The sequence below is a fragment of the Medicago sativa genome, chromosome 2 (genome assembly GCF_051527215.1).
Source record: "Medicago sativa cultivar Bolivia chromosome 2, Bolivia_mono, whole genome shotgun sequence".
In the NCBI taxonomy this organism is placed as follows: domain Eukaryota; kingdom Viridiplantae; phylum Streptophyta; class Magnoliopsida; order Fabales; family Fabaceae; genus Medicago; species Medicago sativa.
The window spans coordinates 298,369-366,402 of record NC_140750.1 but is presented as its reverse complement, the minus strand read 5'-3'; the positions used below and the strand labels follow the sequence as shown (position 1 = coordinate 366,402).

The 68,034-nt window shown below is 32.4% G+C and overlaps 8 protein-coding genes across 31 annotated transcripts; 4 read left to right on the top strand and 4 right to left on the bottom strand.

The window, feature by feature from the left end:
- Window positions 1-15,319: 15,319 nt before the first annotated feature.
- LOC146943325 (uncharacterized) lies at window positions 15,320-16,517 on the top strand. 5 transcript variants are annotated; one of them, XM_085747805.1, is made up of 4 exons: window positions 15,320-15,456; window positions 15,591-15,655; window positions 15,763-16,115; window positions 16,198-16,517. In XM_085747805.1, the coding sequence occupies exons 3-4, from the start codon at window positions 15,801-15,803 to the stop codon at window positions 16,345-16,347; spliced, it is 465 nt and encodes a 154-aa protein (XP_085603931.1). In that variant the 5' UTR covers window positions 15,320-15,456; window positions 15,591-15,655; window positions 15,763-15,800; the 3' UTR covers window positions 16,348-16,517. The 5 variants fall into 5 exon arrangements, with proteins under 5 accessions (XP_085603931.1, XP_085603932.1, XP_085603934.1 ...); XM_085747806.1 differs by having other exon boundaries at window positions 15,328-15,456; window positions 15,554-15,655; XM_085747808.1 differs by lacking the exon at window positions 15,591-15,655 and having other exon boundaries at window positions 15,342-15,456.
- A 245-nt stretch (window positions 16,518-16,762) lies between these two features.
- LOC146943324 (MAC/Perforin domain-containing protein) lies at window positions 16,763-23,140 on the bottom strand. 18 transcript variants are annotated; one of them, XM_085747788.1, is made up of 8 exons: window positions 23,034-23,140; window positions 22,495-22,800; window positions 22,147-22,385; window positions 20,964-21,165; window positions 19,624-19,692; window positions 19,332-19,518; window positions 18,330-18,496; window positions 16,763-17,965 (listed from the first exon to the last, which is right to left on the bottom strand). In XM_085747788.1, the coding sequence occupies exons 2-8, from the start codon at window positions 22,774-22,776 to the stop codon at window positions 17,261-17,263; spliced, it is 1,851 nt and encodes a 616-aa protein (XP_085603914.1). In that variant the 5' UTR covers window positions 22,777-22,800; window positions 23,034-23,140; the 3' UTR covers window positions 16,763-17,260. The 18 variants fall into 18 exon arrangements, with proteins under 18 accessions (XP_085603914.1, XP_085603925.1, XP_085603924.1 ...); XM_085747799.1 differs by having other exon boundaries at window positions 22,147-22,494; window positions 22,668-22,800; XM_085747798.1 differs by having other exon boundaries at window positions 22,668-22,800.
- Window positions 23,141-27,573: 4,433 nt separating this feature from the next.
- On the bottom strand, window positions 27,574-29,711 carry LOC146943323 (uncharacterized). Its single transcript, XM_085747785.1, has 3 exons — window positions 29,258-29,711; window positions 28,300-28,396; window positions 27,574-28,183 (listed from the first exon to the last, which is right to left on the bottom strand). The coding sequence occupies exons 1-3, from the start codon at window positions 29,332-29,334 to the stop codon at window positions 27,923-27,925; spliced, it is 435 nt and encodes a 144-aa protein (XP_085603911.1). The 5' UTR covers window positions 29,335-29,711; the 3' UTR covers window positions 27,574-27,922.
- Window positions 29,712-43,261: 13,550 nt separating this feature from the next.
- On the top strand, window positions 43,262-43,940 carry LOC146943322 (uncharacterized). Its single transcript, XM_085747784.1, has one exon. The coding sequence runs from the start codon at window positions 43,413-43,415 to the stop codon at window positions 43,890-43,892; it is 480 nt and encodes a 159-aa protein (XP_085603910.1). The 5' UTR covers window positions 43,262-43,412; the 3' UTR covers window positions 43,893-43,940.
- A 245-nt stretch (window positions 43,941-44,185) lies between these two features.
- Window positions 44,186-46,857, top strand: LOC146943321 (Octicosapeptide/Phox/Bem1p family protein). Its single transcript, XM_085747783.1, has 2 exons — window positions 44,186-45,657; window positions 45,760-46,857. The coding sequence occupies exons 1-2, from the start codon at window positions 45,504-45,506 to the stop codon at window positions 46,581-46,583; spliced, it is 978 nt and encodes a 325-aa protein (XP_085603909.1). The 5' UTR covers window positions 44,186-45,503; the 3' UTR covers window positions 46,584-46,857.
- Window positions 46,858-47,493: 636 nt separating this feature from the next.
- On the bottom strand, window positions 47,494-50,758 carry CPHSC70-1 (chloroplast heat shock protein 70-1). Its single transcript, XM_085747780.1, has 7 exons — window positions 50,051-50,758; window positions 49,614-49,946; window positions 49,364-49,506; window positions 49,157-49,255; window positions 48,799-48,988; window positions 48,231-48,629; window positions 47,494-48,086 (listed from the first exon to the last, which is right to left on the bottom strand). The coding sequence occupies exons 1-7, from the start codon at window positions 50,600-50,602 to the stop codon at window positions 47,682-47,684; spliced, it is 2,121 nt and encodes a 706-aa protein (XP_085603906.1). The 5' UTR covers window positions 50,603-50,758; the 3' UTR covers window positions 47,494-47,681.
- Window positions 50,759-52,693: 1,935 nt separating this feature from the next.
- Window positions 52,694-58,964, bottom strand: LOC146943319 (shaggy-related protein kinase kappa). 2 transcript variants are annotated; one of them, XM_085747781.1, is made up of 12 exons: window positions 58,843-58,964; window positions 58,374-58,735; window positions 58,221-58,280; window positions 57,845-58,117; window positions 57,278-57,352; window positions 55,969-56,025; window positions 55,738-55,878; window positions 55,609-55,659; window positions 55,102-55,197; window positions 54,021-54,104; window positions 53,815-53,917; window positions 52,694-53,040 (listed from the first exon to the last, which is right to left on the bottom strand). In XM_085747781.1, the coding sequence occupies exons 2-12, from the start codon at window positions 58,641-58,643 to the stop codon at window positions 52,952-52,954; spliced, it is 1,299 nt and encodes a 432-aa protein (XP_085603907.1). In that variant the 5' UTR covers window positions 58,644-58,735; window positions 58,843-58,964; the 3' UTR covers window positions 52,694-52,951. The 2 variants fall into 2 exon arrangements, with proteins under 2 accessions (XP_085603907.1, XP_085603908.1); XM_085747782.1 differs by having other exon boundaries at window positions 58,374-58,731.
- A 3,485-nt stretch (window positions 58,965-62,449) lies between these two features.
- On the top strand, window positions 62,450-66,650 carry LOC146943318 (eukaryotic translation initiation factor 3 subunit C). Of its 2 annotated transcripts, none has more exons than XM_085747779.1 (4): window positions 62,450-62,507; window positions 62,640-62,672; window positions 62,768-64,585; window positions 65,534-66,650. In XM_085747779.1, exons 2-4 carry the CDS (start codon window positions 62,649-62,651, stop codon window positions 66,500-66,502), a joined length of 2,811 nt encoding a protein of 936 aa, XP_085603905.1. In that variant the 5' UTR covers window positions 62,450-62,507; window positions 62,640-62,648; the 3' UTR covers window positions 66,503-66,650. The 2 variants fall into 2 exon arrangements, with proteins under 2 accessions (XP_085603905.1, XP_085603904.1); XM_085747778.1 differs by having other exon boundaries at window positions 62,450-62,513; window positions 62,641-62,672.
- Window positions 66,651-68,034: the final 1,384 nt, after the last annotated feature.

Here is a 68,034-nt window from a genome sequence, read left to right as displayed (position 1 = left end):
AAAAGAAATACAAAATATGAAAAGTGAATAATGCAATCAGTGGTTGCCAGTGTGCTAGCTAGACTACCTCAAAGCAACACACAGTATAGTGGCCAGTGGGACTCAAAAAAATGTATAGTTTTACTACATACTTCATGCAAATTGTATAGTTTCCTATAGTGTACCGATTCAATTTATTGCATAAGAAATATTATCTAGCTTTTTATAGATACTAATAAATGTCTATTTAATTTGGTAAAAGAAATGAGGAGTAGATTTGGCATTGGCATTAATAATTAAACAACCTATTGAGGAAAAGATTTCAATGTGCAATATGACCTAGTACTAGTTGATAATGAAATGGAGGAGGAGGACCCATTTAAAAGTGTTTATGATATTTAGTATTTTGTTTATAATTATGTTTTATGTATTGTCATGCCATGGTGTCAGCATCATATGTGTATATTTTCAATTGGTTGAGCAATAAATGATTAATTTAAGGCAACTTTTACTTTGCATGTCATTTCGTGTGTAATGTAATGTGTATCCAAATTGGATGTCATTGTATGAGTTTCCCTTCCCAAGCAAAGTGCAATGTACTATCAACACAACAGTGTCACGATTTTAACCTCTCTTTTGCAATCCATAATCTTGGAATTGGTAACATGTGCCTGCAAGAAGCAGAGATTGTAAGAAGTAAAAGATGATGATTATTAATAAATCATGACCATATGTAGTTTGAATGATCAAATCAAATATATAACAGATAGATTGCATGGAAGAAGGAACCAGAGGAAGCTTTTTTTGTTTCAACTTTATTCTTTCTTCTTTCTTGTCCTACAGAGCAGGGACCAACTATCAATGAAATTGTGTTTTTAATTTTGGATGGAATAGTCTTAAAGAGAGGGCTGAAAAGTAAAAGTGATCAAGGTAATCTTCCTTTGATATTCCACTAGTTCAAAAGAAAAGAAAAGAAAAGAAAAGCAAAAGAGAAAGAAAAATACAATAACATGGAAAAGAGTGCTATTGTATTACTACTATTAACCAACCTTGAATTGAATTGAATGAACTCATTCATTCATTCACAAGGTCGAAAGGAAAGGAAAATAAAATGTAAATGTATGACTGACCCCTCATGTCATAGGAAAGAGTGGTCTTGTTTCAATTCTCTCTCTCATATTATATGTGGACTTTACAACAATGTAAACCTTTGATGCACAAATCTAATGGCAAGAAGGTGGTGTCTCTATCAGTTTTAGTGTCCCTTTGAGGCGTCACTGTCTCTCTTCTCTCTCAATTGGTATCGGCCCTTATTATTGTCATAATTGTGCTCACCTCACTTACTTGGACCGTAGCTTAGAGATCAGTGGCAACTATAGTGTGTATGCATGCCTAAATTCCAACAAGTACAAACAATTTAATTTCACTTTTCCAAAAACATTCTATGTCCCGTCTTATTTATCCACTTGATACTTGACATCAACACTTCACAATTGTCAAATAAGATGTCACTAATCACTATATGGAAAACAATAGTTTAGTTTGTTTTTGGAAGAGAAAATTTTGTTTAGTGAAATGTTATTGATTTTATAGATTAAATATTATAAAAATCGTATTTTTAATCTCTGGTACCCAAAAAAATCATGTTATCTTTGGATTTACAATGAATTTAACAAAATTACTTTGAGCCGTGATGATTTTGCAAAAGCTACACTTTGAGGCTTTGTCAAAATCATATTTTGTCAAAAACACGGTGATTCCAAACATGCGTTAAAACAAAAAAAAAAACTATTAATTTTGAGGAGAGTATAACATATTTAACCCTTTATAATTCATTTGATTATAAACAAGGACATATAATGGAAGTAATCAAATTGCTAAGCCATGTATCCTAAGAATTGCCAATAAAAATATCACACACAATGGTTCCAAAATTGTTTTGTCATTAGTTTTGGCCGAATGTTTTTGGATTAACCTTGCCCTTGGCAGTGTGTACCAGTGATTGTTCAACTGCACAGCATCTAGAGTATTATAAGGTGACTCATAATTTGATTACAAAATTTATTTTGCTTTGTTCCTTAGAAGCTTTATTCCTCTTGATCAGATTGATCTGTAAAAGCTATGTTAGAAATTACATGAAAAAAAACAAAGACAGGATGAACATGGTTTGCATCAAACAACATGAGGTGTATTTCCCAAAAGGAAAGAATCAGGTTCTGTAACTTTCTCTCAGAGTCAGAGCATGCAGAAGCAGAAGCTGCTTGGAATGTCAATGGTTCTGCGGCATGCAATTTATGATTCCGTAGAATGCATCCATGGCTTTTACAACCAAAAATATTTACTTATTCATAACCCCCAACTCATGCTAAAAGTACCATACAGTCATAATAAAACATGCATGCACCTTACTTGTACTCAAGAAAATGTGACATTGAAACAGAAATTAAGAGGCATGCATACATGCCATGAGTATTTGTCCTTGTGAAAGGGCAAACATTTGCCTTGCATAAGATTAAAGTACGGTGCAATGTTGGTCTGCCCATGTCTTGATGAATTCATGTATCGATCGTTTACTTTATGTATTTATGAAATCACACATCACAATTGCATTCCGTCTAGAGAACACGCTCCAATCATTTGGAAACATAGTGCATCGTGTCATGTCAATCAAACCCATGCCCTTCATTACGAGTAGCACTTGGGTGCCAATGTCAATGTCACAAGTGGCCGGGGGGGCGAATGGCTGTATGTAAATGTGGTAGCATTGGCTACCCCAAAAGAAGAAAGAAAAAAAAAAGAACTTGAAAAAATAGTATAGTTTTGTATGTAGCTATCCCATTAATATATTATTTGACTACTCCAGACAATTTTGTCGGTTCAAAGATGGATGATGTTAATAAAATATTGATAATCTATTTAATTTAATGTCAATTATAGATAAATTTGACTTTTTAAAACTTCATAGAGCTCATCTTTTAGAAATGATTATTGTTAGATTTTAGTTTCTTCGTTGTCGTTTCATTAGATATAGGTAAAAATTATTGTAAATTTATTTTACTTATTGATTAAATTTCATATATTAGTTTTAAAAATATATTTTATTTCTTCTATATATTTGGCCCCCTCGTAAAAATTGTGCTAGCTTCGCCGCTGCAAGTGGCTTTCTTCTTTCTTTCTTTCACAAGGATTTTTTGTTTTTTTTACACTTGTGACATATATATTAGAAAACATTTCACTTTCCTCCCCTAATAGAAGCTTGAATTACATAGCTCTCATCTCTTATGTTAAAATCTACACTTTACTCCCTTAATAATTTTTTATTTATTTCTAATAATCTAAAAAAAAAACTAATAGACTTTGAAGAAAAATAGTATTACATGTTCATTTTAATATATTAAAAACTTGAATACATATTTTTTGCTATTTTTTACTCAAAATTTCATTAACACAGGTTTAATCCCTATTATAAAAATAAGAAACAACACTAAATAAAATTATAATGTGTATAAAGATTACTAAAGTCGATAAAGTATGGTTATCTAAAAGTAAATTTTATATTCTAAATTATAAAATTCATGACAAAATATTTAAATTTAATTATCATTGACATTTAAATTGTAAAGAAGTGATTTTTTTTTTTAAATTGTGGTTCAAAATTAGTATATATCATAAAAATATTTATTTATGCTAATATGTATTAAAGTGTAGTTCATATTTAATTATTAAGGGAGGAGTTTGTAACTCAACATAGGGGCAGAGAGTATAAATTTTACTTCTCAAAGGACGGGAGTGTACATCTTAACATAAGAGGGGTAGGGAGTGTAATTCAAGCTTCTTTTACACCATTTACAATGGTTTCAACATTCAACACACACTTTTTCTTTTTCCAACACTCTACGTCATTTTCTCTCTCTTCCATCTAATAATTCAACACTCATTCAACTTTTATACTCTCCAATGGTTTTTTCAAAAACATTCAACACTCTAACCCACCATTTTATATTTCATATTCGTATTTAATTTTATAATTATTGATTATAATTAAATTAAAATAATAAACACTTAACAATTTATCTTTTAGATTTTTTTTAAAAACAAAATTTATTTAATAATTTATTTCTATTTTCTTATCTTATATTATTAATAAAAAGGTTCATCTTTCAATTAAATAAACTCTAGAAATAGCAATAGTCATTATCAAAACAATAAAAATGTTCGTTTTTCTGTGTCCAAATCAAATGAAACAAGATTCTATTTATAGACAACAAAAAAATCATGAATTTTGGTAAAAAAAAATTTAAAAAAATCATTTGCAATGAAATAATTGAGTACAAATAATTAAGCTGAGATAAAACCAACCAGCAAGCGCCGCGTGGCCTGCTCTTGGCCCACCATTGCAAGTTTCAACATGTTGAGTTCTTTCAACATCTCTCTCTTCCACCTCATTTTTCCTCAACTTTCAAAACACCATTGCATGCTTTTTAAGTGTTGAAAATGACATTCAACACACCATTGCACTTGGTCTTAGAGAGGGGAGTGTGATTTACTCTTTTGGATATCCAAAAACCAATCTAAATTTAACCGCATATATTTAGATCGGATCGGTTTGGATTTTTTTAGAATAATCATTCAAACCGAACCAAACTGCATGTAATTTTTATTTTGGATCGAATGATATTTATCTCAAAACTGATCCAAATCGCACTGCGAACACCCTAACAACCAACACATCTTGTAGTATGTGCCATTGTGATTTGTGTTCTTACTAAAGAGCATAACTCTAAACTTAAAAGAAGTGCGAGTTGTCACTTCATTATTTATCTTTTTGGTGAATTGACTTCGTTTATCTAACCAAATAAACGAATAGGGAAAAATAAATCACTAACAAATGAATAGTATGTTTTCTTACCTACCCACATAATAGGCTGTGCTTGTAATTGTGATCTTGACATGATTAGATTAGATTTTCTTTAACTAAATATTGATTAGATGGTCCCAAACTTATGTAGTAGCATATTCATATTGGAAGAGAAATCTAGGAGACAAAACGAAAGGAAAAAAAGGAGTTGCATCATGATTAGATGAAGACACTGAGCAAAATGAAAGAGACAACATAATTGATGTCATATATATCAACGTTGGGATGGTAAGCTCATGATTGTTCTTTGACTTGAAGAAACACAATTGATGAAAGCTTAGCCAAGCACAAGAAAACACAAAGGCTCTATCTCTAAGGGGTTTTCACGCCTGCTTCCTTTCAAGTACACACTCCTTTAACAGTTTCCTCAAATTGTCTTTTCATAGTCCGATCCGAGCTTGTTTTGTGTTAACTTAAGGGACAAACGAAGCATCTTTAGAAGGTGCCTCTCGTACCTAATTCTTATAAGCATAATGTAAGAATAATTGTTGAACCACTTGGATCATGTTTCAGATATCCAATCATGAGCGAGAAAGAGCGCATGTTAGGTCACCTGCTGTTAGATCATCACGTTTACTTCAAATGTTTTTAAGAGTGTAAGAGTCCTACATAGATAAGACGGTTAAAAAATGTGTTCGTTTATAAGTGGAGTCAGTTTTTATCTTATGAATTGATTTCTTATACGTTTGAGTTAAACAACCAAAATTTTAATATTAAAATGAAATTAAAAGTAAGGAAAATGTTATTTCTCTAGAAAAATAGCATCAAGAATTTTTCAAGACACAGCTGGCAAGTTTTAATTGCATGATTTATTTGTTCACTTCCTAACCACACCTCCGTGAATTGTGGCAAATAGTGCATTGTGATTGGATGCTCTTTATTCTTGAAGAATTCTTGATGTTATTTTTCTAGAGATATAACATTGCTCTAAAAGTAAAGATGAAAAGGGATTGAGAAAAAATAAGAGTGGTAATACGTTACGTTGGCCACCATATGATGGCACATCTCTTCTACCACCACACACAAATGTGACACGGTGGTCATGTAACCCTCACCATCCCATCTAACAGTCTCTTTTACGTGGGGTGAAATTATTAAAATGTCATTTCATATGAGGTGTATAATATAGTAGGAAAAAAAGGGTGTTAACGCGACATTATTGAAAAAATAAAGGTAGAAAGAAAATATTTCCGCCACTTGTAAATAAAGTAAACTAACTTTGAAGTTAAAGCAAGGCCATTACATACATCCCCTTTTATCTACTACTACTCACTTATATTCAGAAAAATAATCAGTGTATTTAATGGTTCATTTTGTGAATGAAATTTTTGATTTGGGACACTTTTGAATTCTTACACCATAATAATAAGTATATGCGTGTTTAAAAAACATTTATACATATATATATATATATATATATATATATATATATATATATATATATATATATATATATAGTAGTAGTAAAAAAATGAAGGCAACCTGCAAGTGATAGTGGTGAAAATGAAGCAGGAAGGCACAGATTTCAAGAATGATAGCAGTGAGTAGTAATTCTCAATGCAATCAGTCTTTAATCATAAACACCAGCCCTGCTGGGCTGGCTGCATTACTCTTTCTTTACCCGTTTACCGTTCCTTTCTTTCAAAATTACAGTTAACTTGCTGGGAGTGGGTGGGTCTCATGAGCCTGTCTTCCTGCCTGTACCAAATTGTCTTTGTCTGTCTGATTCTTGTAAGGGAAGAAGACCGACCATGCTCACTCAAGTTTTCCTCTGTGACGTGCTTCTGCATTTGTTTTCTTGTTTCACAGTAGTTAAAAGGATTAATCACATTAATTAGCTCCTGTTAAACTAAGTTAGTTAATTTGCACACTCTTTCTCACATTTTTCATTTCATAATATAATAATAATAATAATAATAATAATAACAATAATAATAATAATAATAATAATAATAATAATAATAATAATAAAAAATAATTCAGTTGCACTTTCTCAAAAGCTTGCTTAACCCCAAAAACTTTGAAAGCTAAATAAGACAAACGTACGTTGGCATTAATGGAACCGAAAGCTACGCTCCTCATAAATTTGTCACTAACCTGATCAAAAAAACACATGCTATGCTACCAACACCTCATAATCACCAAAAAGCTTTTTATATTTTGTTATACGGTATTAAAAATTGAATTATTATTGTAGTATATGATTCCAAGTTTGGTATATAATATATATATCCTTGAAAACGAAGAAGATTGTGTATCTTTATCCTATATGATATGAAGCAACCAAATAAAAACTATACTAATTAATTAATTAACACTATCTCCCATCCCATTTGTCTTGTTGACTAACTTATGTACTGCAAAAATTGTCCCAAATAGTACTCTCTAGTCTCTATATAACATCGTTTTCACCCTCTCCCTTTCAACAACAATTCTTACACATATTTAATATAACGGTAAAATCCACGACTCGAGAAAATTAATTAAGTACCATTTAAGACTGGTCTGTTGTTCGGTACCACAATGTTTGTCCATTAACCATGCAATTGAGCCCCACCAAAGGACGATCATCCGGGAGATTCTAGTTATGTCCTGATTGGACTTCATATTATTAGGAACCATATGATTAAGCCCAAGACAAGAGTGCTTGCTTGACCATTTAGTCATTTGGCTTGACTTTCAAAAGGTACAAACAAACTGTTTGTCCATTAAGTTTTTTTTTTTGAGAGAAATAAAGTTATAGCATTTCATTTATCAAAATGTGTTCAATACAATATGGTATTTCGTTTGTCCATTAAGTTATTCAAAGCGCCTTTGCCCTTCATCAAAATAGCATAGAGTGACTCTAGTGTAGTGGATGGAATAAGGGTTAACTTATCACGATATAGGACCCGTCTAATGATGACACCCACACCTAATTCGTCGGAGTTCTAGACAAGGAGTTTCAATTATTTCAGATAAATTACGATGAAACCATAATGAAAGGAATCAAATAATAATTTTATTTTATCAAGTTTGTTAAGCATTGGTATAAACCATTATCATCATAAATATAACGTGCAAAACAATGACTTCAAAATAATACACATTCATATAGTTATTAAAAAATTATAACCCTTCAAAAGAAATTAAAATATTATATTATTTAAAATACTATTTATTTTTAGGATAAAAATAATCCCATTATATAAAAGTATATACGGTATATATGATCCCTTGTCATAGTTGGGCTATATATGTGAATGAGACATGAGGGTAATAGAGAAATCCCCACAAAAAGAGTAGACATGAGAAGATGAGGGCAAAAGGGAGTAATTGGGGTACCTATATTATGAAGGAGCCAGAGATGCCCGTGAATATGAGCCTAACTAGGAGAGTAGAGTAGGATAGTAAATAATTGGATGTTATAATAGAATTGACCTTGATATCTTGTGGGGTTTGCATCATCTTCAAATTGGTGGAAATCCAAGTCACATTCAAATGTGTTTGTCCACAATCGTCTTTCTTGATATCATTGCCACTCATGCCCTCTCAATTTTTTTATAACCATATCTACTTCAACTATAAGTTAATTCATCATTCATTCTCATATGCTATGTTATGACTTTCCATGTCATTGTCATAAGGCACCCATACTGCTAGTTTATATCATTCATGAATGCTTATTACTATTGGGTTGCTGATAATCAAGTGTTCTCTTTGGTAGTTGTAAACGGTGGGGAAATCTCTTACTAAAGTATTAATTTGTATCTTTATATAAATAAATATATATTCTAAGACTAATTAGATTCCTATTTAATTTAGTCAATGGTGCTCCCAAATAGAATGCTCATGCTTTTAAATGCACATGCTTCTAGTTAACAACCAGATAAGCTAAGTGCATGCTGCTACTAAAATATAGTAAGAAAAATAAAAGAAATTTGTATGCATCAAATATATTTGGCCATTATTTTATGTTTCCCGCGCGTCTTATTTTTTTTTAGAAGAATTTATTTATAGAGTTCTTCGGATTAAAAAAATTTGAAACATGCTAAAACCAGAAATTCTATTGTAGTTGATGTGAAAGTCTTTGTTGACCGCCGTACGATCCCCACAAAAACTACAAAGCAATTTCAGAGATCAGCAATGATCATGATATCATGAATCACTCCAAGCTAATAACTAAGAAAGAAAATTTTAGAATGAATGAAAGGTAAAGAATGAATGAAAATGTTGAAGGATGTAAGACTATTAATGACCATAAAATGTTTCTAGACTGTAACTACATTAAAACTTGAGGTTTGGAGGGTTTGACAGGGTTCAGAACACAACAAATTTAATTTCTGCGACATACACTGAATATAACAATTTCAATAACAACATAATACAACGGTGTAAAACAACATTGTAAAATACACACAAATGGTCATGGATCAACTAAACTTAAACCTGCATCTAGTCCCTGAGAACCTTGATATCTTCGTCGTTTCTGAGCTTCATCTGAGTGGGCTGGATACTTCTAGCTTAGTCGGTCGATGAACGTCGATACTCAACATCGTCCACCCCTCCTTGTGTCTCTGTGGTTGAGTCAATGGTTGATTTGGTCCAGGTGATTTGTCAACCCAGACAATGTGACATCAACTCAGACTCTGAACATATTAGGTTTTCCTCCTTTAAAGTAAATTGCGGCTAGCTTAGTGTTTAGATATATATGATACGTGTTTATGGTTATTTGTTGTGTTTTACGGTAAATGAACTAAACACACCAATTTATAGAAGTTTTTGTGCGTCGTGGACCACAGAAACTGTCTGTGCAATGTGGATCAGAGATAAATCGTGTACTTCACAAACTTTCATTCCACCTCACGTTCTCTCCTACTCATTTATATTAGTGTTCATGATGTTGATGCTCCTGGGAACTTAATCAAAGAAATTGCTTAAAAAAAAAGATTGTAAATACAAGCAAATAAATTCTATAAAAAAATTGAGAATAAAAAGAAATTGCAAAAAAAAAAAAAGGATTCAGGGAGTGTTTGTTTCAAGTTTACTAAATTTATTTCTATGAATGTTATTCCTGAGAATATAAAGAATGGAGTTTTATTCCTGGCATTTTTTAAAAAACTATAAAAATAGGAAGGTTAATGGGTAGTTACACACTAATATTTTATTAATGGAAATATACAAATTTAACTTGAAACAAAGACACCCTGAAAGAAGAGATGTAACGTGAGAGAGAGAGAGAGAGAGAGAGAGAGAGAGAGAGAGAGAGAGAGAGAGAGAGAGAGAGAGAGAGAGAGAGAGAGAGGATTGAGTTGCAAGAAGTAGAGGAGAGAGATAGACTTTATACAGAAAGAGAGATGATGTGTGTTACGTTAAAAAAATCCTATCAGATTTCTAATCCACCAAAATTAAGTATTAAAATTATAAAGAGTTGATAGAATACGATAAGTAATGAGATTTGATTATCTTTTCTTATTGGTGCATGAAACATTATATTTAAATAAGATATGATAGAAAATTATAAAGAGTTGATAGAATACGATAAGTAATGAGATTTGATTATCTTTTCTTATTGGTGCATGAAACATTATATTTAAATAAGATATGATAGTTTTATCGTATCATGTCTTGTCTTGTTATCCTGTGTGCACCAAGCGGATGGGTACAAACCAATTTGATAAAGTCAACCAACAAGTATAACGACTTTGATAAAAACAATTAGATTTAGTTTTCTTGTCAAGAAAAAATTGGTGTTTTTTTTTTACATAAAAAATGGTTTTGTTCTCTCTCTATTTCCTCAAATATCGTTTAATTTGTCATCATGAGCTTAACTCAGTTGGTACGGACAATACATAATATATGCAAGGTCCGAGGTTCAAATCCCGGCCACAAAAAAAAAATCGTTTAATTTAATGCAATAAAAAGTAAATAAACCAATAAATACTATTGTTGTTCATTTACGTATACTTCATCCATCCCCATTTGTAAGACCTCCTTAATAAAATAACAAGAATTAAGAATCTGTTTGAATGAAGTAATTATAGATTTTTAAAAAATTATAATTCTAGTTGATTCAATTGCTTCAATTATATTCTCTTAATTTTTATTTTTGTTTTTGTTTTGATAGAACAATAAACAAAAAATTCTTTTTGAAAGAATAAATAAAAATTCTTAAATTTTATTTCGCTTTTTAATGAAATTTCAAAAGTTTGGGAGACCAATTTCAAAATATGAATAATAGGGATGAATGTGAAAGAAATAAAAGTTAGGGGTCAATTTGTTCAATTTTAAAAACTTAAAGGATCAATTTGTGTAATTTTTGAAAATTTATAGAGGCCGATTGGAAAACTTTAAAATAATATAGGGACCAACTTACAATATTTGAATGAATTATACGGAGAGATTTGACATTTAAATTGTATAAATTGAGGAAGGAATTCCACATACTAAGTTTTTAGATTATATTAATTTGACATTGTCTAAACTCAGCTATCACAAAATCATAATTTTTTTTATTTTAAATTGTATTCAAGTCCTAGCTTAAATGACAAAATAGTTTAAATTGTTAGGTCAAAAATCATGACCAGAGTTTAAATCACGGTTGATACTTGTGTGTGTGTTTCTAATAGTCATTACCCTTTGTTTCTATCTACTCGCATTAAACATGTCAACAATGCACATTCTCTTTCAAAAAATATCCTTCAATTATTAAGTGAGGGAGAGAAATAACCGTTCTTTAAATTCTTTTATTTAACTAGGAGTACTTTTGTGAAAACTTAATTAATGTACCTTGAATGTTGAAGAGGCTCTTACTAAAATACACAATAAAAAATTTGAAGAATGAGGGGCTATATAAAGTAATGATCCGTCAAAAAATGCATGGCACCAACCAACTTTGTTAACAAAGCAATTGGCCACAATCTGAAACATTTTGAATTATATAACTCAAAATAATTCCAAGATTGTTTCAAATTATATATCTGAAATATACATAAACTTTTATAAATTGGTGTGTTTAGTTCATTTGTGAACCACACCACATAATAATGAACATTTATACAATAGATGTGAATATTAAACTAGTTGTAGATTACTAAAACGGAGAAACCTGATAAGTTTAAGGTTCATATTGATGCCACAATGTCTGGCTTGAAAATCAGTTGGATCACATTAAGGGTGAACAATGTCGAGTATAGTTGCCCGCCAATAAATTCAAATGGGCACATTCAATTCACCTATATGAAACTCCAAAACGACGACGTACGAGCCATATTCTCTATATTTAGTTAGTATAGTTCAAATGGTCCGAATGAGTTAGGTAAAGGGTGTTGACCAAAACCAAATAACATGCTTTAGTGGTGGATGTTGAATTGGAATGAATCTCCTATATTTTGGTGTTTGGCAGATTATTATGCCGTGGTTCATAGGCATGAAGAAGAATAAAGTTAAAAGAGGTGTTCATGTATATGCCATTAACAAATGGGAGGAATTTTCCCCACCCCGACTTCAAGGGTACACATTTAGAAAAAGCACAATTTTTGGATCGTTTGAAAGTAAACATTTAGAGAAAAGCCCAACAAAATGTAAATACACACCAATCGGATATATAGTCCACAAATAGAAATGATCAATTTTTATGAGAAACTTGCTCTTTAGACACCCTTTGTTTGCTCCCAGGCACTCAAAATACCTCCAACAACATTAACTATTGTTTGCTGGTCAATGGTAGTTAACTACCGTTTCAAACATGTCATATATAGAAACCCATAACACATTCCTAGTTCTTATATATGACAGGTTTGAAACGAGGGAATATATATTTTTTATATTACATAAAAGAGAAATGCTAACAAGTGCTCTTTGTGCACTTGTTTAGAAGTTAAAAGAAAAAACTTTTTATTGGAATTGTTGGTTAAATATGTTTGTGATAGTTAGATTTTTATGTTGCGATTCTTTGTGTTGATTATGTATAGCTTTTTTTTTATAAAGAGAGAGTTATGTGAAGTTGATGATACTTTGTGTGTATTAACTGTTAAATTATTAATTTAAAAGATCAAAAATATAAAAATGTTGACTTTTTAATTATGTGACTCAAGCTAACAAGTTGAAATGAGTTTTTTTTTTTTTTGTGTTTTTGACTCGTGTCGAGTTTAGGCTAAAAATTATATTTGTATTAAACTCATGTCAAATTTTAAGCTGAATTAAATTGTATGGAGTCGAGCTGAGCAAAGTTCAACTCTGCTCAACTTATTTTCAACCTTATGATGATTATTTTGTATGGACAAAATCATATTTAGGCGAGTAACTTATTTGATTGGCTATTTTTAGTCATTTGTTTGTGTTTTAAGTAACTCCATGGATCCCAATTCATTGTCATTAATTGATGCAACTTTGGCTTGTTCTTATACTCTTGAGCTCCGGCTGCAATTCCAATTTACATTACATCACATACGCATAAAACATTAAATAGAGAATTAAGAAATCCATGTTAAATAGCAAGACTTTTTTGTGTTTCTTTTATTATATTTTGACAATTATATAGAAGGATGATTTGGTTGATATTTGAGGTGAGTGAAGTGATAACAAGGTCAGAAATAACAAACAATATTAATATTGGTTGTTTCAAAAATGTATATAAAAGGAAAGCAAGCAAGAGAGTGATATATATTTCATAATATTACAATAATAATAATGTAAATTGTGAAAGTTGCATGAAGGGAGCGTGAAATTGGGGTGTGATGATGAAACTTACAGAGCATGAACGTGATAGAGATGAGATGTAGTAAGTTAAGTATTATTTTTTTATCATAAAAAAATAAGCAGTGGATTGCATTGCACCCTACCCTTCATGTTGAATGTTCATCATCTCAGTAATTACTAGCAAACTATATCTTATTATCTTGTTTGGACTAAGCTAGAAGAAATCCATATATAATTTGTTGTTGTAAATAGTCAAAAGGTTGCTTAACATTAATTAAGATAGTATAGACTATGTAACAAATTATTTTCTTTAGTGCGCTATCTTGTCACTCATGGGGAACACAACAGTCTTCTTCTTTTTCTCCACCGACCCTCTTATTTAGCTGTTAATTCAACACTACATGTGTTATTGTGTTGTGTGGATTGTAATTTTGTTCTTTTTCAAATTTTGCATTTTCAACTTAGCAATAATTATTATTGGTGGGTAAGGTTGTTCATTTCACTTTCATACAATATGTAATGTATGTCGTCTAACACCAATTGATTGATTATTATTATTATTATTACGTACTGTACCCTGAATATGAGATGTCTGCATCTAATCTAATCTAATCTTTTTCCCTCCCTCCCATTCTTCTCAAATTCATATGAGTATAGTTTTAGTTAAGCTTTCTTATTCCTTAGACAGACAGTGTCATTGCCTCGTTGACACTAATGTTTAATCATTTTTCTCGTCATTATTGCTTCATTCTTTTCAGTGATTACTTTTAATTATATATCGTGTTAAATGTTAATGGTCATTGGCTTTTGACCTTATTCTTTTGATAAAAACTAACTAGGTTAATTATTTTGTGCTTGACATGAGGAATAAAAAGTGGCCTACGCATTGCACCTTTTTCCTTATAAAGTAGTATAAACACATTTCTTTCTTCACTAGAATCATGGCTCTTAGCTGTCCAACTTCCTTTTCCTAATTACTAGTATTATTTGTTTATTAGTAAGAATCATTTACTAGTAATGTACTGTATGAGTTGGTATTGCACGATACTGAAGCAGCAGCCTTTTTCTCTTCTTTTTATAATAATATAATATCTTCATGTATGATCACTGGAGATTTTATGAGATTATCAAAGATTCATACCGCAATCTTTCTCATCATTACTATGTCAATGGTTATGTAGCAGGCCAGGCCAGGCCAGAGAGGGATTCTAATTAACATTAATTTAATTTACTATCAATATCATATCAATGAGAGACTTTAGGCTTTAATCCTCAAAGATATAGTATGTCATCAAAACACTCATGTCTCCTGTTTTTCCCAAACTCACGGGTATCTCCTTTTTTTTTTTTTTTGTTTGTTCCATAGAGCCTACTGGCGGCAAATCTCACATACACAACACAGTAAGTGTCAAAAGTGTGGAGCCGCGTGTTCGAATTGACCTCAACATATCAAAAATGTCTCTACAGTTTTTTATCATCTGAATTGTATTTGCCAAACCGCACCTATTTCTTTTTTATTAGGTGTTCTGATATATGTTAATTTTAAAGAATAGTCATGTTTATCATAAAATTTGATGTTTCTTTATGGATATAATGAGATTCATCTTAAGGAATGTTGTCATATCTAATGTAATAGGAATAGGAGTGGTTGGAAATAATTGCTTGCACTTGTCCCACAAGGCACACTATTCATGTGACTTAAAGGTTTGGATTAACTACAACAACCTAGACTACATGAGATGAAACCCATCCTTAAATATGAGTGTCACTTTTATGTTTTAAAAGCAAAGCATTTATTTAAAATTCTTCTTGTTCTGCCTCTTGAGACAGCAAGGCCCATTATTCTTTTTTATTTCTTTAAGTTTGCTTCATCTGACAAGGTATGTATTGTATGTATAGTATTCATTAAGTTAAGCATCAGTTGAGGACATTAGCAATACAATTCTCATCATACTTTTTTTTTTATTGGTTATAAAGCTTAGCTAACTGTGGTTAGTATCATGTCTGTGTGAAGCATTTAAGAAATTGGAACACCAAACTTCATTCTGATCTCACATGATACTGAAAAACTTAAGATTTGTAAGTTTATTCTATATATTCTCAAAACATTTAAGGCTCGTCTAACTTGGCTTTCTATCCTAGTTATTCTGTCTGATTCTTTATTATCTGTTGCTTTTCTCTTTTAGAATTAGAACAAAGACAAAACAGGTTGAATAGAGATGAGATGAGCGATTTAAACAGTGAAAGATCAAAGATGTGGAACGTATACACGGCTTCAAACGCAGGTCCATCACATTCACAGACAGGAGGAGGAGGAGTTGATGAGGAAGGTCCATGGAAAAGCTTTGGGACTTCTATGAGTGCAATATCATTTGGTTTTGTTGCCACAGCCATTTTGATTTCAATGTTTCTAATAATGGCCATATTTGAACATTTGTTCAAACCCACACAACACTTTTCTTCCACGCCAGAATCTATGCTTCCAACTTATCAGGAACACCACTCACTACCAACCACAAAACAAGGAAATGCACAATCAGTAAGTCCCTTTTACTACCTGTTTCATGTGTTTTTTCCTTTTTTAACATATGTATAATGTGTATGTTTATTTATTATTACAGGTTCTATCATCGTCTTATGCATGTGATTTGTCGGTGTTGATGCCGGGGCAGCAATATCCTACTTACATTGCCCAACCTGCTCCTCTGCCTTGTCCAAGGGAAGAAGCTTATTGGCCTTCTCACCAACAACATTTTGTATTTAACAACTAGTGGTTCTAACCTACAAAATGTTATTAATCGATTTATCTGTATACATTATTAAAGAGACTAAGAGATTATTGGGATATATTTAGATATCTATAATGTAAGCCATGTTTCCATTTGGCTCTTCTCCAAAGTCAATGAGTAAATGATGACGGATGCTTTTCAAATTTATCAAACTGCAACACAGTTTTCTAATGAAGTTCAACAAAACATCCTTCATTTTAGTGTTAAGACTTCACCTGACATATTACGTTTTCTTGATACTCACTTTAACCACTTGTATGCCTCATTTCGCCTGTACTGGCTTTAAAAACCACCGAGAGTATATTCGACTAGAAGTTAAAATATTACACCAAGTTAAATATGAAAGTTGCTTCTACAACAATAACATTCCAACATAGATCTCTAATGTAGTTTACCATTTCTTGATCACCAAAGTTCGTCTACAATTTCCAAATCAATAATGAGAATAATAAAATAGACATAATTTTTTAACGTATTAAATTGATATACATCAGCTTTTACAACATAATTTCTCCAACTGATCTAATCAAAACAAGAGGAAGATCATTCGCCAGAGACCCATGGACTTAAATCAGCTAGTCATTTTTCTGGACTATAAAAGTCTACATTAATAGCGGAATTACAACAGTGGAAAGCCCCTACACTCCTTAAATAACTTACAACTTATCCCCCTTCACATCAATCTCTTCAAAAAATCTCTCCATTGTATGTATCTCTTCATGAACTTCACGTGTTTTAATCACAGTAAAAAGGCCACCCTACCTGATTAGGAAAACTAAAACCAATTATCTTGATGACGAATACCCTCCTTTCTTTCCCAACCTCTCCCTCCTAAAAAATGAACACTTAGTTCTGCTGATGAAGGCAAGAAAGGCCTAACGAAGAACAAAGTCAGCTACTGATCATCCAACGTGTCATCATAATCATCATCATCATCCGGTAATATCATAGTCAACAAAGAATACTTAACCCGTAAAGAAATTTTTCCCTTCTCAACCAAAAGTCTTGCTCCAGTGACAACCCAATAGCCAGGAGTCTCCTGCGGTCCTCTAGTCATCTCAGTTGTGTCAACAAATTTTAGAAGCTTGGGAGCTTGTACGGGAACAGGAGGGCCGCCCGGATAGACCGCTGAATTTATATTAACATCTGCTGGACGAGGAGGCGGCTTCTGAAAAGCCCCTGTGAAGTGTTGGCTAATAAGAGTGGATATAAGTCCAGACTTGGCCCCTAGCCCGGGAGACCCATCCCACTCGGGATGTTTTACCTCCTTAGCTCCCAACACAGTTGAGAATTTAAGTCTTAAGAAGAGTATATTTTTAAAGCCATAATTCTCAACTTGCAATTGTGCTCCGGTTACTATTGAAAGCTCCTCCTCAGATTCCACAGGAGCAGTGCACACATGAGAGAAATTCTTCCATTGAACCTTCTCATAGAATCTCTTATCATAGGACTTTCGTCTGAAGTTTTCATTTGGATCATCTTCAAGCTGGAAGATTTTTGGAAGGGATGAAAGGTGTTGCATATGGATGGCCAACCGATTGCTTTTCTTACCTTCTAGATAGAGACGGAGACCAGTCACTGGCCTCTTACCTACATCAACCTGTTATAACATGAAGTATTCCGGGCATTAGAATAAATGTTGCAGAACACAGAGAACCAAATCAATAAATGACAACAAACTTCGGAATGTCCAAGGTTAAAATACAGTGAATTGATGAATATGAACTATTAAATATGCTTAGTACTTCAGTTTTATATCGCATGAACTAAAAAGATGCATCTTTATTTGCAAGTCTAGGTTCCACTACATGTGAATATAAACAAATCCTAAAAGCTTCTTCCCACTGATTTAGTAATTTTCCTCCAACACAAACCAAAGGACACGAGCATGATTTATTATGATTAGACGAGGCACTTCCAGTCTGCCACTGAATACCTAGACGTCCAGATGAATAAAGATTTACCGGTATGGTGTTCACGTAGAGCCTTGGCCCCATGAAGCTAAACTGTAAAGATGCAGAGCTCCGTTGCTTCCATTGAGGACCAAGAGGAAGATCACTGAATACAGGTGCCCACTGCCTGGGAAGCTGGAATTCCAAGAATTGGTGGAGCTCTTCAATTGGTGGTTTATCTGTAAGTATCAATGCAGAATGATGAAACATTTCAAACTGGTTCATGTAATTTGCATATGATCAGTCAACAATGAAGGAAACAAATTTAAAAGAGGGTGATCCATGGGAATTTAATTTCATGAAATCAAAATTCAGGCTTAAATCTATATGAATTATAAATTACCATTCTGTAATAAGGGTGTCTGTATGTTTCAGTACTTAATAAGGTAATATTACAAAGCAATGCTTCAGCATTTTTCAAGTCCTTGTGGGAACCACCTATACACACTCCTAAAGCTAGCACACACATTTCTCCAACAAAATTTCATTTGGTTTTGGAGGTAGATGCTTAGTATTTTGTACAACAAAAAGCAAATTTAACTCCAAAATGAAATAAAACATCAACAAGCATTATGGGTTCCTGGGTCTGGTTGTAAAAACTATAGTGGTTCCTGATAAGTTCCTAATGATCTACTTACGCGGATCGATTCTCCCTTTGGGCGAGATATTAACTTGTAAACAACAATTGAGAGTCATAGTTAGCTAGAGGAAAGAGAATATAGATATGCTATATAGGGAATTTTACAGAAACTATAGCAACATGCTGTCCAGGAGTTGCGAAACTCCAAAAGAGAATGAACTTTTTCCAAAACTACCAAATACAAACCATAACTACCTCCTAACCCCCTACTTACATATAAGGAATACATAGTTTATTAATAATTTTTATTCCCGGGCAATTATATAATATAACAGCTTGGGCCAAAACAACACAGGCAACAGTTATAAATAAAAATAACGTAATAATGTCATTCACGTAGAATATATGCAAATAAAATTAGCAACTTTGCTCACATCGTAAATAAAGGTTTATAGCATGGCTCAAGAATCCACTCCCTGAAACTCCATTTAATAGAGAGGTAATTGGAATGAAGGACATTGAGATCACATCAGGCTCCAATTGAACGGTCTGCAACCACTGATTATGCGATAAATTTTTGTCATCACTTCCACCTCTCCTCTTGCAAAAGCTTACTATATCCTGCAAAAATAAAAATAATATAAGGACAACTACTATTGTAAATATAAATATAAGAACATACTGTTATAAATATATAAATATTCCGGGTAAATGTTCTAAGCATACCTCCTTATGTGAATAAGAACTTGATGGACTAATATTAGCAAATGTTAGTCTCTGCGTCCTGATTCCAAACTGTGAGGAAAATAAAATTGTTAGGGTATCTCCAACCTAACAAGAGTTGACGTGAACTAAAGTAACAGATTAGAGATTATCAGATTAGAGATTATCATTTGAAATCAATTAATTTGGCACAACTATTCACAAACCTTACAAATCAAAAATAGCACAAATTTTAGGGCCGTTTGTTTTAGATTATTTCAAAATCATTTTTGCTGTAAATAATTTGGAAATTATTCTAGAGACTTTTAAGAAAAGTATATAAACCATGGTTGAAAAAGCATTCAAGTTGAAAACTGTGCATCTTAAAATAGTTTACATTAATATGGTTGAAAAAGCAAAGACAACATAAACTATGTTTTTCTCTCTCTTCTATTAAAAATGAATTTCTTCAAAAGCTAATGAAAATAGCTATTTCATTTTCAACATAAAAATTATTTTGTTCAAAATCATTTTTTAACAAAATGATTTTTGAGAAAAGCTTACACACAAACATAACTAAAAGATCAAAAATGATTTTTAGAAAATCTTAAACTAACGGACCCTTATACTCGCACACTCCTCATTCTCCCATGCAAGTCATTGGATAACATTTTGACCTCACGGTAACAATTTTTTTAATAGCGCATCCCCAGACTGTACCCATACCTCACATAGTTTGTGCAGTTGTCTTTTCCTTTATTTTTCTATTGTTTAACAATAATATATACAGATCCAAAAAAAACTTTGTAAGAAAATCAAATCTCAGAACCATCCACTCGGAAAAAACTATATTCCGAAGCTTCCATGAAATAGCAACACATCTACATTGCAGGCTGAATAACAAATTGTTCCTGGCTCAAAACTAAAAGCTTTTCCTCTTAAACTTCCACTCAGTTACATGTTTTCTTGGATCTAGGTCTCAAATTCCTTGCTTAATTCCAGAAAATTCAGGGCCTCTAATATATAACTAATAACCTACATGTGGCTGAAAGTCTCAAACAAATACTTTGAACCCCTAGTTGAAGTCTCTTTGGGGCAGGAAAATCACGTGGGAAAACTGGCACGTACAAAGCTAGGTACTGTTTTTATTATTTGTATTTCATTCTTATTGTGGAAGTACTTTGTGATAAAGAGGGTCTAGTGGCCAATAAATGAAGAGATATTCTATCACGAATTGTATCTTTAGTCATAATCTGTATAAATAAACATCACACACAGAAATGTGAAAGAAAAATGAATAATAATGATTCTCAATATTGGGATTTTTAACATATCCTGAAAAGGAAAAGCATAATTTCACAAACCTTTTCATTTGGGAAAACTTGATCAGAAGCTGAGCTATATTGGCCATTGGCATCCAGAAACCTTTTATCTGCCATTTCTTTCAATTTTTTCTGAACATCGGCAGGTTGGAGAGTTGATGAGTGCTGCTGCTTTAAATATATTACATCTTTTCCTCCCATCTTCATACCAACAATAACATGGGTGCCAAAGGTATCGATAAACCTGGGTTAATTATGAAAAGCAATCGATAAATCTGGGTTAATTATGAAAAGCAATAGTTGGCAAGAGTCTCGAGTCCAAATAGGATTAAAAATAAATGGGAGCTGGGTAGAGAGTTAATCCTAATTGAATTAGATAACCCCTAGGACAATCAATTAAAGTTGCACTCTTTAGTTAGCCTCAAGAGAATTGTTGCATTAAGTCAATACAAAGATTGAACCTGTAAAGTATAAACTAAATTAAGACTGAAGAGAAGATTACAGTCCAAAACCAATCCTAATTTAACTAGAACCATTTATCAAGTATCATATTCTAACTTTAAATGCAAAAAACAACTGAAACCCGAGGAGATATGTCAAATGCCCAGCTTAATCAGAATATGATAAAGCAATAATAAGGTAAAGCATAAGTAAAATTATGTTGACATAACAAAACTAAATCTAACTGAAGAAAACACAGATAGATGCAAAAATACTGGAGAAAGAAGTTTACATGATACACTGCAGTTATATAAATCCTGGAGCATAACAACAGTAGATATAATGGAGATACAACTCTACGTGATACAATGAATCAGTTTAAAGCGAGCCAAATGCACATAGAATTTCAAAATGTCAACAAAAAAAATTATTCACAAAAAGAAATTTCATCACCACCATTAATTTATAAATAAAAAAACAAAGAAAATATTCCATTCTGATTCTTCAAAACTATTGAGAAATATAAATGAACAGCCGTTATAAATAAAAACAGGTTCATGATTCCAAAATGAACTGTGTGTGTGTATTGCCTAAATATGACCTATCAAGGAAGGATTACCAACAGATATCAAACACAATTTCGTTCAGTTTCATCCTACCAGTTAAGCCGACCCTTGTTGGCTACATACATCAGAGTGTAATAATACTTGGCTTGACATGGAAATTGAAGATAGTTTCATTCACCATTTATTTATAAAGATTACATTAACAAAGCTCAACTCACCTTGCTAATGCAGGTGGGTCCCATGATGATGGAACAGCTTTCTTAACATGATCGCAAAGTAGCATCTGAGACTTCTCTAATGCAACAGTGTAAAGTGTAATTAACACCCCATCAAAAGCAAGGGTCTTGGTATGCGCTGCATCTTTCTGCCAACTCCCAGAAAATTCAAACATTGAATTGAAAAGCCCTGAGGGAATTTTGCCAGTCAAAGACAACTCCTGATTGAACTGCTCGGTCATCTGAAAAGAAGCAAACCCTTGTTGGCTTTGGAGGGAGGGTGAGTGTTAAAGCAAAGCAAAGCAATTAGGAGATTCTGAAAACAGAAGGAATGAGCTGCTGAAAGATTACCTGTTGAAAAGACAAAACATCAGACCTGAACCTGGTGCGTTCACCTTTATCACATTTGATTAATTTGGAAACATTTGGTAATGAAACTCCACCAGGTAAAACCACCTCTCTTACATCATTATCTTCATCCATCTCAATCAAGCGAGAATGAATAGAATTAGAATTAGAATCACCTTTACAAAACTTGAGCCTTATATCAGAAGATATATCGTATCCACGACCAATGGATCCAATTGCAATCTCAGCAGCTTTATGAGCTCCATCTTCATTTTTAGGTGCCATACTAAGTAAATAACTCTCACTTCACTCATATCATATCATATTAATTCAATAATAAATAAATTAGAAAACTTAGCTAACACATAAATAAATAAATAGAAATTAACAATCAATAATAGTATTAGTAAAGTTTCCCAAATTGTGCATAGTGTACAACACACAAATTTGATGTCCCACACCAACAAGACATGCAAAGATAAAAACATGTTTAATTTAGTTAAGTTAAAAATTGCAGATTTAAAGCAAAGAAACAAACATACATACATGAGAGTGCAGCCAATTACTGTTTGCGGATCGTCTGAGAGATTTTCGCAAACCCTAAACCAAAAATTAGATTTTTAAGTTTGGAGAGAGAGAGAGAGAGAACAAATGAAGCCTGTGAACTCAAGAGAGATAACAACACAAAAGTAACTACAAGACAAAGACTCATCAATTTTAGTACGTATTTTATTTTATAAAAAAAGGTTGAGTTTTTTTTTTTAATGAACTGGGAAATGCTAATTTGGACCCACTCCTGATTTCTAAATACTACTAGTATGTTTTTAACTTTTTATGCTTAATTTAATTTATTACACTTTTCATTTTTCAAATTGTTTATTTTATTGTGTGATAAATGAACTTTTTTTTAAATAAATAAAAATAATCATAAGATGAGATGAGTAATGCTCGGTTGACTTTTCCGAACTCATGACTAATACTCAAAAGCACTACCACAAAGTACCAACCAACATAACAATAGTTATATACTGGAGTAATATTTTTCTTTTTCGAGAAATGCACGAATATCCCATTACATTTTTGAGTTAAATATATTTTTAATCCCTATAAATATATTAATTTTTTGTTTTAATTCCTATAAAATTTTCAACCAACACTTTTGGTTCTTAATTTTAAGTAAATTTTTGTTTTTTCAATGACTTGTGCATAAATGTATAGGATATTGTAAAAATCACTTCAAAAAAATAGAATTTTTTAACAAAACTTAAATTAAATATGAATTTTTTACAACCAAAAATATATAAATTCATATTTAATTCATATTTTGGTAAACAATTCCAATATTTCTTAGGAGAGATCTTTATAATATTATAAATTTTTATGCAAAATTTTATTCAAAAATATGAATTCTACGTATCAACTTACTTTAAAGGATTGACCAAAAGTGAAGATAAAAACTTTTGCTGCAGACCTAATAAAATTAATAAATAAGGATAAGGACGATATTTTTATGCTTTTTCAAAGGAAAAAAATGATATTTTTACAAAAACATCGCTATCAAAAATAAATTAGAAAATTTCTTAAAAATAAATAAATTAGAAAATATAAATTTATTTTCTCTCTCTTGTTATATCATTTTTTTATGGCTCTCTTGTTATATCGTTGATGTTTTAATTGTTATATCATTGATGGTAAGGATAATTATGTAAATTTAACACAATATTTTTATGAATTCAAAGCAAAGTTTTTTTAATACCCTCAAGTTTTTTTTTTTTTGAAGTAATACCCTCAAGTTTTTAAAAACCATGTAATCACAATCTAAAAATAATTGGTCAGAAAAAAAATGAAAACAGAAATCACAGGTTAGTGGAAGTTTTGTTGTATGCGTACCGGTGAACTATAGTATACATATGAAATTTTTTGAGAAACGTATACACATGTAATGTAAAATATTTTTTTTTTTTTGAGAGAATGTAAAATATATTTTTAGTGTCAATAAAATTATTAATTTTTTTGCTTTAGTCTCTTTTATCGAACTTTTTTTTTTTTTGACAAACTCTTTTATCGAACTTGAAAGTTAGCAAAAATTTCAGTTGATAACTCTCGATTATGATTTCATCTTTTTTCAAACAGTTACTTAAAAGAAGAAATTATATTCCTTATGTGGATTCCTTAACTCAGTGGTGGATCCCTGATCCATCCGAAAAAATTAAAAAATTAACAATTATAAGTCAACTATGCAAGATTTTAAACAATTTTGTGTTAGTTTAGTTTTCAGTATATGTAAAACGCCGCAAAGAGGTGTAGTGACCCATCCAAAATAAAATAAAATTATAGGTATATTTTCTTAGACTAAACAATTTTTTAATGATTTTAGTTTTCGACGGTTCAAAAAGTAGCATACATGATTTTTATTGTGTTTATCCTGGGCTGGTTGGCAGATGTTTATGGACATTCTGATTTAATTTGCATGGATTTCAAACCTCCCTTATGTTGTCTTGTCAACTGTAAATTCACAATTAACAGATATACCATAAAAAACAATTTCATACTTTAAAGCAGTAGTAAAATATGTAATTCGTTTTTTTAAAAGTTCTCACTCTAGCATTTTAGTCAAATTCTAACACTTCAATTAGTGTTTAATATTTATTACAACTTTAATTTTGTGTTTATATATAATGGGGAATTGGTCATTTTAGCCCATGAATAGGAAATGAGTCGTTACTTTAGTCCCTGAATGCAGATAAATTACAAAATAGTCCTTCAATGTAGACTTTGTTAGTCAATTTAGTCCTTGAATGTAGACTTCGTTAGTCAATTTAGTCATTGAATGTAGACTCCGTTAGTCACTTTAGTTCCTGAAATTGACTAACAGAGCCTACATTCAGGGATTGTTTTTTAATTTCTCTGCATTGAGTGACTAAAGTGATTAATTATTTCCCATTCAGGGACTAAAGTGACTAATTTCCCATATATAATAGTTTATTTCAGTGATCAACCCGAACTATTTTTTTTATGTGCCAGCCTTAACTCGAAAAACATGCATGAATGCAAGTAAAATAAGGTGTTTGATTGAGTGTGCCTACCATGAAATTTGTAAATGCCATTTATCGATAAAAATATTAAAGTCTAAGTCCTAATAGCCATGATCTTGTCCAACAAAGATCGTAACTATGATATTTATAACTCGGCTAAACTCGAGTCAACGTGTGTGAGGAGAATATGGTTGTTCTTTCGTAAATGTGGCGTCTCATGTCTTGCGTTGTTTTCCACGTTATATAGCTACCATTCCACACACCATTTCTTTATATCCTAGTATAATGCTTCTTAGATTTTAGTCGTGTTTGCTATCCTTTGGCTTTCAGAACAGAGTTGACGTTGAGGCATAGTTGTCCACTTATCATGAATTTGACTCATGTTGTCGTGTACAATCACATTAAGACTATGTGCAATGGTTGTGTTGAACCTGACATTAAACAAGCAAAAGCAGTGGTGAGATGGATGAGAGAGATGATGAAAGGATTCAACACAATTGAAACCTGCACCGTGTGCTACGCGTCACTTGATTATTGGCTGAAACAGGGAGCGTGCAATACACGCGGGGACAAGACGCGTGGGCGCTGCAGAGGACGGTGAGAGAGAATGGGTTATGAATAGATAGGGACACGTGGCGAGATATGATTGGTTGTTCAGATTCTTTTTTTTTTAATAATTGGACCTCAATTATTTAGTTGTAAATTAATTTTTTTAAAAAAATAAAAAATACTAAAATTCATGATTTTTTTTTCACTATAAATAGAGACTTGGTTCATTTGATTTGGACACAGAAAAAAAAATCAAGTTTTTCATTATCTTCATTTTATTATTATCTTTCTATTAGCAAACTAAGTGAAGTTTTAATCTTATTTTTAGTGAAATGAATCCCAATAATAATCATTTCAACACTCAAAATTGTTCTAATTACCCATTTAACTACGAAAATCTCAACAATTATCCAAATCCAAATCAATTTTCAACCAACGTCCTCAAAATATACATCAAAACGTACCTAATTTTGGTTTTTCACCAAATTTCTTGCATTTTAAGTTATTTGTGTGTTACGTGCTTAGTTTGTTGTATTGCATTTTAAGTTAAGAAAATAAAAATAAATTATTTAAATAAATTTTGTTTTTACAAAAAAAAATTGTTAAGTGTTTCTTTATTTTAATTTACTTATAATCGATAATTGTAATTTTATGTAATTATAAAAACAAAAATATAAAATTAAATAAGAATAAGAAATAAAATGTTGTGGGGTAGAGTGTTGAATGAAAAAAACCATTGGAGATGTTAAAGTTGAATGAGTGTTGAATTAAGAGAGAGAAAATGATGTGGAGTGTTGGGAATTGAAAAAGTGGGTGTTGAAGGGTGTTGAATGGGGTTAACCATTGTAAATGGTCTAAGACCCTCTTCTGCACATGAAAAAGATTTAATTGTGTCAACTTCGGTTATCCTTACCTCGTCTGACTACAATTCGGCATATTCTAATTTCAGTTGCGGGCATTTTCCGTTAACATGTTAGAGTATTTTTCATGCGTAAACAAATGTCATTTGTGCCAAATCAATCAATTCATGCATTAAAGATATAATAATTTTTTAAGGAATATAATGCGGCAAAGCAAATATTAAGTTTCATGTTAACTAGAACTTTTACCCGGGCTATGAAGAAGATAATATATTGCAATATGATCCATTACATATATAAAAAAAACAACTCAACATAAATAATAATTTAGTACATACAACAATTGTTCAAACATTTTGGAATACTTCTTTATATACTAAATTAAACATTAGAGAAATTAGTGTGCTCTTCTTTAGGTTATGGTGACTTATAATGGCAGCCATTAGAGAAATTGTGGAATTATGCTCTGTTTGCTTTATTTCAGTTCACAATTTCATGAATGTGATTTGATTGAGACAGATTTTGAATCTGTATGTCAACCTGGTCAATTTTGTATCAGAAAATAAGTACTGCGGTGTAAGCATAACACAATGTAAATCAAAATAAGCATTAGGTAATAACAGATTGCACAATTGACATAGGACCAAGCATCTTTATCAATAATATGAGGTTATGTTGTTACTCATCAAAACGGTTTACAGAATAAATAAGAGCAACCAGCTTAATTCGGAAAAAATGTTTAACAAACATTGTACTTTAAAACTGGCTCAAGTTATGGGTCTTAAAATTCCAAAACAGTTAAATACGACAGCAACCATTGTAGCAAAATATAAATTTCCATCCATAGTACACAAATTCTTTAAAAAAGGAATAACATATTCAAAATTACGGATACAGGAAAGGCATATCGAGGATGCACGGACAGGAATAACAAAAACTTGAAAACTACGACGACACCGAACAGCAACATGTATTACGGCAAGATGCTTAAATCTTCTCAACCTTGACAGACTTCAATTTGGTAGGTTTGTTTGATGATCCTTGCGCAACCTCGTCTTCAATCCTAGTTGGTTCCACACTCTCATACATGTTGTTTAGTTCAGACCATCCATGCGTAAAGCAGACACTGCCATTTAACTTCTCAATCACCACCTCAACCTCATTGTAACACGGATCATTCAACACAGCAGACCTCCTCAATTCAGGCCCAATGGTCTCTACCAGGAGAGTGGGAAGTATCAGAGTAGGCTAAAAAAGAAGTAAACACACTCGATTATATATTCATGATCAAACAAACATCCTATTATTAAACATATAGAAGACAATGGAAAATGGTTTAAAAGATTATATCCTAATGACCGTACCTCTTTAGGATTGAATTCGACAGTGAAAGTGCGCCATTTCAAACGAATAAGCTCGAAATTATCACCGTTATCATCAAGCGGTGAACGCCAATCAACACTGGTTGCTCAATAAATTAAACAGCCATCGTGAATCCATTATTTCAACAAAAAGTGATTCAGTTTAATCAAGGACATCTCTACACGTGGTGATTAGATGTAAAATATTGTTTGGACATACTCACATGAATTTTCTTAAAAAAAAAACGAAACAGAAACTTATGGAACATCATAAAAAGGAAACCCAAAATGAACTACAAAAACCTAATAATATTTTTATTTTACTAATACTAATTTAGCACAGGCAAACACTGCATAATAGTAAGTATGTCAGAAAGTCAAATAATCATTACTAACATCAGTATACAGATGCGATCAAAGATGCGGCAACGCCCCACCTTTAAATTATAAAATGAGTGCAAATAACACAACTCAAGAATTGTAAATTGTTAATAGTATTAAGAACATTAATATTGTTCAAAGTTGCGGCAACACCGCAGTTTAAATTAGAAAATGAAAGCAACCAACAAATTGCTAATATGTTTTTAAACACGTTCATGTTCCGATGCATATCTTGATAATGCTAACATAATTTCAGAACTCTTCATGGTTATATTATTAGGAAGAATTGCTATCAAAGTTGCGGCAACACAGCAATTTATATTTTAAAAAGAGTGCAAACATTGTTTTATCATTGCCGCAACTTTAAACAATATAATTAATCTCATGATTGCTACTGTAATTTGCTTCGTTTGTATGAAATAGAATGAAAAGTTACACACGTAAAAGGATGGAGGTTTGTCACAACTGACTATAATCTATTCTACACTCACGTGTGCATTTAGATAACATCTCCACTGTGATGTTTAGTTCCTGTTATGTGAAAGTGAAACAAAGAATAGGGTTTTTGAGAGGCACATACGTTTGATTTAGCACAGAAATCAACATCAGTAAACCAAGTCTCATCAACAACAACATCAGGAGTTCGAGGCTTTTCATTGTATGCAACAGTAGCGACAGAAGATGTTAAGACAACACGTTTGAGTGATGGGGATTTTGCACATGAGTTGAGAACATTGAGAGTCCCTTTCAGCGCAGGATCAATCAACAGAAAAATAAAACAAATTAACTACACTTGATTAACAAAAAAAATAGTGAATAGAATGGATTACTTGGAGAGAAAAATCGAGATTCAGATTTGAATTGGAATTTTCTTCTCTCTCTCAATCTCATCGTTCTCGAAGTGGTTTCAGGTGAGGTTGCCAGAAGTGGAGGCGATGAGGGTGAAGAAGAAGAACAATCGAAATGAAATTTGTGTGGAGAGAAGGTGGAAATTTGTGTGAACATATTCTTTGTCTTTGATCTACCACATCACCTGGTTTTGGGGAATAGATGAGAGTAAATGCATGTCATTTCCCATAAAACACTCGTATTCATACTCTTGACCAGGCCCATTATTGGAAAACTTATGGAAATAAAGGGTTTGTTATTTACAATGCAAACCATCAGAAAGATTTGATCAAGGGTCGAGAATGTTTGGAGCCAAAACCATTTAGGTTTAGGGTTTGCAAAGTCATTAGCAATGTTAACAAAGATTAGATACAAGTATGATTTATGTCTTAGGGTACATGCTAAGAAACCTAAAAATAGAAACTTTTTATTAATTTTGAGCATTCAATGCTAAGAAACCTAAAAATAGAAACTTTTTTATTAATTTTGTGCTTTCAATTAATCAAAAGTAAAAAAAAATTAAATTCAAATGCATTAATTACAACAAAATATTTTTACTTTTGATTCATTAACTTGTAACTTGAGAGCAAAATTAACATTTCTCAAATAATTATACCGCATAAAGGAGTTTTTAAGCCATTCAGATTGAGTTACCTCAATTGTTTACCTATTTCCCTTCACCTAGGACTTCGAATAATCTTCACCATCACTTGATAGCTCTTCTATAAATAGGAATAGTTGATTCAATCCTCTTTAATATTTGCTCTTTGAATTCTTGTTAGCTTTCTCTATATTATGGAATACTAGTTTGGACACCCGTGCCAAGCACGGGCTAGAATTTCGTTATACTCAAGATGGAAAATATTGTGATTTATCAAGTGTTAATTAAAAGCTCAACATTTGGATAAAATAGTGGAAGTGGAACCAAAATTAAGTGAAAAAACTCATATACTTATGCCTTAAAATTTTGGAAGATGATGTATTATCCTCATTTGTGTGGTTGCTATTTCTTTAACATGTTGATCCACAACAGTGTTGACCAACCCCCCCCCCCCCCCCCCCCCCTCTCCAGAAGGCCCAACGATTGTATCATATCTCGGTTCAACATTGTAAGAGAGCGGGAGTGCTTCTTGGCAGTGGCGAAGCCACGTTTATCACTTGTGGGCTTGTGCCCCCACAAAGTTTTCCATAGCACCATGGTTTGGTTTCATGCATATTACAATTTACATTACATATGTATACACTATTACAAATATTGTTTACTTAGTTATTTATTATATTTACTAAAAAAACCTTTATCAACCTTCCTACAGATGTTATGAAACATAGTAAACAAAATTGTCTGGCTCTTTATCTCTCAACATCTTCTTTTTATGTTTTCTTTAAAGATTAATATATGATAATAATGTAATTATATATTATGGAAAAACTTAAGAGGTTTCGAATCAAAATAGATTATCAATATTTAAATTACAAAAACAAACTTTGTTTTTTGTTAGTCATTTTAATTTTTAAATGTGTCTTTAGATAGTTAACTTAATCTTTAAATATATTTTTTACTAATTAATTTGGTCTATACAATGAATAACAAAACAACCATTTTAAGATGTGTTCATAGTTTTGATAAATTTCAAATATTTAAGTGAAAATACAACACATTTAGAGACCAAAATGGCTACTCCAAATCAGTATCGACCTCTAAATTACTATTGTACATCGCGTCTAAATTGTTTAAAATGACCCTGCTACAAAATAGAATATTTTTTGTTAGTCATTTTAATTTTTAAATGTGCCTTTAGATAGTTGATTTAATCTTTAAATATATTTTTTACTAATTAATTTGGTCTATACAATGAATAACAAAACAACCATTTTAAGATGTGTTCATAGTTTTGATAAATTTCAAATATTTAAGTGAAAACACAACACATTTAGAGACCAAAATGGCTACTCCAAATCAGTATCGACCTCTAAATTAGTATTGTACATCGCGTCTAAATTGTTTAAAATGACCCTGCTACAAAGTAGAATCGAGTTTCCAAATTATTTAAAATGACCTTGCTACAAATTTATATGTGTACTGCCCCCACTATTCAAAATTTATGGCTCCGCCACTGCTTCTTGGTGGTCGATCATGAACAGGGAGAGTCCAACACTTAATGGAGAGATGCTAATGTGTCAAGTGTGAGTTAAAATTTTAAATTGGATGCAAGAGTGGATGTTGAGCAAGATATAAGTGAGATGACTCATATACCTAATGTTTTAAGACTTTGAATAATGATGTGATGTCAATCTCATTTGTGTGGTTACTCTTAGCCTAATATGGCGATATAATCAAATGCACACTCCCACAGAAGTTCCAATATCATTAGTTTCATTTGTTATCTTAAATTTTAGTTTTTAGATATCATTCATTTTCATGCAATTTTATTTTATTCAACCTCTATTATTTCGAATTCTTTCATTGTTGATCTTTGATGGGATCAAAAAATGAAAAAATATAGATGTGTTCTACTAATTTGACGAAATATATGTTTATTATCCTTAAAAAAAGTACATTATTGAGCAACATATAAGTGAGATTACCAATGCACTTAATGTATTAATGTTTTGGGTGAAGATGTGGTGTCAATCTTACTTGTGAGGTTTCTCTTAGCCAAGTGTGATGATCCATTTACTTAATTTTTGGATGTCAAAGTTAATGTGTCAAATATGAGTCGAAGTTCTACAATAAAAAGAAGAGTGATAACATATAAGTGATAAAAGTTATAAGTTGATGGAAGATTGGGTGTTATGTTGAGTTAATAAAATATATGTTTATTATTTTAAATTGATGTGACATTTTTTTAATGAGCCTAATATTCTGGTAGCTGACTACCTAGTAATCACCAACAAATCCATAAAATTATGAGCAACTCACGTTTATTTTTGTCATGTTCAAAATCCTTTCTCATCTTGTTTCTTTTCCTAATTTACTTTTCTCTCTTCTCGTGAGAGAAAGAAACAAAAACATCCATCTATGAAACCTAATAATATTAACATCATCGGCGACCAATTGTAAAAAATAAAAATTGAATAGGCTCTTGAAAAAGAAGAGGATTGTAAGTACAACTTTATAATTAATTGATTTGTATGATTTCATAGGATTCAGATTGTGCGACTTTAGCGAGGGAAATATATGGGGTGACTTTAGTATTTTTTTATTGTGTTTTGTGAGAGAGAAAGATAAAAAGACATAATAGTAGTAAAGATGTGTGTGTGTGTGTGTGTGTGTGTGTGAGAGAGAGAGAGAGAGAGAGAGAGAGAGAGAGTCATGGTGACTATCCGTCCACAAAGTCACTCAATCTCAACCCAATTTAATAACTCATGGTGACTTATGGTAACTTATCTCTGTATCATTCAAAAATTTGGATCAATTACATATATTATTTTTATAAGGAATTTAAACAATTGGATTCGAGATCCACAATTTAGCCATTTTCGAGATTTTCTTGGCTAAAAGTTTGTTCTTCAACTTTGATATATCATACCTAATTCATCAATGATATATTATAATGATTTTAAAAAAAGGAAGTCAGAGAAGTAGAGGAATAAATGCGAGAAAAAGCATATTTCTAATATGTTCATTGGATTTAGATCGACAAACTTTCTTTGTTTGGTGTCCATTAAAAATAATATAATATTAATATACCAAACTAAAAAAATATTAATTATATATAATTATAGATTTTTTTACAATGTTCATTTTTATGTAAAAAAAAAATGTAATTGTGAATATCCGTACAAATACTCGACTGACGGATAGTCGTGCACATATGGAGATAAAACATATATCATTACTATCCAATGGAGGCCCTAATGACGTTTAGGGATCGCACATGAGCCCATTTATTTAGAGGCAACAACTTTTTTCTTTGTAATTAATTTATATATATATATATATATATATATATATATATATATATATATATATATATATATAAGAAATTTTAGGGAACCATCTTCTCTTACCCTTGAGCTTAAGGTCGTGCTTAATTTTCATTTTTAAATAAGTTTGTCTCACTTTCTTCTAATGCTCTAATATGATTTCTTTAAAATATTGAACCCTCTCTTATGTTTTTGTAATATGATATTTAATTATTTTCTTAATGCATATCTCACTTATAGAATATATAGTATTAAGTATTTATGCTACTTTGCATCTACTTATATAAACTTTTCTTAATTGAAATTGTTAGAGTAAGAGACCCAAAATATGATGGGTAGCCCTATTTGTCTCCATGGATAAAATATGAGTATTTGTGCTCATGGATATTTGTTGACATTCCCTAACTTTTTGATAGATGTGTGATTTAAAACTAATACAATGTACCCCAGATCTTCATGAGAAAACAAAAGTACCACAAAGTAGTTTAATGATAAGAGTGTGTCTAATATGAATCTCTCAAAGATGGTCAAAAGGTGGACCTTTACCATTTTTTTGTAAAAAACTAAATTTTAAATAATAAAAAATGAACAACAAAAATGATATTTGTATTGAAATTTACCAAACATATGATGGTCCACTTTTGAATCGAGTTCATATTAGGCACCCCGTAATGATAATATTTTTTTTTTTAAAAAGGATAATTTTATTAATATAATATTATTGGCATATGTTTTTACAATTCTTTAGATTGAAAATAATTAAATCGTAGAAAAGTTTATGTTCTTTTGATGAACAACTCTTTTTTGATGAACCTCTAAAAAAAGTTTTTTTTTTCTGTTTATAATAGTGGCTGGAGAGTGTATTTATTAGTTCTGATTTTATTTGATTTGCTTTGTTGACATTGATTTTTAAATTTTATTTGAATGGTAATTCAGCAGATAATTGATTATATTAATCTTGATTACAGGTAAATTAAAGAGATGATCCGGGTTATTAAAATGTTTTAAAAGAGTTGAATATCTTAAAAATGGCCTATTAATACCTTAATATAAGTTACGTGTTTATAAAATAACGTAATGAATTTCTTCTTTTTCTTCTAAATTGACTTGTGTAAGTTGTGTTGACGTGAGAAAAAAATTGAATGAGTAAACATTAAATGATAATTAGACCATAACAATGTCGCAGTTACTTTAGAATATAAACTTTTTTTGAGAAAATTTAGAATAGAAACTTATAGTAGAAGATGATTGATTTGTTTATATTTTTTTGGCGGTGTTGGGGATACGAACCCCCAAACCTTACGTATATTATACATTGTTCTTATCAATTGCGCTAAACTCACGGAACATTGATTTGTTTATATTGTAGATCTGATAAAATAACTTGTATTAAACACTAATAACAAAAGTGCTATTTATGGAAACCTGTTAAATTAAACATCAGAATCAAGAACAATGAATCTCTTGTCCCAGAAAATAGAAGATATGAGAACAATTTGCTATATGTATTAATTTCAAAGAAACAACCAAATAAAGAACAATGTTACGTTATAAAAAAAAAATTGATCAATCAATGAAAAGAAGAACAATGCTTTATTTGAAGCACAAAAGTACCCAGAAGGAGCAAACAAAAGTAGAACACATGTAGTGGACGAAGGGAAGCACTGAAAACTCCTTCATATATAGTAACATTCCTCTTTTACTTGATTTTGGCCTTCAGTTGAAAAATCAAAATTTATAATAGTATTAAATGTCATTTATGACTAAATCAATAATACAAAAATTGAAAAATTAAAATTTAAAATTAATATTAAATTTCATTTAAAAATTCCCCTTATGCTTAAGTTATAATTTTTTTTTTTAAATAAGAGAGATGAACATTTTAAGGAGAAATCAGTTTTACATAATTTTGGTATTGAAAATATGATGTAATGGTAATTTTATTATAATTGATTATTGATTATAATTGATACGTTACTTCACAAAATTGATTGCAAAGATGTTTTTTCTTTTTTTGGTTACAGCAAAAATGTTCTTCCAATATTTCTTTTTACAAATTTTTCAAAGATAGAGGAAATATTCAAATCATTAAAAATGTAAAAAAAAAATGAGGTAATCAAGCTGCTTGAAGAAAATTATGAAAGAAGGTTTCATTTAGGAGGATTGATAAAATATTCAATTTATAAAATATTCAAATTAAAGAAGCATTAACTGCATATTAGACTACACCCTTGGGTCACTAATATAAGCAAAAATTCATTTTTTAGATACATTTAATTAATGATGTATGTGGTCTTTATTATATATCACATACATCATTAATTGAATGTATTTAAAAAGTGGATTTTTGCTTATATCAGTGACCGGAGGGTGTATATCAGTATCACATATACTTTTAAAAAGTGGATTTTTGCTTATATCAATGACCGGAGGTTTCATTTATTTATATTGCTAGAATTAAAGATTGATGGATACGAAAAGCAATATTTAAGGAAGAGTTTTGAATTGCACCAATGAATATCGAAAATGGTGTAGACCCAAAATTTATGAAGACCCGGTGTAATTACATTAATCAGAAAAAAAAATCAATTATCAATTTTTTAGAATTGAAATAAAATAAAATAATAATATGGTCCTAATAATTAACATATTCATCATCATAAAGGAAAACCCTTTTTTAACATGCTAACTTGTGACCTTAAAGCACATGTTAAGGAACTCGGAAGTAGAATTATTATCTCAAAGCCATACATTCACTTTGAGACATATCATTTATATCCATGGTTCATGTTTAGTTTTGATTGTCTCGAGTCATACCATTTTGCAGTTATTATGAATTCAAATTCAAATCTGAATAATAATGTATATAATTATAAAATATTCAATTTATTCACTTTAATTTGACAGATTTCTGGTTTGTATAAATTATGAGTGTTCTTAATATACGACGTGTTTAGTAAAACGGGTTCTAGTTAATAAGTCGTTCAAGCGAGGTCACCGGTATATACCTTTATACTTTCTCCATCCTTTTTTATAAGCATCTCTAATTTTTTTTTCACATATATTATGTAATGAATCTTGCATTACTTATTAAAAAATACGCGGAATGTTTTATAAAAATAAAAACGCACATAGTTTATTGCAAATGAATAATTATATTTATGGTCAAAAAAGATTATTCAAGTAGGACTTATAATTAAAGAGGGATGAAGTATCACCCAGACATTGAATCATATGATATCTAAACTAAAATTCATTTAATATGTTTAAATACATATGAATATAAATGGATTATATGTTAAAATAAGATGCTTATCATTTAAATTAGTTTGTCATATATTATACATATCATTAAATGTCTTAACGAAAAAAAATGAAAAATGAAAATTAATATTATTAAAATGATTGCAAAATACTTGTCAATCACCTTATAATTACGACTGATCCAGGTTGAAATTAATAAGAAAAAAAACTTGTGAGACTTATAGGATTGAGTTCGTATTTGAGCTGTTACATACAACCCGAGATTTGCATCACCACCAACGTTTCTCACAGAATACATTTTTCCCTAAATGAGATTTGCATCATATTATACTCTTGATACACAATATGTTTAGATCAAATTCAGTTTGTGTTGCCTTAAACATCAAAATCAACTTATATTTGTTTGACAGTTCTCAAACATGGTAGCGCTGTTAATGCTGGATTCGACCTTGTAAATCAAAGTTTGGCAAAATTGTTAATCAAAGTTAAGCAAACAATAGCAAGAATTATACAACCCTAATACAACAATTAAAAAATGATTAAAAGAAGTCTACAAATTCATTGATTAGAATTAAAACGAAATCAATAATTTTTAAAAATGATTAATATGAAGTAAGAATGACAGATTGTGTTGTACCAACAAAAAAAAAAAAATAAGAATGAGAGATTGTCACTTTGAACATCACAAATAAATCAAAACCTAACAATAGGAATGATCAATTGATTCTCTCACATGATTAATTTTAGAAATTAAACCTTTTTATGAAATGGGAGCAAGAAAAACAATAAAAGAATAAGAAAACAAAAAAACAATTTAAAAAACCAAGAAAATATTGGTTTAGTGTTGTCTCTCAAATATTTGTGTTATATTTCGAAAGTGGTGTGAAAAGTATGAGTCTCAAGAGGATTATTTATAGCCAAAGAAATCAAATAATCATACATAATAAACTCTGATTGGTAGAAAATTAAAACAAATGAATAATGATATGATTTGATTGGTTGAAATAAAAAACAATGATGTTAATATAAAATGACCGAGCAAACTAATGGGGATGATTATAGGCTAGTTAACAATATTGATTATCATTTAAATCTAAGAATGATATATAACTATTTCTGTCCAAAAAAAAAAACTATTTATAGGAATTTACAAATTAGGTGACCAAAATAAATGGAATTTTGAATCATTTTGTTTTGTTCAGGCAAAAGTTTATGGACCAATTTTTTAAATGATTGTTTAATTTTTTTTTAAAGATATTTTTCTTTTTATTAAACCTCAGATCCGGTTTTTAGGATAATAAAAGGACCTAGTAATCCGTAGTTCGGCTAGTTTTTAAGTAAAACCTAACAAAAAAAAAAACTATTTTAGAAAGACATAATTGCATTGAATATTGATCAATATATGGTGTATTCAATCAAAAAATTAGAATTTTAGCATATTACATTTTGGTGTGTATATGAAATAAAAAATTAAATGCACAATTCAACATTTGCTTACCACGTGTACTATCAAAATAAAATAAGGGAAATGTTTATAATAGAGATAGTGTACATAATCATTATAAACTATTCCATTTTTTTTTGAAGGAATAAACTATTCCATTTATTCACTTTAATTTAATGAAACGAACAATATAAAAATGCCACTTGTACTTTTTCTTACATTGAAAAATTTGTTGGTAAATCAACTCCCCATAGATTTTTTCATGATCACATTCAAAAGGTGAACGAAGAAAGTTACAAATACAAAGATATTCTCGTTATGAAATTATATAATTCATTTTAATCTCATTTTATTCTCTTATATCATTTGATAGTTTGAAGGGATAGAATTTCCTCTGCTAATTTTGACAGTACACAATACACTGCAATTGTTAATAAACATCTAACTTTGTCGACAAAGAAAAAATAGCATGTAAATTGTGTTTCGGAAGAAAAGTGCATAATTTTTTAAATGTTAAACCACCGGAGTCAAAATTATGACATATGATGCTGATTTTGTTTATAGAATATTAAGGGATATTGTTGCAATTTCTTCTTGTTACCTAACACCACCAACATTGTTAAGAATTTTAGCCACAGAAAAGATGGCACCAGAATACAAAAGAAAAAAATAACAACAACAAACGTGAAAAAAAAAGAACATAGAAAGAAGAAAATGAAACTTATGACTAAATAAATACAAATAAAAGAGACATGGAATTGAGATAAAAGAGTGAAGAAAGTATAACTTTCAATTGCAATGGTGTGAGGAATTGCTTGCAAATGACCGCATTTTATAATGAGAGCATGAAGATTGAAATTTACATAATTAAATAGTATTTAATCTAATTGAGAAATTAAAGGAGAAAATACTACTGGATGTACATCGTGATTTGTTTTTGCCACAATTAGGTGATATGTAATTTGTAATAGTGTAATAATAGTAAAGGGGACATCATTCTAAATCAATTCCAAAAAGTTAGCAATTTTTTTTTTGGCTAAAACGCACTTTTTGCCTCCTAAGTTTCAAAATGTTGCAATTTTGGCCCCCTATTAAAAAAAATAGCATTTTTGGCCCCCTTCGTCCAAAAATTGCTGAGAAGAGGCCACGTGTCCCAAAAAAGGGGCCATAATTGCAACTTTTTCTAAAGATAAGGGGTCAAAAAGCATATTTCCCTTATGTTAGAGGGTCAAAAGAGCATATTTCCCTAAACATGGGGGGTCACTTTTGCCATTTTTTTTAATAGGGGGCCAAAATTGCAACATTTTGAAACTTAAGGGGCAAAAAGTACAGTTTAGCCTTTTTTTTTTTTGACAAACAAAAAGTTAGCAATTTAAAAATCAATAGAAAAAAGTGTGATTTTTTTCCTAGTCAAACCATGCATGTGATTCAAATCATAGTTTTAGTAAAAAAAACATTTTTTTTTAAGGAAGTAAAAAAAAAACATAAATAAAATGCAGTAAACATTTAATTTGACACAAATAAATAAAACGATACAATCTGATTAACTTATTATATAAAGATGACACATGTTACACCATAATTGGTTTACATATTAAAATGTGACGATGCCATGCTTCAAAAACTCGATATAGATATCACAAAAAAAAAGACTCGATATGGAAACCTTTTTTAATTGTTTTTTTTTTGTTACAAAACCTTTTTTAATTGTGTGACTATTAATTATGAACGTTTCATCACAATAAATGACATTTTGTTTTTGAAATAGCAATAAAATACATTTTCCTTTCATAAACTTAACATAGTTGACATTTCCTTTCATAGAATCACATATTTTTTATCTCAAAAAATAAACATCTCAAAAAAAAGTATCACATCTTTTTTATATCATTTTTAAACACGGTCTCCCGATTTTTTCTTTTTTTTTCCACTAAAAAATAAGGTAATAACTTTTTAAACATGGTCTCCCGAATTTTTTTTTCCCACTAAAAAATAAGCTAATGACTCTAAATAAGTCTTATATAATATGAGCATTTCATATTATATATCTTTATTAGTTTTTTTTTCCTGTAACGAAAAAATAATTTTTTATTTTAAGTTGATTTTCGGTCCATAGAATTTTTACTTGATTATTCACAATAAGAACACAATATTTATTAAAACAAAATAATGACAGAGTACATTACCATTTGGTTGGCAAATTTCTAGTTTCAATCACGGTTTTAAAATAAGTATCTTCCTATCAACCAATTTTCAGTTACCAAAATTCATGTCATTTTGTTGTGTAAATAAAAAAAAAATTAAATGCACCTTAGAATTCTAGCATATTACATCTTGTTGTGTAAATCAAATAAAACATTAAATGCACCTTAGAATATAAGCATGCCATGTGTACTATCGAAAAAAAATAAGGTAAATATATATAATAGAGATTTCTATCTTCTTATTTGATGATCATAATAAAATAAAGGCAATATATGATATGAAGTTGAATAGAGTATTAAAGGGATAAAATATTTCAATTGGCGCAGACGATTTTGATGGTAAATCTTCGAAGATGAATTTTTGTTTAAGGGTTCTAAACAAGGCGCTGTCTCCCGTAGGTGACCTTCTTAGGTCTCTTACGGTACAAGAGTTAGCAATTTTTTTTTGTTTGAAAAGAAGGCTTTGCATGATGAATAGTACCATTAGATATATCTATATTTAATTAACCGGTTGTGATTGGAAGCGAGTGACATGCATAACTGGAAATTTCTAGCATCAATATAAAAAGGGTGATTTTGTAATTGAACTAAAATATATTTCAGTAGGAAAATGTTAATAAGAGGGAAAACAAATAAATTAGTCTAAAATGATTGAAATTTTGTTGCTACCTTGAATAACATTTCCAATTAAACAAAAATAGAAGTTAAAAAAATCGGGCTAGTTTTTCAAATATCAATTGTATTTACCGGACGTTGTTTGAGTTAGACATATAATTAAGGATGACGAAAATTATGCATATACAATATCTGTAAATAGATTTAACCACAAATTGTTACATGACAAATATCTTAATAGGTACACACAAATAGAATAAAATAAATCACAGGTACTCGTAATTTAATAAATGCATAAGCGGATGAAATTAATTGGATTTAGTAAAATTATTAACACATACAGAATAAAATAAACATTTTTTAAGCACCCGGACTCGCAGAAATCCGTACTTGTTATTAAATTAGTAAAATTATACAATTGTCGTATTACCTAAATAAAAATCTTCTCGTCATGAAATAAAATATAACTGAATTTTTTTAATTAATGATTTTTGTTTCATCAATAATTTGTTGTCAAAGTGAAAATAATTTGTTGTCAAAAAATGGTTGTACAAATATCATTTCTCTATCATAATCGAAAGGTATAAGTTTAAAAGGTGTCAACTTAGTGATAAATGATTGACAAGATAAAAGAATAATAATTTTTTATAAAGTAGGAAAATACCTTAATATATAAAATGACGAAGAGTGTTGGAGAAAAAGAAGACAAAATAAAAGAATAATAATTTTTTATGGGAATGAAATATGTTACAACTTCAATTAAAAACGTAAAAAGGTGTGAATAATATAATTGGTTAGTTTTATGGGAAAAAATATTATAAGTGGTTAGATATATATAGGGAGCATATAGAAATTTATTCCATGAAAATACAGGAAATGTTAATACGTGAATGAACATGTGAATTAACAATTGTCATTTTTCATTGGATTACCACAAATTGTTACATAACAAATATCTTAACAAGTACGGATTTCTGCGAGTCCGGGTACTTACAAAATGTTTATTTTATTCTGTATGTGTTAATAATTTTACTAAATCCAATTAAGTTCATCCGCTTATGCATTTATTAAATTAGGAGTACCTATGATTTAATTTATTCTATTTGTGTGTACCTATTAAGATATTTGTTATGTAACAATTTGTGGTGAAATTTATTTACAGATATTATATATGCATAATTTTCGTCATCCTTAATTATATGTCTAACTCAGACAACGTCTGGTAAATACAATTGATATTTGAAAAACTAGCCGGATTTTTTTAACTTCTATTTTTGTTTAATTGAGAATATTATTCAAGCCAGCAACAAAATTTCAATCATTTTAGACTAATTTATTTGTTTTCCCTCCTATTAACCTTTTCCTACGTTGAAATATATTTTGGTTCAATTACAAAATCACCCTTTTTATATTGATGCTAGAAGTTTCCAATTATGCATGTCACTCGCTTTCAATCACAACCGGTTAATTAAATATAGATATATCTAATGGTATGTATTCATCATGCAAGCCTTCTTTCGAAACAATAAAAAATTGCTAACTCTCCTACCGTAAGAGACCTAAGAAGGTCACGTACGGGAGACAGCGCCTCTAAACAAAGGACAAGCTTTCTAACTTACCGTACCTCTTCCCACGACTGACTGACTGACTGTGTGAGGTGAATAATGGTCATGGACATCACTTTTTCCGTTTCATTTTAAATCTCAATAAAAAAAAAAAAAATGTTTTGCTACTAATAATATGTCTTATTATCTGAAATCATACATGTGAAAATGCAAAATTTCTTTAAAAAAATTAGTATGGTCAAACTTAGTTGATTCATTCATTAGTGCAAAATCGACGAAAACGTCACATGAGAGCACGTTACTTCCAGTTCCCAACCCATTGTACGTCAACCGACAATTATGGTTAAAACTTAAAACCTTACTACCTTCAATAATTTATTTACATTTACTGCTTTGACCATGCGTGTAAAACTCCAATTGATAAGATGACGCATTGGGAAGGGAATGTCTTACTTTGGAAAATGAAAATTCTCAAGTCACTCACGGTGGGTCTCGTATTCAGCTACTCTCCTTGGAAATTGAAATTTACCTCAAGTTCTAAATCTACCTTTCCTTTCCTTTCCTTTCCTTTATGATGACAGTACACAACACAACACAACACAACAATTAATAGAGCGAGCGAGTGAGTCATTATCATGTGAAAAAGAGAGAGAGAGGTCTCAATTCAACCGCGCGCACACACATTACTCCTATTCACTTCCTTCATGAATCCGACAATTTAGTCAAACAATTATTTGTGGGTATATAGCTAAGCTACCACCACCATTCACACTCTCTTCTCTTGTGTGTATAACTATAGTATACCTCTATCTATATACATATCTGAAAATGAATGCTTATTCTAAGATTGGTAGCACTGCTACTACCCACAAATCAAGATCCATTGATTTTTCTGATTATTTCTCATCTCCTCAAACACCAAAACCAGTTCCAGTTAGGAAAACTGTCCCCCCAACCAAGCATGAACAAGAAGAAGCTCACAATTGTTGTCCCCCTCAGAGTAAGAAGGAAGATCATGAAGGACAGAGATTTGGGGTGATATTAGGTAGGAGCTGTTCAGTTTCTTCTTCTTCTTCATCATCATCTTCTTCTGGATTTCAGGCAACAATGAAGAGGGCATTTTCAATAAGAAGATCTTCATCAGTTTCAGAGAGATATTGTAGGATCCATGATCAAAGCATGGCAATAGCATCAGATCATCATGAGTTAGACATAAACATAGATGGTGGTGATGGGAAGACGACTGAGAAGAAAAAACACAAGGGAGGCAAGATCCTTAAAGCCTGTAAGCGCCTGCTTGGACTCTAGCTAGCTACTACTCCCTCCGTTTCAAAATGAGTGTCGCTTTAGCCAAAAAAATTTGTTTCAAAATGAGTGTCGCTTTCAGTTTCCAATGCAATAATAACTTTTTCTTTTCAATTGTACCCTCCAATTAATACTCTGTTCACTACTTCCAAAGCATTACTTTTAAAACTAACCAATAGTTAATAAGGATAATTTGGTAAAATAACCATTCTCTTTCTCTTAATCATTGCATTTCTTAATATGTGTGTAAACACCTAAAACGACACTCATTTTGAAACGGAGGGAGTACTTAGTAGTATTAATTATGGAATAATAATAATAATGAGATTCAAAGTGGAATTAACTGTTCATCAGAACTCATTTAATGACAAGTTTATTCCTGTTTTTTCTTCAAAAGTTTCTTTTCCATAATTCTATTCAACTAACTACTACCTACTTACTTACTTACATTTTGGCAGAATCCCCCCTAGTCAGTCATATCCTTGTTAATTACTTGTAAAAAGTAAAAGTAGGTTTTATTATATTATATGCTCTACTTTCATTCCAAGAACAAGAAGAATAGTAGATCATTATCCTAGTCCTAGATAGATGAGACCTAATAATCAAGATTTGTTGTGCTTGAGATTTAGTACTTAATAACAATCATATCACACAACAAAGTGAATCGTATGTATGTGTACCCTAAGATTAAAAAATGATAATCATAGACGGAATCATAATAATTAATGACATAACAATAATAAGATGTAAAAACAAACAAGGATGCAGAAGAAAGAGTACATACATTATACATATACACGTGCATCATCAATTAACACAGACACGACAAAGGCAATGAGATCTTCTGAGTGATTGTAAAGCATAGGTTGGAATCGAATATAACAAAGTTCATTGTACCATCCATCCAATGCAATCCAGTAATGAATGCCATGCCTCTTTTGGAATCCAAAGAGGAAACTATTACTAAATTTTTTGTATTCCTTAACTTAATAGTAATAGTAATTATTTGAAGAACAGTGTTTTGCGTTTGAATTTGAGTTGTCCTTTGCTAAAAAAAAAAAGTAATGTTGTGTCTGTGTGGATAAGAATTTGATTAAGAATGTAATTCAATGTCATAAATTTTTAATTACCTACTAAATAAAATAAGGGAAATGCTAACCGGTGCCCCGGACACTAGTTAAAGATATGAAAAAGGAAATTATATAGTAGTAATTAATGCATTGAAATTATATAATTAATTTATAATAAAGTCAAAAACAATTTCCTTTTATGGTAATAATTCCCTTTTATGGTATGCTTAACCAGTGCCCCAAGGGCACCGGTTAGCAGGACCCTAATAATAAATATGAGGGGGAAGATATTTTCTACGTCAAATGTGCATTCAATTTGGTTAGGGGAAGTTGGTTATTATAAGTTGAATTGAGAGGGAAAAAAACAGAGAGAAATGCTAATAATAAATAGGATAAAGATAAAGATGAAAGCACAGAAATAGCAAACTATATTTATCCATTCCTATGATCTGATCTAATCTATCTATATCCTTTACTTTGATCCCAAAATCACTCTCCATTGTTACACTTTTGAGGGGTAGAGAAAAACAAATAATAATAATAGATGGAGAAAACAGGGGACGAATCTCCAAAGAATAAAGTAAAATTTCTTTGCAGTTATGGTGGAAAGGTTCTACCACGATCCTCCGATGGGGTCCTCAAGTATGTGGGCGGGGAGACTCGTGTCATTTGTGTCCCTCGCGACGTCACCGTCTCCGGTAACATTCATTTTCTATTCCTTTCTTTCTCTATCAAACTCAGAATATAATGAAAAAAGAAAATGAATGATGTGTGTTTGTAATAATGTTGTATGTTATCAGATATGATGAAAAAGGTGAGTGGCATGGTTGATGGAGAGGTGGTGTTAAAGTACCAGGTGATCCCTGAAGAGCTTGATGCATTGGTGTCCGTTAGAACAAATGAGGATCTGAAGCACATGATTGAGGAACATGATCGGCATGAGACCGGAGGAGCCCCATTGCTTCGTGCATTTTTATTTCCTTCGAAGCCACTTTTGGTCAACAGTCATAATCAAATGCAAGGGCAACCACCAGGACTACATCCACTATCTGTTGAACCATATTTGTTAGAGAAACGCTACATTGATGCCATCAATGGAATCGTCCGCACAAGCCCCAGGTCTAATTTTGCACCACGCTCTGCATGTTCTTCACCAAAATCAATCTCCCCAGATAAGCATACGAACACAGACTCGCCCTTCCACCACGGTTTGCATCAGTTAAAGGGTAGGGTTACAATGCCAAGAGTGAGAAGCTCGCCCAATTTATCTAATATTACAAACACCAACAACAATAGACAATCACCACCCCAACAGCGGCAGCAGCAGCAGCATGATCATGGTATTAGTAGTAATAGTCATTATCACCACAACCCCCCTATTGCATTCAGACCCATACAAGAACAAGGGATAAACATGGGGATGGGAAGGTTATCTCCAATGAATATGAATATGAATATGAATATGATGACAGATAATAGCAGCAGTAGGGGTATTAATTACTATTACTCCACGGCAAACAGACCACATAAAGCGTATGCATACCAGGATGACTCTGTTGGTCATATTAAGTTTGAAAGAGTTCAATCCGTCCCCCGAAGTCCCAGAATGTCTATATGGGAATGACAATCACTTTTTTCCTCTCCCTTCTCACAACAAACTAATTACATTCTTTGTTTCACAAGTACATAAATTAAAACAAAAGGGTTGTCTGCTGTTGTATGTAAATCAATGAATTGTAAATAATGATATTCATTTTTTTTCTTCCAAACTAGGTATTGTGATTACAGATTAAGAAACTGGGACATTAGATTGTGCACTTTGATTCCGATGTTGGAGAATTGGTTGTTAATAATGTTCATTACTACCTAGCATGCTCTACGCTATTTTATTGCGTTAATACTTGTAAATTACGAATAACAATTTTTAAGAAATTTTGATTTTGATCAAAATTGTAGATATAGATAGAGATATTTTGTAGTATCATATCGTAATAAATAATAGTATACTTGTATTTTTCAATAACACCAACAATATAACACTTATAGACAAGGTATAATTGAAAATGAAAAATAAAAAATCATGTATTCTATTATATAAGTATATGAATTATTAAAACAGAATAACGAGGAGGGAAAATACTTAACCTAATGGTTGCAAGGGCAGAGTTATTCATCACAGGCAGAGTTTTTCATGAACTTGCAACACAATATCCACACCATCTGGAGAAACCAGAATACCTAGAGGAATTGGACCAGAGTTCCCCGAGCGTGAATGTTAAAAAGAAGACTGCTTTCCGGCTCGCTAATGGTAATTTGTATAGCAGATTGGTGCTTAGAGCAAACTAAAAATGGCTAAAATCAAAAATAAATGTCACCTACACTGTCGTCTTAGATCCTTTATACAAAGTTGCATCATTTCTGTTTAACATGCAAACAATCATTTGTAGAATCATGCAGGTTCGTATCTTAATAGGTATTTGTAAAATCATCTTAAGTTTTTCTCATATCAAATTAAGACATTTTCAGACTGTAAATTCCATCCACAATAATACCTGTATTTCACAGACAAAATTTCCAAAGATACAGAAACGTGCGTCAATGAGCACCTATAAGAAAAGTCTAATTATAATAAAACCCTCGCTCTCCATTGACAAAAATCACTACCAATTTAGCACGGAAGAAGCACAAAATAAAAACAATCCTATTAAATTATCTCTATAACTCATTTAGAGTCAGTAAAATCTGCATCAATCACATCCCCATCTGCTCCCTTGCCTGATGATGATTCTGAGGGGCCAGACTCGCTACCAGGTGGTGTAGGTCCTGCTGCATCTGCAGCTCCAGGTTGGTTATATAGAGACTGTCCAAGCTGCATAACTTCCTGATTGAGGGCAGCCATGGCATCTTTAATAGTTTGGGTCGAACCACCAGAAATAGCATCTTTAAGCTCTACCAGCTTTGCTTCCACCTTTTCTTTCACAGGGCCAGGTACCTTTTCTCCTAGCTCTTTCAATTGCTTCTCAGTCTGGTAGACAACAGAGTCCGCCTGGTTCTTTGTGTCTATTGCATCCCTCTTCTCCTTGTCCTCCTTTGAAAATCTCTCAGCCTCATTGACCATCCTCTCAACCTGTATATCATCCAAGAGATAATTATAAACACCGGAACAGCTTCCCACATCAATGCTGGAGTAACAAAAAAATCCTCCAGAAGTAGTAAGCAGATAAAGATTACAAACAATTTATACAAGTAAACGAATGATTAGAAGATATACCTCATCACTAGGCAAGGTACTGGCACCAGTAATGGTAATATCCTGTTTCTTCCCTGTGCCCTTGTCTATGGCAGCAACTGACAGAATGCCATTTGCATCAATGTCGAACTTCACTTCAATCTGCGGAACCCCACGGGGAGCAGGAGGAATACCGTCCAAGCGGAAGCTACCAAGAGATTTATTGTCCCTAACAAATTCTCTCTCACCCTGAAGGACATTAATTTCTACACTGGTTTGTCCATCAGCAGCGGTGGAGAAAACCTCTGATTTTGAGGTGGGAAGGGTAGTGTTTCTGGGAATAATTTTTGTCATCACCCCACCTAGAGTTTCCAAACCCAAGGACAATGGAGAAACATCTAACAGTACAATGTCGCTGACATCTCCAGCCAAGACACCAGCCTAAATCAATCAAAAAAATACACATGAGGATACTGATAATAATAATCAACAAATATAATATAGTACCCAGAGAAACATCATTCTCTCCCACTTCAGTGTAACTTATCAAAAATGGAAAGAAAAAACAACAAAAATCAATTTGTTCCTTGATGAGAACAGCTAAACCGACCTGAACTGCAGCCCCAAGGGCAACCACTTCATCTGGATTGACAGTGACATTTGGGTCTTTTCCAGTCATCTTCTTTACAAGCTCCTGAACAGCAGGGATACGTGTTGATCCACCAACAAGAATCACCTCATCAATATCCTTAATTGAGAGTTTTGCATCCCTCAATGAATTTTCTACTGGTGTCTTGAGTCTGAAACACAATACAAGCATTACTAATTTATTCAGCTTTTGCAATAAAGCTTCAAGGAAGCAACAACATACTATCAGCTTGAAAATCAGTTTGTGACATTCAATTCAACATCAGGAGCAAGCAGTTCAAAATTAGAGGGTAACAAAAGATTTGGTAAATTATCATTACCTGTCAAGAAGATCTGAACATAATTCCTCAAATTTAGCCCTTGTAAGAGTGGTCTCAATATGTTTGGGGCCATCTGCTGTGGCAGTTATGAACGGCAAACTGAAAACACGTGTATTAATAATAGCTCAGTAATTTGTACAAAGCTTGAAAGGCAAACTCATAAACTAGCAGAAGTGGTTAAAGATTGGTCCATGAGAAAGCAAATACCTGATGTTTGTTTGAGTGAGGGATGAAAGCTCCATTTTAGCTTTCTCAGCTGTCTCGGTAAGACGCTGAAGAGCTTGTTTGTCCTTCAAAAGGTCTATACCTTCATCTCTCTTGAAGTCTCCAGCCAACCAATCAACAACTCTCTATAGTCAACATACAAAAATAGGAAACAGTCGTAAACATATGTTCATCAATCACATAAAGCACAACTTGCTATATATATAATAAAGTAAGGAAGAAGAAGTGGAACCTTATCAAAATCATCACCACCCAAGTGTGTATCACCAGAAGTAGAGAGCACTTCAAACACTCCATCACCAACCTCAAGCACTGAGACATCAAAAGTACCACCTCCAAGGTCAAAGACCAAAATGGTTTCATTGTTTTTCCTTTCGAAACCATAAGCCAAGGATGCAGCAGTTGGTTCATTGATAATTCGAAGAACTTCAAGACCAGCAATCCTGCCTGCATCCTTGGTAGCAGTCCTTTGTGAATCATTGAAGTATGCAGGCACAGTGACTACAGCCTTAGTTACTTTATCATTCAAAAACTTTGAAGCATCATCTACAAGCTTCCTCAAGACCTATATTATATTATATTATATTGTATGAGATAGATAATGAATTAATTAATTAATTAACCTAAGAACATAGAATAATAATAATAATTGAAAAATACCTAACCTACCTGAGCAGAAATTTCTTCAGCAGCAAATGATTTTCCAATAGCTGGACAATCGAGTTTGACGTTGCCGTTATCGTCTCTAATGACTCTGTAAGAGACTTGTTTAGACTCTTCGTCAACCTCAGACATCTTCCTACCAATGAACCTCTTCACAGAGAAGAAGGTGTTCTCGGGATTAACGACGGCCTGACGCTTGGCAATCTGACCGACGAGTCTGTCGCCGTTCTTGGTGTAAGCAACAACGGAGGGAGTGGTACGCTGACCTTCGGCGTTGGTGATGATGGTAGGTTTGCCACCTTCCATGGCGGCGACGGCGGAATTTGTAGTACCCAAATCGATACCGACAACTTTCTCATTGACGACACGGAAGGTGAAAGGCTTTCTGTTGGTGGATAATTTGGGGAATGCGGCGCGAGGGAAGGTGGCGTGATTAGAATTGAGACGGTTACCGAAGAAAAGGGTTTTGGAATAGGAAGAATTGGAAGTGGAAGAAGAAGGTTTTCGGATTGGGGAGAAACCAAGGCCGTGTATTTGGGCAGCACTTGAGGAAGCCATGTTTAGATAGATGAAACCCTAACCCTAATTTGGGGAGTTGTTTGAAGGATAAGAAGCAGCAACAACAACTACCAAATGGATAGAAGTGGAAGAGAGAGTGAAAACTATAATAACCAATGAATGGAAGGAAGGAAATGAAAAGGGTTTTGTTTTGGTGAGAGAGGATGGATAGGTTTGGTTACATCGTCTTATATCATTACACGTATTCTAGAATCATCTCATCATTTCCCGTTTCATTTCTAATCTACGGTCTCTGTTTCATCCATCCTCTCGCCAACCGGCAATTTGTTTCATGCTCCATCACATAATTTATTTTGCCCCCTTCTTATATACTAGTATTTACCCAACATTTAAATAACTAATTTTTTAGTATTATTTGAATTGCTGATATTTATATTTTGAAATTTAAAAAAAAAAAAAAAATTTAAGTTATTGCAGAAAAATATTTCTCAATGAAATGAAGTACAAGTATTCCCATTGAGGTTTGGTTTTGATTTGAACGGGCAATGAACTGAACTAAAATATACATAATTTTTTGAGCTATAAAAAAAAATCTGATTAAAATAAGTTTGCTTCATATGCAAGTTATATTTAGTTTTAACTTTACTACTTTGTTATTTTTTTTTAAAAAAAAGTTAAATTAGCTTACTCAAATTGGCACGGAGAATCGAACCCAAAACTGACTCTTAAATCACAAGTCAATACCACCAGACTAGAGCAATTCTTGTGTGGACCTAAAGATTTAGACCCATGATTTGGTCACACACTCATAAAATTGCATATCATATAATTAAGGGTAGTGTTAACTTATGCCCTTAGGGCACATGTTAAGAAACCTAAAAGAAGAAACTTTTTCTAAAATTTTGTGCATTTAAATGATTAAAAAGTTAAATATTAAATGCAATGCACACATTCCAATAAATTTTTTCTATATTTGAATCATTAATTTGTGTCTTGAGGGCACAAGTTAACATTTCCCTATAATTAATTAAAAACCATTCATTATTTAATTATTAAATTTTCTTACTTTTCTCTTTTTTGTGAGTGTGACCAAATGGCAATTTGTTGGTCCCATGACCATTCAAGAATTTTCCACCTGACTAACCCAAATGAGTTTACTACTTTGTTATTTGTGTCAACTTCTTACGCAAAAATATATATATACTTTATTATTAACGAGCAAATGGAGTTATAAAGTCAACAATAGGTCAATAAAAAATACAAACAAGAGATCTTCCTAAGAGATCAAAAGGAGATGACTGATATCCTTAATGAAGTCTCGTATAATATTCTTATTTGCGAGTCTTCCGTATTAAGTAATTATATCATCAAATCAACTAATCCATTTTAAATTCAACTTATGACTTGATCTTGGATGATCCAAAAATCTCGCAACAAAAAATCTTTCAATGATTGTAGTCACTTTCTCTGAAATATTCTTAGTCAAACGACTACTATTTTTCACTCCACAAAGAAGGCTTTCGGTGGTTGTAAAAAAGGTCTCGACCCCTATACTTGTCTCCTAACAACTCCCTCAAAGAATGTGATAAAGGTCAATGTTGATGGTACCTTCATTGGTAATGCAAGGTGATCCAGTTTTGGTGGTCATTTGAGAAATGCTTCTGATCACAGGTTTTGCAAGAAGTTGTGGTTTCATTTTTAATTTTAATATCAATCTTCAAGTCATTTTTCATGGTCTTGATCTTGATATTGCTTGGAATCATGGTTTCATAAATATGATTTGTGGGTTTGATTGCCAAACTGTTTTGAAGTAACAGGATGTGTTGTCTCATCTTTATGCACATCTAGTATATTATATTTCCTCATTGTTGATCTAGCAGATAGTTTACCAGAGTCACATCAACTATATAAAAGCAAGATCATGGAGAGTGTGAAGTAATTTCGACATAACCGTGTCTGTGACCTAAAACAAACACTTATACGAAGGTAAAAGCATCATTTTGCCCAATTTTTTTTATACTCTCTCCTCATGGTATTGTACAACAAAACTGGGTGGGATAAATTATTTCAGTCATACCATACGAGGCTCGTCAGATGTTAAATTAAAAACTATAAAAATATATTATAAACTAATGCAGAATATATCACTTTATATCATGAACACTATCAAGTTACACTCTATATAAGATAGGATGTACCAAAAGGGCCTGCGATAAATATACATGAAAACGTTCACTCCTGAGCAAGAATAGAAAACAGCTCCTTTGAAATAAGAGTCATAATATTAAAAATGTAATCCTAGGGGGAACTCTTTCTGTAACACTCTTCCTCAGATACACCAGATGATTTACAGCCCGCTAGTAAGCAACGAGGACAAAAATAAATTTGCTAGGTGTGCAAAGCCATAAATAAATTCTGTTTACGAGCATGTTCTGGAATAAGCCGGTTGATGACATCAGGTGGAATACCAGAAAGTTCTGCACCAATGAACATATAAGTCAGGAAGGTTCTTCCTTAGCTAATAATTGTAAAAAACTTTACATTATTTCCACTTTATTTTCTCCATGCAAATACAGTATATACGTAGAAAATGGTTAAAACATCATTATAAAAAAATTTAATAAAAAATAACGATGCTTTTCTAATTATTAATGAAAATAGAAAATAAAAAACAACTTCTTCAAACAACTTCTTAAAACAGACTAGAGGCAAAAACAAGCGAATAATAAATAATACAGTACGCAGAATTTGCAAAAAACAAAAGTAAGAACAAAGTGTGAAAACCTGTCCAAAAAAAATAAAATGAAAACCTTGTATTGTGCACTCCTGTGGCAAGAATTTGAACTCATCCTCATAAAACTCATCCTTTTATGGTAAAAAATTAAAAACTCGTCCTTAAAGTTATATGTATTATGCGCATGCAGAATTTGAACCACGCACAATTTCCTTTATGATCATGCCTCGGGGAGTTGGTGACCCAAACTATGGAACTAAAACAAAAAAATTCCATTTTCTTTCATCCATTTGAAACACAATTTACTAACAAATCATGTAAATGTTTCACACAATTATATTAATGGTTAACTGCTTTAAATAGAGTTGTTTTTAAGAGCTTGTTTGGTACCGCGGTGTGCTCGGCAAAATCACGGTGCCGTGATTTTGCCCAACCCACCATGATGCTACCAAACATGCAGAGAACTTCAATTTTAGATTATGCTCATCTCTGAGCCTATCGTAGCACTTAGACTCACCCTGGGGTTTAAAATTAAACAGCGGAGGCAATGGACGACCATTGGGAAGGCGGGTGTTTGGGTCCCTTAATTCATCAAAGAAGGGGTGAATGCAAGCTTCCAACTGCAGCCACAAGATGGCAAGCATCAAATAATTTTCCAATAGTAATTGTACATACAAGACAAGAATAGAATACAAGTACAAAAAGTGGGGAAGTTAAACTTACAGCAGTGCATCTCAAATTAGGAGAGTACTGAAAGAACCTACAGACAAGATCAACTGCTTCTGGAGGCAAGCGTTTCTGAAAGACCTGTCAAATCAGGATAATGTCAAAGTCAATCCCTCTTGCAAACAAGAAATCTTTTAGATAATGTAGGCTGGACAAACACACAGAAATTTTTGCTTTTGCTCAAACTGAATAACTTCGGACTCATGTGCATTACTGAGACTAATGTATAATAATATGAATTCAACCCAGCCATTAATGCCTATCCCTAACTTTGAAAAATGTAGCCTAGAACAATTTTGATTGCTAACGAACTAGTGTTCAGCTCATGCCATCAATACCTACCTACACTAATCTAGCAATAATCTCATATGGTCCTTGATATTTTTCAACACTGATCCCAACACATGTCAGATCAACAATTCAGTGAGGAGGACATACAAAACTTGAAAATAAATAAGTTGACGACATACATGGATCAAATAGAGAGAAAATGTAGTGAGATAGAAGTGCAAACTACTACTACTATTATTATTATTATTATTTATTTAGGGGGAGGGGGGAGGCCATACAGTCCCTACCATTGATTGAACTCTGTCCCTTTGGGATACAACGCTAAGCAACCACCAATCCGCTAACACCCACGGCATAAAATAATATCAAAATACAATCCTCATAAAGAAGACAAGTACACAACCTCATCAATACTAGCTTTGTCTTTATCACCCCAAATGAAGAATAGTAGGAAAGGAAGGAATGCTACTTTTATTTTAACTGTTCATATAATTAAAATTGTCGGGGGATATGGAGGAGATACAACTCTAGAAAGGATTATGCTTAGTTCGCATTTATACGAAACGTCATTATCTTTTTTCCATGAAACATCTCCCTTTATCACACAAGGAACAATCAACATTCATGATATTAAATGTTAATAGTACATTAGAAATACAGGCTCAACATATATTAGAATCTAGCTTGCCAACAAAGAATAAGCATAAAATAATTAACCTAAATCCTGAATAATTACAAGCATGAAACAATAAACATCAGAATGCAAGCAAAGCACAAGAGAGTAAACCTTGTGCCATGGATGAGGTTTTATCTGCGGAAACTTAAATTCAGTATAATTTGGGTTCATGCACTTAATCTCCTCCCTGGTAGGAGTTCCCAAAACCTGAAATAACACAAAATGGAATAGTAAGTAATTTCTTGTGATTTCTATGGGGAAAAGTGAGTTACGAAACTAATATATCAATATTACAATAAAGGAACTAAAGAAATCTAAACTACAAAATAAAGTAAAACTTGTTTTTTCTCTACTCTACCAGGGGTCAAACCAACAAGAGTTAATCAAGCTTTGAGAAATTTTATCAAGACTAAAAATAACTGCACAAAATCAAAATAAATATCCCTTCCATTGAGACAGAATGTATAGGAACAAATCCAATTGCTGACAGAACTGAATTTATTGTACATATAAAGTCTAGATAAAACAGTTCATACATTTATTCAATATGAAAGAATTACATAATGCTTGCATGGCCAAATCAAGACGGATTGAAAAACATTGATGGTAAATCCTCACCTTAATGATTTCAACTAGCTGATCAACTCCACTCTCTCCAGGAAACAAGGGCTGCAATTTAAGTTGAATTTCAGGAAAACGAGAAAGAGGGTGGAAAAACAAGGAACTGAGGGGGGAGTGTCAAATCACCTGGCCAAGAAGTAATTCAGCCATTACACAACCAGTTGACCATATATCTATGGCAGTTGTATATTCAGTGGCACCAAATATAAGTTCTGGGGCACGATAGTATCTTGAACAGATATATGAAACATTAGGTTCTCCTTTCACCTGATGAATTAAACACAAGAATGAAACATGAGGGGTAGAAAAGTAACTTCCATCAAATCAACCATCAGTTCAATGGGTTTTATATCTTACCAGCACTTTTGCACTCCCAAAATCACATAGTTTCAGCTGATGGGTGTGCGGGTTCACCTGGCAAGAGAACATGCATTTGAGAACAACCATTAGTAACTGACTGACTGATGCAAACACAAGTATACTGGTATATATTGTATCATCTTCCAACTGGGTTAAGCACTTTCAAATTGACTGTCCAAAGACAGTGAGAAGGAACAGATATGCCCCTTAAAAGGACTTTATTTAAATCCAATCCCGTAGTTCATACTTGGCCAAAATAATAATATTTATTATCCTCTAGCCAGAACTCTCCAAGTCGCAGAGAAAGCCAGAGAAGTATTTAATTAATCCTGTATTTTCCTCTACGCGTCAGATTTCTTACATGGTGGCCACATGGCATCATCTCATACAATCAATTATATGGTTACAAACATGGAAGAAGAAGAAAAAAAACAAGGTACCCCAGACTCAGGTTTGTTTTGCAAGCAAATTTTAAACAGATATATAGAATAGATGAATACTAATAATTGATTGTTCTGTATTTCCCTTACTATAGTAAAGGTTCAAAAACCTTCACATATCATTCACGATAGAGAACAACAGACTCTGGCAGAGAAAATGAGATGATAAAATTAACAAAAGAGACAATTTGTCTAATCTACACTAGATAATCTCAACCACAAAACAGTGACATGAGATACCAGCATGCATAAAGCTTTATGACATGTTCTTAGTAATATCAAGCCGTATCAATACGGCTTGTCTCTCCAACTAGTAGTTCAAGTTTTGAGGTATTAGGTCCTTCACATACTAAACCAGTTTCTTTGATCCAGATTGGGGGTATAAAGCCAGTTTTGGGGCTCCAACCATTTGCAAGAGTTTGTCTTTGGAATGGACAAATAATGTAGTGTATAAAGTAAAGCCAGCATTCGTAAAACTATCCATTCCAGTGCAAACATCAGAGAAAAGTTGAAGACATCATCAACTGATCAAAGTAAACTGTAATTGAAAAATATTCGAAAGTGTAAGTCACCTTTATTTGAAAATGCAGACATATAAGGATAGCAGCAAGCAGGCAGGCAAGCACTTAACCAAAAATAAAATGGAAACTGAACCAAACAAACTGTAAAAACAATCTTCCATTAATAATTTCTTTGTGGTCATCTCAGTAATGTTTCCTTTCAGTGTTGATGAGTGTTGAAATGTTTCAACTTCAAAATTAGCATGTGAAAAAAACAATATCATAATAAACAAGCCCATTATGAGGTATTTAGTAAACTTAATGAGTCCCATGTAAGAAAATTCAGTTATTCAAATAATGTCTTACAAGTAGGTTCTGAGGTTTGATGTCACGATGACAGATGCCAATGCAATTATGTATGTAAGCAAGGGCCCTGCATATCTGCAGATAAAAGAACAGAGAAATTTATCCACTGTCAAAAAAACGACAGGCGATTTGAACTGTGTAAACTTTATACTTTTTTTATTTCCTTCCCTTCTAAAAGTCTATCACCATATATAAAAAGTGGTATCGATTATGATTTGTTTTTTAATGTTTTTATGATTTTGTTTGAAAATAATTTTTATGTTTTTTTTGAAAAAGAATTCCGTGTGTGAAACCGGAACTCAACTTATCAAGATGAGATAAATCTAAAATTGAGAAATGTAATATATGAATATGAGAAAGACAATCAGACAAGATTAAAAGAGTTATGTTTTCATGGGCTGATCATATATTATTTCTACAATATCTTGCTAGGTGCAGAATGTAATTTATATTTATATATGATAATCATCAAATATTTTGGGGGACTGTGGCTTCCTAATTTTACATGTATAATGTATTTGCAGCTTTCCATTCCCAAATCTAACTAACAAGGAAGGAACTAGATACCTGGTACGTATAAAGTTTCACGTATATCAAAGGCATTCGTTGGTTAATCCTGCTATAGTTTCTTGCAATACGATTGACGGTTTCAGGAACATATTCAAGTACAAGATTCAAGTAAAGCTCTTCTTTGTCAGTGGTTGAAAAGAAACAATGCCTGAGGGCGACAATATTTGGATGGTCGAGCATTTGCATAATCTGTAACTCTCTGTTCTTGTAACGCTTGTCCTGGAGAACCTTCTTGATGGCAACAATCTCTCCTGTTTCTCTACATTTAGCCTGGAAAAAGATGTTTGTGTGTGATATATATATATATATATATAGATAGATAACAGCATAACATTTGCAAACGATATGAAAAGCAAGCAAACTGATGGCTTACTTGAAAAACAGTTCCGAAAGAGCCTGTCCCAACTACGTGTTCCGCAATATAACTAACATTCTGTGAGGTTGAAAAAGAAAAACGGTGACATAATATAAGAAGAGGACAGGAGTTAGTTTTCGAATAGGAAATGATGGAAAAAATGAGACAGACCTGCTTAGATTGACCGTTTCGTGCAGCAATGCTTGTTCGTATAACATGTCCAGTTTCAGCACCAACACCATCAATGATGTCAGGCTCACTCTCTCTGGCATCGTCGTCGTCGTCGTCATGGTCATGGTCATGATCACGATTGAGGTTCATGTGAAGCATCTCTCTGCCAAGCCAATCGACGGAGGAAGAAGTGGAAGAAGCAGCTCTCAAGGCAGCAGCAGACCTTGAACTGCTGCCAATACCGCCATTTCCAAGGCTAGCAGACGCCATAATACTCACTCACTCACTCACTCACAATTCAATTCAATCCAATCCAATCCAATCCAAAAGCACTCACTCACTAACTCGAATAATAATACTATCTATCAAATTAACGAGTACCAAATAAAGACATGAATTAGATTTGATGAGATCAGATCTAATCAAAGTTATGAAAATTAAAGATAAGAATGAAAAGGTAGGTAGGTACCTGCAACTTCAATTGCAACGATGATGAGAAGCAAGCAGTTGCATAATTCACTTCATTTCTTGCCTTGAACCGATGATGGATCGCAAATTCAATCTACTTTACTCTTTTTTCCCTCTTTACTTACTATTCATTCATTATTCTACTTTTTTATATATTTTTTATTTGATGGACCACTTGTAACTGCTTCTTCCACCTTCGTTCTACCCACTTTCCATTTTTATTTTTAGGGTTAAATATGTTTTTGGTCCCTACAAATATACAAACCTTTCGTTTTAATTCCTCTAAAATTTTCCTTCAACTTTTAGTCCCTATAAAATTTTCAATTACTACTTTTGGTCCCTATTTTCAAGTTAATTTTATTATTTTTTAATGAAATTTTTCAGAAATGTGTAAAATATTGTAAAAAAAAGTTCCCAAAAAAATTAGAATTTTTTAGCAAAACATAAATTTAATATGAATTTTTAACCATAAACAATATATAAATTCATGTTTTGTTAAAAAATTCTAAATTTTTTTGGAGGTATTCTTATAATATTATGAATTTTTCTGCAAAATTTTATTCAAAAATATCAATTCTACATATGAGTTTACTTTAAAGGAGGGACTAAAAGTGAAAATGGAAAATTTTTGAGGGACTAAAAGTTGAAGGAAAATTTTAGAGGGACTAAAACGAAAAGTTGATATATTTATAGGGACCAAAAACATATTTAACCCTTATTTTTATATACAAATAAATTACGCAAATAAAACGTTTTTGTTAGGAAAATAAGTTTTTTTTAAATTAAAAAATTAAATTCATTTTTTTAATAAAAAATAATAACTTCATTAAAATGCTAAAAATAATAAAGAAAAGTAGTTATTTGAAACTCTAAATATGTAATGAGTGGAAAATTGTTTTTGACACATTTCATAAGGCTGAGGCACACGAGTAAAATACGATTTTGCCCCATCGGTAGTTAACTGCCGAGGAATTCAAAACTGGCTGCAGTTAACTGCCGAGGAAATCCTCGGCAGTTAACTGCCGAGGAAAACTGATTATGCAGATAGTGGGTTCTGCATAATTCTGAAGCATTTCCAAGCCATTTTTCGGTCAGTTTTTACCTGTAATTAAACCAGAACATTTCCAAATGTAATATAACTCATACAACATTGAAACTCGGTCATAAACAAGAAAAATACAATATCTTTTACAATTGTCCATAATTAAATCAAACCGACATTTGGTTCAAATTACACAAAAGTTTGAAATTCATCAAAACGTTACAAAGTGTCCATAATTAAACAACACATTACAACTCATTACACATCATTAAATTAAATCCCTACTTACATTCATCACAATTGCATATGGAACGAACATACATATATAATATATTTCATTTGGATATTTTACTTTCTTTAATGGTAAAAATGTTGGTTTAATTAACTTGTGCATTTGTGCCAATTTTGTTTTGTGATTTGAACCATTGTGTGTAAAAAACACAGGTCAATATGTTGTGTTTTGTGTTTGAAACACATTACAAGATTAGAAAATGAAGCTACTGCCTCTGCATTGGCTTCAGGACGCATCGGCAGTTTACTGCAGAAGAAAACCTTGGTAGTTAAATCTCGAGGAAAACATTGGTAGTTAACTGTCGAGGAAAACCTCGGTAGTTAACTGCAGCCGGTTTAATTTTTCCTCGGCAGTTAACTACCGAGGGGTATTTTCGTCTTTTACATGTGTTTCTCAGTCTTTGCATGTGTTAACAGCAATTTTCTAATGAGTGACCGTAATAGTCGTTCAATATATACAAATTTTAAAATAGTTTTTGAGTGTGCACTTAGTTCATTAAAATAATCTTTAAAGTTAAAATAGTCGCTCATTATTGACATTAACTCTTTTCATACAAAGATTAATATGACAATAAATAAATATATTAAGATACTAATGTTTTGACTTACATGGTGCACAACCAAAAACTATTTTAGAATTTCGATAAATTGAATAACGGTTGTCATTCCGGATTACAAATTCGATAGCAAAAATAACTACCAAGCCCAAACACAATAATCGTACAACCAAATTGACCATATAATATAAGGATTCTCTATCTTATTTTTAGATCACTGTCAATGATTAAAATAGTCAAAGTCACGCTAACGATATACATCAGCATTTTATAAGTCGCCGATAAATTAACAAACCAAAAACTTAAGGTCGACATCTAAACTATCTTTTTCCACTCATAGTTATTGATAAAATATAATGCAAAATCCACAATTTTGATATCAACTAATCTCGTCCGCCCATAAAAAAATTATTGATGTCCGCTCATTCGATTATAAATGTCTACATGATCAATCGAGTTATACATTGTAAAATTGTTTACTCAATATGATATCGACAAAACACGTCATTATTATACACTTCAACAAACATTCGAATTACAAATTACAGATTTGAAACAAAATAGAAACAGTAAAAACAAACAAAGAAACGTAATAAGAAATACATAAAATCACTAACTCATGCATTTACATCTAGAACCGAAGAATGGTGAAATGAAATGACCAAACACACAAAGTTGTCATCTCGATTTCGAGGGAGCGTTTATGGGTCAATTATGCAACTGAGATCACAACTATATGAACGATATTTAGAAACGGTGGATGAGGTGTGAGACAATCAATCAAAAAGAGACCAACAATACAAAATAAAGAATGAGGGTATTTCTTAAACACCATCAATATTTTTGAACTCACCGTGAGATTGAGAAAAGGTAGTCATGACAACGAACAAATGACGAGTTTAGTAGAGAAAATCAAGATAAATCATGTTGAAACAAACAAGGAACATGCATTATATGCATAAGATGAGAGTTGCGGTGAAAACTCTTAAAGAAGAGTTTCAATGTGCCAGGCGGTGCAAGGAAAGAACTTTATTTTAGAACCCTAACATGATTTGTCAATTAAAAAAGTTGAAATATATAGTAATATTAAATCTATGAATAATTGGATTTTTTTACAATTTTATCGTCAAGTAGGGTTAGTTTATGTTTTAACATATTATTTATTTATTTTTAGGGAAAAATGTCTATAGTATTTCATTAATAAGAATCAAAGTTATACATGCTGGTTCATCAAGATAAGCAACAGAGCTAACTGAAACATGCGGATGCCCCTGCTAACGCGTGAGCCAGAGCGGCCTAAATTACTTGTCTTTGACTAGACTAAACATGAGAATCTGGACACTAAGGGGCAAAACTATGCATACAAAGCGAAATAACATATCCAATTTCCATATCATTTACTCGATCTTTGTTGAAAACGTCCACTACCATTTTTTAGTTAAACACGAATTCAATATTGTCAAATTGCATGTCGTCAACCCAACATATTATTTATTTTAGGTGAAGCACTTGATCTATATATTATTTACTATTGATTGTGGAAAAACATATAATATTAAACATTACAAGGTATACAAATTGTCATGGAAAAAAGAGGGTAGGGTGCGGATAGAAGGTCTACATCTGGGTTTGGCCCATTGAATTGAAAGGGCCCAAACTAGAAAACCCGAACACCGTATCTATCTACCTATATCTTTCCCGATTTTGTAGCAGCGGCTAATCTGTTGTTGATTTAGGGTTGTTCAGTATCCATCTTCCAGACAAGACAAGACAAGACAAGAGGTACGTACGCCATAACCTTAATTCTCGACTTTGTTGTTTATTATTGTTATTGTTATGTTATCTAATCGATAAACACACAATTGAGCTATGATTTGACATTGTTGTTAATTTCATTTCATATACGCAGAACCTACCATGACTTCCAGATTCTTTTACCAGGTATCTTCATTTCTTACTCTTGTTGTTTTTATTCGCACTCACTCACTCACTCACTGTCTCATCCAATGCAATAATATGTTCTTTTCTATTGTTAGGGTGGTGATCATAGTGATACCGACGATGAACCCACTGATATTGATGATGAACCTAGTGATACTGAACCTGCCCCAACCGATCCAAACGGTAAAAGCAAATACTACGTTGATGGTAATGCTGATGACAGTGACGATGATGATGGCCAAAAGCGTGTTGTTAAATCTGCTAAAGATAAGCGTTTTGATGAGATGGCTTCCACTGTTGATCAGATCAAGAATGCTATCAAGATCAATGACTGGGTCAGCTTGCAAGAGAGCTTCGACAAGATCAACAAACAGCTCGAGAAAGTTATGCGTGTTATCGAGTCCCAAAAGATACCTAATCTTTACATCAAGGCTCTTGTTATGCTTGAAGATTTCCTTGCTCAGGCTTCTGCTAATAAGGATGCCAAGAAGAAGATGAGTCCCAGCAATGCCAAAGCCTTCAACTCAATGAAGCAAAAATTGAAGAAGAACAATAAGCAATACGAGGACTTGATTATCAAATGTAGGGAGAGTCCTGAGAGTGAGGGGGAAAAGGATGACGAGGATGAGGACTCTGACGAATACGAGACCGATGATGAGATCATTGAACCTGATCAGCTCAGGAAGCCGGAGCCCGTGTCGGATTCTGAAACTTCTGAGCTTGGTAATGACAGGCCTCCTGGTGATGATGGCGATGCTCCTTGGGATCAAAAGCTTAGCAAGAAAGACAGGCTTTTGGAGAAAATGTTCATGAAAAAGCCTAGTGAGATCACATGGGACACTGTTAACAAGAAGTTCAAAGAGATTCTGGAAGCCAGGGGCAGGAAGGGAACTGGAAGGTTTGAACAGGTTGAGCAGCTTACCTTCCTAACAAAAGTTGCTAAAACACCTGCTCAGAAGCTGCAGATTCTTTTCAGTGTGGTTTCTGCTCAGTTTGATGTTAATCCAGGCCTCAGTGGGCATATGCCCATAAATGTGTGGAAAAAATGCGTGCAGAATATGCTGGTCATTCTTGATATTCTCGTGCAGCACCCAAACATAAAGGTTGATGATTCTGTGGAACTAGATGAGAATGAAACTAAGAAAGGGGATGACTATGACGGACCCATTCATGTCTGGGGCAACTTAGTTGCTTTCTTAGAAAAAATAGATGCCGAGTTTTTCAAGAGCTTGCAGTGCATTGATCCCCACACACGTGAATATGTTGAGAGACTCAGGGATGAGCCTCAGTTTGTTGTTCTTGCACAGAATGTCCAGGAATATCTTGAAAGCATTGGAGATTTCAAAGCTTCTTCTAAGGTAGCCTTGAAGAGGGTTGAACTCATTTACTACAAACCGCATGAGGTTTATGAAGCAACGAGAAAATTGGCTGAGATGACCGTAGAGGGAGATAATGGAGAGATGAGTGAGGAGTTAAAAGGTTTTGAGGATACAAGAATTCCTGCTCCGTTTGTTGTTACCCCGGAACTTGTGGCGCGGAAACCCACCTTCCCGGAAAATAGCAGGACCTTAATGGATGTGTTAGTATCACTGATATACAAATACGGAGATGAGCGCACTAAAGCACGTGCAATGCTTTGTGATATATATCACCATGCTCTTCTTGATGAGTTTGCAGTCGCCCGTGATCTGTTGCTTATGAGTCATTTGCAAGAAAATGTTCACCACATGGACATTTCGACACAAATACTTTTTAACAGGGCTATGTCACAGTTAGGTCTATGTGCTTTTCGGGTTGGGCTGGTTTCTGAAGCGCATGGCTGTTTGTCTGAACTTTATTCTGGTGGACGGGTGAAGGAATTGCTTGCGCAAGGAGTTTCACAGAGCCGTTATCATGAAAAGACTCCAGAACAGGTACTAAATCCCGGCTATTTTTTTCAAATAGATGTCTCATAGCATGGCTTTATTAATGTACTTGTTGTGGTCAAGTGCATACCGGTGCTTACATTGTATCTGATGTTCAGTAATATAATTTTAATAGATCCAATGTCACTGCTCTAAAGAAATCTCTGTTTGATTTTCATAGAAATAGAAAAAATAAAAGGTGATCTGGATTGTAGTTTAGCTGCCTTATTTATCTTTACATTGACATTGAGTGGGGATTAATCAATTTTGAGGTATAATATTATTGCTCAACTTGGCTACTTTAAACAGAAATTAAATTTGATTATTGGCTGCATATATCTGTTCTCTTCAATTGATTCACGTATCTTTTGTTTTTGTTTTTGTTTCTAAGGTTCTTATTCATTTTTATTTTCATCTTGTTACTGGGGGAGGGGGTGTCTGTTTTGTTTACAAATACTGTGTCAGAGTCTCCCTATTGTATAAGCCATAGAAAATTAAAGGAAAATAATAATGTTAAACTCATAGAGCATGAGGGGAAGCGTGGCCTTTTCTTACCCCACTCAATTCAAAAAAATTTATTTTTGCCATTGGTAGTTCGGTTTGGCCAACAAAGTGTGCCTTACTTTTAGCATAACTGAAATTGATGAGGGAACTTTTGTGAGATTTTTAGATAACCATGTAGTGAAATAAGAGCATGACATTTTTTTTCATATCTTAAAAAAAGATGAGTACATTCTATTAGATATCACAGAAAGTTTTCTGTCTTGGTATGTTCAAACCCCAAAATTTCGGATTACGATTATATGATGTTGTGAATACCACAAACAATAAAGGCTCATACTTTATATTGGATTTTTGGAAATCCTAATCGGCAACTTTTGCCGTATTTCTATCTACCGGGTCATGTGAGGGTTTAATCATTAACATACTGTTAACTATTCTTTAATTATCTTTCAGGAAAGGTTGGAAAGAAGACGGCAGATGCCATATCATATGCATATAAATCTTGAGCTCCTGGAATCAGTGCATCTTACATCTGCTATGCTGCTGGAGGTTCCCAACATGGCGGCCAATGTTCATGATGCAAAGCGTAAGATCATCAGTAAGAATTTCCGACGCTTGCTTGAGGTCAGTGAGAAACAAACATTCACGGGTCCTCCTGAAACTGTCAGGGATCATGTTATGGCTGCCACAAGGGTTCTTATTAATGGAGATTTCCAGAAGGCCTTTGACATTATTGCATCTCTTGATGTGTGGAAATTTGTGAAAAATCGAGACGCCGTGCTAGAAATGCTGAAGGACAAAATCAAGGAAGAGGCGCTTAGGACATACCTATTTACCTTCTCTTCATCATATGATTCTTTGAGCGTGGTTCAGCTCACAAATTTTTTCGATCTCTCTCTTCCTCGTGTTCATAGTATTGTCAGTAGGATGATGATCAATGAGGAGCTTCATGCAAGCTGGGATCAGCCAACTGGGTGCATTACTTTCCGAAATGTTGAACACTCAAGGGTGCAGGCTTTGGCATTCCAGTTGACTGAGAAATTATCTATTCTTGCAGAGAGTAATGAAAGAGCTACAGAAGCAAGGTTAGGCGGCGGTGGGTTGGATCTGCCTCCAAGGCGAAGAGATGGGCAGGATTATGCCGCTGCAGCTGCTGGTGGTGGTAGTGGAACGTCTTCAGGTGGCAGGTGGCAAGACTTGTCCTATTCTCAAACAAGGCAAGGCAGCGGACGTACGGGATACGGTGGAGGAAGGGCATTATCGTTCAGTCAAGCTGGTGGGAGTGGCGGCTATTCTAGAGGACGAGGAACGGGTGGAGGCGGCTATCAGAATTCAGGGAGGACTCAAGGGGGTTCTACTTTGAGGGGACCCCACGGAGATACTTCTACCCGCATGGTTAGCCTTAGGGGAGTTCGTGCTTGACATTGCTTTTACTCCATTTATTCAGTATTACAGCTTTCTGTTTTTTTTAAAGAATATTGTTTTCTGTCTTTCGGTTTTGTACCGTTTATCATTATGCACTTAATCTAGATTCTGGAGTTTTGATGAAAATTTCTTTGTTTTATTTGCATACATGTTCTCAATTCTCAATTCGACCCCCTTCCCCAAATTCCCAATGTTTTTTGTTGTTCCAATCTTTATTCTGATTTTTGGCGGTGATAACTAAATGAATGCATTTTTTTTTTTTGAGAGGAAATAAATGAAGAGTAATGATATCATGAGCTCTGAGCAATCACGCCCTGACCAAACTGATGCGGTTTGGATTCCTAAAATAAGCAATGGTGCTTCCAACTTTCTTTTGAGCATCTATTACCAAGATTATCAGTATGGAAAATCTAGGCGTGGGGTCTAATCATATAAGGAGGGTGATAGAGTAGTTTTGAGCAAATGATGCCCACGAGCAAGAGACATTCCCTGCCGTGATTGAAGTTCCTGGAACTAAGTTTTACAAGAAAGTTTCGAAAAAAAATAACAGAATGCTGTGTGTGACTAACCAATAGAGAGTACATGAAGCTAGAGGTCATAAGGTGATTCCTAACCATTGTAACATTTATGATGGAAATAGAATTTTATTACCAATTTTCCAATTCATTAATCAATAAGAGTCGTTTAACATTTCATCCATGTAAAAATATTAGAAACCGTGAAGGACTAACTGAGTTGTAACAGTTATGTAAAGGTCATGAATGGACTTCTTATGATCTTATCTTTATAGTAAAAAAATCTAATTAAGAGAAGAAGTACGGAGTTCCTATTATCATCTTTTATGCTGTTTATGAATTTTCCAATTGTGATGTGTGAAATTTGAGGCAAGTTAGAATGTTCAAGGTTTATGGGTTCTGCTACTAACTCATTCCTACCATCATGCTAGTAAGACATCCCAATGGTAAATATTGGTTGACTCTAGCCAAAAAAGGAACAAGAATACACTCACTCCTAACACAGTTCTGTCGGGAGATAAGAACATTTTTACTGACATGCACAGAGACAAACCCTTCAAACAATCAAACACCTGTTCCACAAAAAAATTCCAAAAAAAAAATTATAATCTTGTTGGAAAATATCAAATGAAACTCCTATAATTAGAAGGTAATTTGTTTTTGCATAAAATAGTTTGCAGAAGAAGCCAATACAGTTTCTGTGTGATCTTTAGTAGAGAAACTAAACTTCATAAAAGTATAAACTGAGGTCATCATTATTATATAGCACAAAAGACACAATAAATGACATTTGAAATAAGATATTAATGTACACAGTTGTGCAAGGTAATAAAATAAAACCTCATTCCAAGATTTCCCAGCAGTTTCAAGCATTGCATGTCTTTAATTCTACAGATGCCCCACAAAACATTGAGGCTTTGTTTGGGAGTTTGGAGGGGAGGGGAGGGGAGGGGAGGGTTTTGGAAAAAAAGGAAGGAGCAAGTGGAAGAAATAGAAGACATTGGGAGGAGAGGG

Coding starts and splice junctions, on each gene's coding strand:
- LOC146943323 (XM_085747785.1), bottom strand. CDS start 29,334: ATGAAAAGCCTCGAACTCCTGATGTTGTTGTTGATGAGACTTGGTTTA. Junction 28,397..29,257: donor ATTTCTGTGCTAAATCAAAC/GTATGTGCCTCT, acceptor TTGAGCAACCAG/TGTTGATTGGCGTTCACCGC. Junction 28,184..28,299: donor TCGAATTCAATCCTAAAGAG/GTACGGTCATTA, acceptor CTTCTTTTTTAG/CCTACTCTGATACTTCCCAC.
- LOC146943318 (XM_085747779.1), top strand. CDS start 62,649: ATGACTTCCAGATTCTTTTACCAG. Junction 62,673..62,767: donor CTTCCAGATTCTTTTACCAG/GTATCTTCATTT, acceptor TTCTATTGTTAG/GGTGGTGATCATAGTGATAC. Junction 64,586..65,533: donor ATGAAAAGACTCCAGAACAG/GTACTAAATCCC, acceptor ATTATCTTTCAG/GAAAGGTTGGAAAGAAGACG.
- LOC146943322 (XM_085747784.1), top strand. CDS start 43,413: ATGAATGCTTATTCTAAGATTGGTAGCACTGCTACTACCCACAAATCA.
- LOC146943321 (XM_085747783.1), top strand. CDS start 45,504: ATGGAGAAAACAGGGGACGAATCTCCAAAGAATAAAGTAAAATTTCTT. Junction 45,658..45,759: donor TCGCGACGTCACCGTCTCCG/GTAACATTCATT, acceptor GTATGTTATCAG/ATATGATGAAAAAGGTGAGT.
- LOC146943319 (XM_085747781.1), bottom strand. CDS start 58,643: ATGGCGTCTGCTAGCCTTGGAAATGGCGGTATTGGCAGCAGTTCAAGG. Junction 58,118..58,220: donor CTTTCGGAACTGTTTTTCAA/GTAAGCCATCAG, acceptor ATCTTTTTCCAG/GCTAAATGTAGAGAAACAGG. Junction 53,041..53,814: donor GTTTAATTTTAAACCCCAGG/GTGAGTCTAAGT, acceptor TCATTGGTGCAG/AACTTTCTGGTATTCCACCT.
- CPHSC70-1 (XM_085747780.1), bottom strand. CDS start 50,602: ATGGCTTCCTCAAGTGCTGCCCAAATACACGGCCTTGGTTTCTCCCCA. Junction 49,947..50,050: donor CTGAAGAAATTTCTGCTCAG/GTAGGTTAGGTA, acceptor AATATAATATAG/GTCTTGAGGAAGCTTGTAGA. Junction 49,507..49,613: donor GTGGTGATGATTTTGATAAG/GTTCCACTTCTT, acceptor TGTTGACTATAG/AGAGTTGTTGATTGGTTGGC.
- LOC146943325 (XM_085747805.1), top strand. CDS start 15,801: ATGAGCGATTTAAACAGTGAAAGATCAAAGATGTGGAACGTATACACG. Junction 16,116..16,197: donor AACAAGGAAATGCACAATCA/GTAAGTCCCTTT, acceptor TTATTATTACAG/GTTCTATCATCGTCTTATGC.
- LOC146943324 (XM_085747788.1), bottom strand. CDS start 22,776: ATGGCACCTAAAAATGAAGATGGAGCTCATAAAGCTGCTGAGATTGCA. Junction 21,166..22,146: donor GACCCACCTGCATTAGCAAG/GTGAGTTGAGCT, acceptor TAATTAACCCAG/GTTTATCGATACCTTTGGCA. Junction 17,966..18,329: donor TCTACGTGAACACCATACCG/GTAAATCTTTAT, acceptor ATGTTATAACAG/GTTGATGTAGGTAAGAGGCC.